This window comes from Diospyros lotus, chromosome 8 (assembly GCF_014633365.1).
Source record: "Diospyros lotus cultivar Yz01 chromosome 8, ASM1463336v1, whole genome shotgun sequence".
Taxonomy (NCBI): Eukaryota; Viridiplantae; Streptophyta; class Magnoliopsida; order Ericales; family Ebenaceae; genus Diospyros; species Diospyros lotus.
Window position 1 is genome coordinate 27,163,730 of NC_068345.1, and position 72,089 is coordinate 27,235,818.

Below are 72,089 nucleotides of genomic sequence, written 5' to 3' on the forward strand. Positions count from 1 at the left end.
TATATATATATATTTACATGCGTACAGTGAGTTCACAGCAGGCATGCATAATTTCTTTCAGCGATTCTCATCAATATTGTTGTTGAATCATTCTCAAGTTTGTTTGGAATCAGTTGGGATTTGGTTTCTCAAGTTTTCTTTCGGAATGGTGTAGTAATGTTAAGTTTGTAAATCAAGATATCATCTCTGTTCGTGAGTTATGTCTGATAAGATTCCAGTCATTCGAATGAGTCTTGTGTCATTTGAATGAGTTCCAAAGCATCCGAATAAGTTTCAGTGTTATCGTAAGCTTTTCCCTTATAATATTCCAGTCATTCGAATGAGTTTTTTGGGCCATTCGAATGAGTCATGTGTTATCATATCGTTCGTATGTGTTTTTGGTTTGTCATTCGAATGAGCTTCCTTGTCATTCGAATGAGTCCTTGAAGATGTGAGTAAGCTGTTGCTTTGTATAGTCTAGCATTCGAATGAGCCTTCTTGTCATTCGAATGATCCATAAATTGATTCGAATAAAGTTACTGTTGCATTCGAATGAGTCGCTTTTTGCCAGTTCAAAAGTTGGAAATTTTCAAAATTCATTCGAATGAATTTGTGAGTCATTCGAATGAGTCCCTGATCAGATCCGAATAGCCTTGTTATATATCATCTATCATTCGAATGAGCCTTCTGTCATTCGAATGAGTCTCTGTCATTCGAATGAGTTTTCTGCCATTCGAATGAGCTTGCTGAAATCCGTTTTTTTTCATTTGAATGGGCTGCTTTTTCATTCAAATTGCTTCATTTTGCTTCCTCAATCATCCAAATAGTATCAAATGGCATCCGAATGGCTTCCAATAAATTCTTGATTCAAGTCTTAAATTTAATATAAATATTCAATTATTCAAATATTGAATTTTTATGCCAAGATATGATAAAATCCAATATGCCATGCCTATACTCAGAAATTTCAGAATATTTGAATCTCAATATAGTTGATAAAAATCATATACCATGTTTAGCAGTTAATTATGACGTAATCAGCATTATTTTGTGAGATTATGTGCATACATATTTGTATGAGCATTGAGCATGACCTTATGTGGAGCACTACATATCGTGTGCCAGCATTTATATGAGCATTGCATTATGCGCGCCAGGCGGCTTGTCCACGAGGATCCCACTAGTATCAGTTCAATTATATCTCAGTTATGAGTTGCTCGCCTGATGTCGACCAGGGAGCTAGGGGCATATTGCCCAAAGTATGTGCTTACAATTTTTATGTTTGTAGGACTCAGATCAGTCAGGTATGTGTTACAGTTATGTGGGCCTATGAGCCAAAGTTGCATACCTGCATTTAGTTTACAGCTTATGTGCATTACATCTTATAAATGCTATCCAGTGATTATTATATCTCTCAGTACAAGTTCAGTAAGTATTTTTATCAGTATCAATATTCTTCGATTCAGCTTCAGTTATTCTTTCCAGTTTATTACTTGCTGAGCTTTGTAGCTCACCTTGTACTTTTCACCATTCCAGGTCCTAGTGGGGGAGTACCAGATGTGGGGCCTAGCAGCAGTGTCCAGTAGTGTGTGTACGTGGAGCTGCTCAAGACCAAAGATGTCTGGGAGTTGTTAGTTTAATAGTTAGTGCTTGGTCAATTTAGATTTATTTTATATTCCATTTTAGGGATTTTCCCTTAGATGTAATTTATGGTTTCCAATTATTGACTCAGAGTTTTATTTCAGTTGATTGAGATGTTCATTTTGGTTTCAGATTTCAGTTTATCAGTCAGTTTATTTTATTATCTCCAGTAGCACCTCTTCTCGGGCAGTTCTAGGAGAGGAGGTGTTACAGGAGAAGATGATGATGGAAGCTCTCTTGAGAAGAGGATTTCAAGCTTCAAAGAGAAAAAAAGAGGTAAGGGATGGCCCTATGGGAGGGTGGCCTTGCAATGTATAGTAAGTATGGTTCATAAATGTATATGTTGTATTTGACATATTCTTTTATGTTCATGAGACTTATGGCCATAGGGTAGTTTGGGAACATGGTTGAAATTGTGGGTTGATGCCTTTAACCTTGGTGGGTTGTGAGGGCAAAGAGACCTAGCCACACTTGCATGCATTTGGCATCATATAATTTTGTTATATTCATATTTATTTTGCATTGCACCCTTATTGAGCTTAATAGCTCATGAGATTTTTACCCTCACATATAGGTTGTGGAAGCATGGGAAAAATCAAGACAAGGTGGAATGGCTTGTGGAAGCATAGAAATGAGTGTATTGTATGGCTTAGGATAGCCTATTTTGTTGCTTTTGATTTATGTAATGTAATGTATTGTGTTGGTAATGGCTTGTTAAAGCCTAAGATCATGTGTGTATTTTATATTTTGGGAGTGTTTGATTTATTTTTAAAATGAGATATTGGCTTATGGCTTGAAGAGGCCTAAGTATGGATCTAAATTTCTCATTTGGCATGAGTTGTAGGAAGCATCAAAGGGGTTAAATAAGATGGTTTTTGTTAAAAATGTGATGCTTTGGGGTGCTAAATTTTGGAAGGAGAAATCTGGAAATTTTGGGTTTGGAAGGCCCAAGAAAAAAAAAAAAGAAAAAGAAAAAGTAGTGGAGGCAACAGCAGCAGCTGCGGGGCCCGCGCGTGACCTACAGGGGGCCACAGCGGGCAACAACAGGTGTTGGGGCGAGCGGGCGTTGGGGCGAGCGGACACTGGGGCGCAGGCGCGCGCGACCCGCTGCCAGCGCCTGCTTGCCCACGCGGGCCCCGCCGACCAATTTTTTTTAAAAAAATTAGAATTTTGGGGGATTTTGGTGCAATTCTTAATTGATTTTGGGCCCCGGAGGAATTTTCAAAATAAAGGGATTTTTCGGGCATTTTGGGGGAAAATGCTGAAATTTTGAAAAATTAAAAATGATGAGTTTTTCCTCTAAAATTGGTACAATCAATGTATTGATTGAGTTTGTGAATTTCAAGGAGCCCAGTGAACTTCTTGGAAAGAAGAAAAATTAAAACAAGTAAGAAAATGGCGATTGGGCATCTTAATGAGATTTTGTTAGCCAATGCGGTGTGGTTAAAGCTCAATTCCGCTAGTGAATCCTGGGGTTGAGAGAAGGGAAGGACGAGCCTAGTTCCCACCTAGGACGTTTTGTCTTGAAACATGGTCCGCCCTTCACCAAAGGCCGGGCAGGTGGTTGATTCGAGTAATTGTTCACGAGTGGCACCCGTAAGTGGGAATGGAGCATCACAATGTCTAGGAAAGTTCTGGCTAATGAAAGACTTAGTATTTAAGTGTGTCCGTTTGTGACTCACCTCTCTTTCCTGGGAACTTACCTAATGTACTATTCATGAATAGACACGATTCTAGTATACGACCACTATTCTCAGTAAATAGTGGAAGTCTGATGGAAGCTGAGGCAAGCGAAATAATCTAGCTATTGAAGTTAGGGACCAATGATGAGTTTCGGGTGTAAGGTTGACTCGGTAACCATGATTATGAGAGATTTAGAGACTGCTGATTTGAGGTCATTAGTTGAAATCATTACGATAACTAGTAGTTATCAAGAATGATTGAATCATGGATGATCAGTTTGATGTGACATAACCTAGCTATTGAGTTAGGATCGAATGATAAGAATTTTCGAGAATCATTTAGAGTATTGGAAATAATATGTGTAGATCAAGAACCCTAGGATTTGGGTCAAAGCAAATAGATACGATGCTAGCCTTAGATATTTCTATTCTAAGAATAGGAAAATAACATTGACTAAGATGATGGGGTCCAAGTTTCAATGAACTGGAGTGCGAGGTATGCCACTAGCTGGTAGAAAAATGCTAGAAGCCTAGGGAATCGACCCAGAATAAGATGGATAGTATTTGTGGAGACACGATCTAAAGAGAAAGAAGTTTGTGATGTCTTGAATGAGGACGGTGTGTCCTATTACATCTAGGTTCATGGTCATTTTGTGAGTTGGTAAATGAGACGAGCATTATGAGGCTCAAGAAATAGATTAATCTCGATGTCCAAGATCAGGTCATGTTTGTAATTGCCATGAGGATATGGTTGGCTTGCATAGTAAGAGCTATTCGATGTGTGAAATAGACATGGTAAACTTTATGTATAGGCATTACCTATGTGGTGACGTGATTACCAACATTGATGAGAGACCTAGGTGACGGAATTTGTACCTACGATTTAGTGTGCCAAGTGAGATTGGGGATTCAAAAAAATTGGTGAGAAAGGACACACGAATAAGTTATGCCTTGTGCAAACGCATGGAAAAATTGAATCGTTATTTGAGGTTTAAAGTATCATTTGAAAAAGAATCCTTGGAAGTTTTTGAGGTCCATTTGTTTATAGAAAATGATTGGAGCCAGTTAACGTGATTTGATTTGGGATTTCCGAGGAATTTTTTTTTTTTTTTGAAATAAATGATGTTTTAAGGACCATAGAGAATCTAAAGAGTCCTGATGAAACTTTAGAGTTTTAGGAAGAAAAATTTAGTGAGGATTGGGGTACTGTAGGTGACATAAGTACCTACCTGCTCAAGCTGGTAGTGTGACTATATAGAGTTGTCTCGATAGCTGTGAGAACCTTTGGTGTGCTTGAGAGAGACAAGTAATGGCAGAGGTGAGAAAGTGAGTGAGAGAAATACCAGAATGTGCTCTCGGAAGATTTATTGGACCTAATGCCTAAATGATAGGTTTGGAATTGTTATTAATAACTTGAGGTTATCTGATGACTAGCTATGTGTGGCTTGACTAAGGACGTAAATTATCAAGTTTTGAAATAGGTAATAATTAAGAGCCGATATTTGATGAATTATTAAACAGCTACAAGAGGCTGAAATAATTATAATTGATACACGATTAAGGATAAAGATATATGAATGAGACATTAGAGTACCCAAAAATATAACATTCATTACATATGTTCAATACAATTACAAGAGATCAAGCCATACAATTACAAAAAAAAAAAAAAAAAAAAAGGGGGAGTTAAATCCCAAAATGTCGCCAATACTCAATACTGATGATGACTGCCGAAAATGTCGAGTCCAAGCTCATCGACGTCGTCATAAAAGAGGCCACTGGATACCGCTAGTTTCGCCATAGTAGAATTGAGAAAGAGTCTCTAGAAAACTAAGGAGTGTGGCATGATCAGGTATGTTGGGATATTCAGGCCACTGGCTACCGCTAGTCTCGTCAAGGTAAGGTAGAGTCTTTGGTAAACTAGGGAGTGTGGCATGATCAAGTATGTTGGGATATTCAGACCACTGGCTATCTCTAGTCTCGCTAGGGTAAAGTAAAGTCTCTGGTAAACTAGGGAGTGTGGCATCATCAAGTATGTTGGGATATGCAGACCACTGGCTACCGCTAATCTCGCCAGGGTAAGGTAGAGTCTCTGGTAAACTAGGGAATGTGGCATGATCAGGTATGTTGGGATATTCAGACCACTGGCTACTGCTAGTCTTGCCAGGGTAAGGTAGAGTCTCTAGAAAACTAGGGAGTATGGCATGTTCAGGTATGTTGGGATATTCAGGCCACTGGCTACTACTAGTCTCGCCATGATGAAATAGAGGAAAAGTCTCTGGGAAGCTAGGAAGTGAGACATCCTCTGAGATAATGGGATAACCAGAGCTCCCGAATGGATTTGGATCATCAACAGGTAGTGATCCATGCGAAATAGGTCCAGAAATGTCAGCAAAGCTCGGGTCAGGTGTAGGAATAGGGTTTGGATGAGGTTGTGGTTGAGACCAATTTGGAACCAATTGAGGATACGCATAATAGTTTGCAAATAATAAATTATGCAATAAAGATACATAGGCATGCAAGTCAACAACTTGTTGCTGGAGATCAACAACCTGTTGTTCGAGGAAAAAAATATGGGATACACAGCCAAAAATAGGATCTTGAAGCCTAGCTAAAGCTTCCATAATGAGTGAAACGGCTGCCCAAAATCGGTCACCTATTAGAAGTTGGGTTAGAATCTTGGAAGCATTACTCACACCAAAGACTTGATGAATGGCAAAAAAATGAAAAGATGCATCCTCATGGCCAAACTAAGGGGCAAAAACACACAATATGGTGCATCTCCTCCTTAGGATTTTGCAAGCACCACATGGAAACTTGGGTCCTGACATGCATTTGAGGTATTAACTAGATCTAATCAAATCTAGGGACAAATCTAATGGGTCAGATCTAAATGGATGTGATGGATCTAAGTGGATCGAGTCAAATTAAATCTAATTTGAGATCTAGAATGGAAGATTTCAAAAATAAGGCTAAGAGGGAAAAATGGAAGACCTGAAAAAACAGCAATGGACGCTGGCGGGTGCAGGCCGATCGAGTGATGGCGGCCGATGATAAGGGAGATCCGATACGCAGCGACGACGGCAAGGGGATCGGAGGGTCGATCGATGGTCGGAGAGGGATGCAAGCAACGGCGGAGGCGACCGGAGGTGGCTTCGGCGGGGCGCTGTACGAGATCGAGGCCGCAGAGACGCCGGCCAATAGTGGCTATCGCGGGGCCAGTGGAGTCTGCTGAAGGTGGTCATGGCAGCTGCAGTGGTGGCCAAGGAGTGCCCACAGCGGTGGGCGTTCGCGGAGGAGAAGAGGAAAGAAGAAGAAGAAAAAAGAAAATGAGAATTTTTTTTTTTTTATGGAAAAAAACGTGTTTTATTATTCCGAAGATGTTGGCAAGAAGAAAAAAATTATCCGAACACAAGAAAGTTGAGTTCAGGACTAGTCGGATATTTATAATCTCAACCTTAAGTTTCGAAGCATGGAGCAACATAGATTGGTAATCAAGTAGGTTCTTCCCTAGTTATTTAACCAATCTTGTGCTAAATATCGAGGATGAAATTTTGAGATTTATAATATATGTCAAATTTCGATGATGAAATTTTTTGTAAGGAGAGAAGAATGTAATATCCTAGTATTTTGAGAATAATAATAATTAATTTTATATTTAAAATATTTTTTTACATCAATTAGAAATTATAATTGAGAAAACTAATGAGTTTAAAGTTAGTGGACTAACTTGAAAAATAAAATGTTAAATGAATGGGTTTAGAGTTAGTAGGCTAAGTTGAAAAAAATAAATGATAAGTAAATGAGCTTAGAATTAGTGGTCTAAGTTGAAAAAAAAAAAGATTAAGTAAATGGGTTTAGAATTAGTGGGCTAAATTGAAAAAGAAAAAGGATAAGTAAATAAGCTTATTGTTAGTGGTCTACGTTGAGAAAAGAAAAACTAAGTAAATGGGCTTAGAGTTAGTAGGCTAAAAAAGTGGGCTTAAATTTATGGACTGAATGAAAGAATAGTCTATTCAAAATAAGATTTAGTTGAAAATAATTAAAGTAAAAAAAAATAATTAAAGATAATGGATGAAATAATGGAGAAATGTGGAGACAAAGTAGAGTGTGGACAAATAATCAAAGATAATGGGTGAATTAATGGAGAAATGTGGGAGACAAAATATGGTGTGGATAAATAATAAAAAATAATGGGTGAATTAATGGAGAAATATGGGAGACAAAATATAGTGTGGAAAAATAATCAAAAATAATGGATGAATTAATGGAGAAATGTGGGAGACAAAGTAGAGTGTGGCCAAATAATCAAAAATAATGGGTGAATTAATAGAGAAATGTGGAAGATAGAGTAGAGTATGGACAAATAATTAAAGATTGTAAGTGAGATTTAGTGGAAAATAATTAAAAATTGATAAAATAATAAAAGATAGTGGATCACTACAATTATACTAAACTTAATTCAATCTCTATAAATAGAGAAAACTTGAAAGGTTTGAGAACTTGAATTAGAAAAAGAAAGGTTGTAAGAAAAAACTATTTGAGAGTAAGAGAGAGATTTGAGAAAGAGAAAGAAAAAATATAGAGAAAATTCCAAAAAATTTCTAAAAAAATGCTATAGGTTGGGTTTAGTAGTTCGTGTGAAAATTTGTGGCAAAAGGCGTTGTTGGATACGCAAACCAAGACTTCATCACAATATAGAAGAATACTGAATCACTATGAGGGAAGGTAAGTTATCTTCAAAAATTTCTTTAAAAATTCCAGAAATATTAGAATGATATTTTATAATTTTTTATGGTGAAATTGGAAGAGAAATGCATGATTAGTATTTATTATGGATTTTTGTGGCAATAGATGCATGAAAATCAAAGAGAAAATGAGAAATAAATAGAACATGGATTTAAAAATTATGAGAAAATTTCTGGGGCTTAGGAATATTGTTTTAGGGATTATTGTGAAGAGACATTGAGAAAAATTTATGAGAAAGTATTTATTTCATAATCTTGAAGAAATAATAGGGGGAAATTGGAGAAATTAGAAAAATTAGAGAAAAATTAGAAATCTGATTTTCTTAAGTAGTTATGGTGCCAAGGTACGTCAAGGTTCATAATTGAGTACAATTGGAAGTCTGACGCAAATTTTGAGGCAAAATTACGTTAGGGGTAAAATTATCTTTTTACAAGGAAAGTGGTACTTCTCAACTGGTCTAAGTGTTATGATCTTATCATGTTGTCATGCCTTATTATGAGTATGTCATGTAGATTGCATTTACATGTTTTAATTTATGAAATATACATATGAGCATAATGAAATTCACGGTCATACGTTGCATGGGTTTGGGATTAGATACTGGCTCCGTTACTTTGCCAAGGGTGCACCCATACACCTCGGTCTGACAGGGAGACTGGAAAAATGGCGGGTAATCTTAAGGTGCAGTCGACCCAAACATGAGAGTTATGATGTTATGTGCATTGCATACATACATAAGCATTAAATGTGTTGTTTCCCTTACTTAGATGATTCATCATTTAACTTGGGTTTTACCCCTGGAATATTCAAACGTTTTAGATAGAGATTGTAGCAGAAACGAGGATGAATGAGGCATGAAAAGGCACTTAGCAAAGTGCATGATGAGTTGTATGATCAATTGAATGTATGTTATGTAGCTCATGTATTTAAGTCCTGCTACTTCGAATTCTGAAAGCTTTGAGAAATGATGATGTAGAACCCTATCTAGGGTTAATGTTAGTTGAGAACTTATGTTATTTATTAAGTCATGTTGAGAAATTTATGTTCCTATGATATAAGAACTGATTTATGATTAATGTTATGATATTAGGTTCGATTCTAGCTTTTGCATTTGATATTATGATGATTCTCCTTAGAGATAAATGAATGAAAATTTTGGGATAGATAAGAGCAATGATATGATTTAGTCTTAGTTTTAGTAGTATAAAAAAAAATTATTCCGGAATTGTCCTGAGTTTTAACGCGCTCAAAAAACGGGGCGTTACACATGAAGCATACACAAGTTAAGTAATTCATTTGTTATTCAACTAATATAGAACATTGCAAATATGTTGAGTATAATATATGTTACTCAATAACAAAGCACATCATATAAACACCAAGATGAACTTGCTTAAGCATCATGATTTCTCATTCATACTTACAAGAGCACATATATGCTTATTAAAGCATATATGACTTTTATTCTTTAAGCTCTATACACATATACTATTAATGCATATTTTAAGTAATTCTTGAAATATAGAAACTATAGAATCCTATTACTCAAATGCATTCAACCTAGACAAAAGCAACACTAGGAAGTATTGCTTGGAACACATACATCATTTAAGTTCATTCAAGAAATACTCTAACTATATCTAGATGCTTTAAAATAACGTCACTTAATTGCATCTACATTTTTACTCAAGTGATTAACCATCACTTTGTTGTTTTACTTTTGTATACTTAGTTTTGATGATGAGAAATAATATTTTATTTAATCCCTAAGTCATGAATCAAGGTTGTGGTTCTTAACATAAATCAATTTCAATATCAATTATTACTTTGTGAGAATGAAAACCAAATGAATTTCAAGTATCGAGATTTCAAAGTCATATTTTTCTAAGTCTGAAAGGCTAGCACCTTATAAGGTGACATATATGAAAATGTTTTCTTTTTAGAAAACGATCTCCCGGTATTTTGATATCTAATATCCATTGGTGATAAAATGATTTTTATTGAATTTTTCAATAAATAGAAGGTATGTATTTTGAGTGTGGTAAATTTGTTAAATTCCGAGTTTGTACTAAAACCAAAATTTTATTTTCTTATGGTTGTGAATTTTGATTTTTTGGATATTTTTATTGAATCCAAATAAGAGGTACTTTCTTATTTACATTTATGTATTAAAGTAACTAGAAGGTAAAATATAAATTAAACAAAATGAGGAAATGTAAATATGTTGTAATATTTTGTATCAATCAAGTGTTCTTCTACATGTTATCAGTTTAATTTGAGTTTTTCCTTGTGAAATAGTCGACTATGTATGATTGGTTTGTCGACTATGCCCGTAAATAGTCTACTATATGCCTATGTTCTGTTGACTATGTTTGTAGATAGTCGACTATGGGTCATGATCTATCGACTATGCCCAAGCTTCTGTCGACTATTGTGTTGGTTCTGTCGACTAGCAAAATTGCTCTGTCAACTATCTATGTGTGTGATGGTATATATTTTCTTCATATTTTTTGACCTGTCGAATATGGGTATGGTTTTGTCGACTATGTCTTGTTTTGTTACTTGTTTTTGTCGACTATACATTATATTCTATCGACTATCTCTTTTCAAAGAAAGCTATAACGGCTAGTTTTTCAAATCTCAACGGTCACAAACGACTACATTTCTCTTCAATCTTTTGGGATGCTTATACATACACATCAAGGATGATCATGAGGAGGCTAATGGATGGAAACGAGTTGATCTAGAGATTACAAATCAGTTTATTCGATCTTTACAAGAGTCTGTGCTTTCATTGTTATATTTTTCTATGCAAGGCTTTGTTCTATCATTGTAAATCTACTCTTAAGCCTAATTTTCATTGTGAGAGAACTTGTAACTAAGAGTGTTAACTCTTAGCTTCTCTCTTTCGTTTGTATCACTTTTATTTTCCTAGCTTGTTGTGCTAGAGAACTTGCTCATTGAAGCAAGGGGTGTAATACCTAGCTGGGTGCTAGAGGACTTGCTTATATAAGTAAGAGGTTGTAATTCCTAGTCTTGAACTAGAGGACCTACTTGGTTTAAGTAGGGGGTTTTAGTGGATTATTTTGAAAATCCTTAGTGAGGAACTAAGGTAGTGAATTAGACTTAGCTTAAGCCGAACCATTATATATCTTGGTGTTCTTGTGTGCTCGTGTTCTTTGATCTCTTTATCTTTCCAAGCATTTGTTTATTCCTCACTTGATTCACAAATTTATCTTTCTTAATTTACATTTATCATTTTATATGCTTTACGTTTTAAATCACTGAAACCTTAATTTGTATCAAAAAGATTTTCAAGTTCAATTAAGTTTTTAAAATATCCAATTCACCCCCCCTCTTGGTGTGTGCCATAGCACCTCCTGGTCTAACATTGACTACAAACCTGAAGATGGATTTTTAGCAGCTTAACCAAATGCTGCTTGAAATCAATAATCCTATCAAAGCAACAAACAATCAACTAATAAAATCTTAAATGTTCAATTAAATTTCAAAACATTGAGAGCCTTAAGAATATGATATTAAATATCACATAGATAACTTAGGCTTTGTGAAATATAACTTAGGATCATTTGCCTAAACATTTACTTAAGAGAAAAGATGATAGAAATCAAGTAAAACACATTGCTCCTAGAATTGAATAATGCTTCCACAAAATTTGAGTACTTCAGATATTTCCCAACCTTAAGCATACTCTAAGCATTTTGATGTCCACATGACACTCATGCAATATAGATACTTAAGATATCCCTTGAGATTCTAGACAACTTACTAACATATCAAGCATATAAACAAACCAAAGTAAGGTTATTAGCACAACCTTAACATAAAGGATAAGACAATATAAATTCTATAAATCAAAACCCAAGCACCATCACTTTATATTTACACAAAAATCTTGATGCTTAACACTTAAACATCAGGTATGAAATATAGAATACATTACTCTTAACATTGAGTAATGTTGTCATGTAAAACATCTAGCATATCATAACCTCTACAACATACTTATGCATTATCTTTAGGATGATCATAAAGAGAAACATATTAAAATATATATTAATAAAGCATATGGCTAAAACAAGTTTGGCACATATGAGAATATTTAGATAAATCATACCAAAAGATAAACCTATCAAGGTTCCTTAACCTTATATATTCTCAAGGCAACCTTAACATATATTACCTATCAAGATAAGCTTAACATATCTTTAAGCACTATTCTAAAGAAGGATAAAATAATTTCTATACAAAACATATTAATAAGCCTATGAGAACATAACAAGATTCCCTGAGATAATTTTCAAAGCCTCCGTAACATAGAACTACATTAAAGTTTTGCATACAATAATCATCATCAAAACATACACGAACATAAAACTCAATACTAAGCATACATTAGGCTTCCAACAACAGAAGCATATGGGTTGCTATGCATTTGTTCCCTTTCAACCTCATTTTTCAGGCATTGATTCAAATTGAACCTGTCACCTTTTCACAATGGGTGCTACACTCAGTGCACAATTTTTCATCTAAAATATCTCTAAAATTTTATTGATATAAGTCTCTTGAGACAATCCCAAAATGCCTCGAGATCTTTGCCTATGGATCTTAATGCCAATGACATAAGATGTCTCACCCATATCTTTCATATCAAAGTGTCTAAAGAGGAATTGTTTCACCTCATATAACAACCCCTTATCATTGGTTGTATGTAAAATGTCATCCACATATAGGACAAGGAAATATATTTTGCTCCCATTGACCTTCTAGTATATACATTAATCCATGACATTCTCTACAAAACCAAAGGAAGAGATCACATCATGAAATTTTAAGTACCATTGTTGGGAGACTTGTTTCAATCCATATATGAATTTCTTAATCTTGCATACCAAATGCTCACCATCACTAAAGGAGAATCCTTCTAGTTGTTTCATATAGATCTCTTCCTCTAGATCTCCATTTGGGAACACAATTTTCACATCCATTTAATGTAATTCCAAATCAAATTACGCAACTAGTGCCATTATCACATGGAAAGAATCTTTCTTAGATACAGGGGAAAAAGTTTTCTTGTAATTGATTCCCTCCTTTTGAGTAAATCCCTTAGAAACAAGTCTTGCCTTAAATCTTTCAATGTTGCCTAATGAGTCCTTTTTGGTCTTAAAGACCCATTTAAAGCCTATGGCCCTAACCCCATTAGGCAACTCGATAAGATCCTAGACTCCGTTAGTTGCTATGGAATTCATCTCATCCTACATAGCATCATACCACAATTTGGATTCTACGCTACTCATGGATTGTCAAAATGTTTCAGGATCATTTACAGCTCCAATGTTATAGTCAGATTCCTCAAGATACACAACATAGTCATTAGGAATAGTTGATTTCTTCATTCTAGTTGATCTTCTTAATGTTGTGTTAATATCCTCTTGAGGAGTATCTTGCACAACTAATTGTTCAATAGTATCTTCCTAAGGAGTATCTTACACAACTAGTTGTTCAATAGTGTCTTCTTGAGGAGTATGTTACACAATTGGATCTTCTAGATTGTTATCAATAGCTTGTGGAATCTCAAAGATTAGATGTTTAGCACCGATTTGAACTTGAGTGGCACTGTGAACTTCAATCAATCTCTCACTTGAAATGGGAGTTTGGATATCTGAATAATCTTTCTCAGAAAAAGAAAAATTCTGAGATTGATTACTCCCACTAATCAAGTCATTCTCAAGAAATTTTGCATTTCTTGATTCCACAATCCCAGTGATGTAAGATGGACAATAAAATCTATATCCCTTAGATTTTTCAACATATCCAATGAAATACCCACTTACAATCCTTGGGTCTAGTTTTCTTTCTTGTGGATTATAAACTCTTACTTCAGACGAGCATCTCAAATGTGTATATGTCGCAAACTTAGTTTCCAACCCTTAAACAACTTAAATGGCGTCTTAGGGACAGCCTTGGTTGGAACCCAATTTAACATATATGCAATCGTTTAAAGAGCTTTAGTCCACAAGGATTTAGGAAGCTTGGAGTTGCTAAGCATATTCCTTACCATGTCTAATAATGTTTTGTTTCTTTTTTTAGCTACACCATTTTGGTCTGGAGACCCTAGCATGGTGTATTGGGCCACAATCCCATTTTCCTCAAGAAACCTAGTAAACGAACTAGTTTTTTGTCCATCCTTAGTGAATCTTTCATAATACTCTCCACCTCTATCTAACATCACGATCTTAATTTGCTTCCCACATTGTTTCCCTACTTCTGCCTTGAAAACCTTAAAGGAATCTAATGTTTCATTCTTGTTATGAAGCAAGTAGAGATACATATATTGTGAATAGCCATCTATAAATGAGATGAAGTATCTCTGACCATATGAGTCCATATCTAGACTACAAATATCCGTATGTATGATCTTTAATATATCTGTACTCTTCTTGGCACTTTTCTTTGACTTGTTGGTCTACTTCCCCTTTATGTAGTCCATACAAGTATGAAAATCAGTAAAATCTAGAATATTAAGTACTCCATCATTTACTAATTTTTAATCCTCTCTATGGAGATATGTCCTAATCTTTGGTGCCACAACATTGAGGAATCCTCATTCATGACACATCTTTTAATACCTATATTGCTTTGGACATGCATTACATTATAAGAGGCATTGTTTTACTAATTGATTGTGAAAAGACCGTCAGACAATGTACCATTCCCAACAAGTTCTAATTTATAAAATAAATTAAAAGAGTTTCCAAAGAGTTTGCATGTCCCAACTATCTCCACATGTGAACGCGTCTTGTTTCCTGAATAGATGATTTGTTCACTTCCCACTGGTTTCCTCTAATTTAGAAAACACTACAAGTTATTTGAAACATGGATTGTAGAACTAGAATCAATCCACCATGTGTTGTGACAAACATCAACCATATTAGATTCATAACATTCAAATGAGATTAGATTAGATTACCTTTCTTTTCAAGCCAAGTCTTAAATTTGAGGCAATACTTCTTCACTTGGATTCTTTATTGATTTCATATTGGATAGGTATTTTACCCTTTCTTTAGTAGTATTTTTTTCCCTGTGTGGCCATATGTGAGTTATCTCCCATTTCCAAAATCAGCCTCCCTTCCTCTTGAACACATATGGTCAAAAGTTTATTAATTAACCATTTATCCTTATGTGTTGTAAGATATTTTCAAGGGACCATACTATTATGGAAGAGAATTCAAAATGAAATGCACTGGGAAAGATGCTGACATCTTAACCTCAAGAGTTTTTAGCCGGCCTGCAATGTCCCTCACCTTCATGTACTCACACACACCTTTAACACCAGTGAGCTTCATTGATGATAACTTTGACATTAGGGTGCTAGTAAGTGCCTAATTTGAAGACTCAAATTGTTCATCAATAGCCTTTAGCAATTCTTTGACCTTCTTACATTCAAGAATTGAACCACGGATACTAGTAGAAATTTTGGTTATATGAACATGATACTGAGGAGATTAGATCTCTCATGTCGTTCATACTCAACAATTTAAACCTAAGTGCTAGTAAGAGTAACAGCAGGTGGTTCATTCTTATGAATGGCATAGTTGATATCCACCCACCCTAATTGCAAAAGTCTTATAGTTGATATCCACCCACATCTTATAGTTATCACCACTCAAATCAGGAATATCACACTTCATATTAGAAAAACTCACAAGTAAAATAGGTGCATAGAACAAAACAAATAATCATGCTCATGTAACTGAATATGAGATTATGAATGCAAAAAATTATGAATCACTAACATATAACAACTGCCTGTGGGCTAAGTTATTTATATTTAAATAGATTCATAATACAAGCTTCATGACGTGACTAACAAATTATATTCCTTTCCTTAATTCATGTGGGTAAATTAAGAAAAATAATTTATTATCACATCCTAATTAATCACACATATACAACAAAAATTCTTGTGAGATAAAATTTATTGTATTAAATATGATTAATCATAATTAATTTCATTTAACTTTATGTGACCTTTACAACTCAATTTACAATTTTAATTAATTAAATATATTGTGGCTAGTTGTGACGCCCCGCTCCCACTTACGAGTGCCACTCGTGAACAATCATCCGAACTGCTCACATGCCCGACCATTTCTGAAAGGCAGACTATGTTTCAATATGAAACGCTCTATGTGGGAACTAAGTTTCGTCCTTCCCTTCCCTCAATCCCAAGATCAACTAGCAAATTTAGGCTTTTACCATACCACACTTGGCTAATTAATTTTCAATAAGTTTGTCCAATCGCCATTTTTATTTATTTTAATTCTTCTTCTTTCCAAGAATTCCACCGGACTCCATAAAATTCACAATTTCAATCAACCCATTGATTTTTACCAATTTTAGAGGAAAAACTCATATAATTTAAATTTTCAAAATTTTTAGCATTTTTCCAAAAATACCCAAAATCCCTTTAATTTTGAAAATTTCTCCAGGGCCCATAATCAACCAAGAATTGCCCCAAAATCCCCCAATGTTTCCAAAATTTTTTTACAAAAATGACCGGCAGGGCCAGCTGGCGAGCCTGGGGCCTGCACAGGGCCCCGCAGTGCGCTGGCCCCGCCTGCTGCGCACGACCGCATTCCAAAGCGCTTGCCCGTGTGTCCGCGCCTCGCCTACTACCTGCTGCCTACTGTAGCCCCCTGCGGGCCTCGGCTGCTGCCACCTGCCAACCTCACTCTTCCCTTATTTTTTTTTTCTTCTTCTTGGGCTTCCTAGCCCAAAATTTCCAGAAATTAAATACCATTAAAATGCATCAAAAATCTACATTTTCACTCCACTTTGGCTCTTTGGACTTCAAGCCTTGAAAACCAAATTTTATTCAAATATTCCATTAAGCTCCACAATAAACTATGAGAGTCTTACCCAAACACTTGGCAACAACCCCGTATATTTACAACATTCATAATAAAATTTACAATACTCGCTTTGGCTTCCACAAGCCATGAACCAACAAAATAATAAAACAAATGCTTAGGCTTCCCAACTTCAAGCTTGCAACACTCCTTTTTTTCTCTTGGCACATGAACAACCTAAAAGTTGAGGGTAAAAACCTCATGAGCTATTAAGCTCAGTAAGGGTGCAATGATAATAAGCATGAACATGAATATAAAATGTGATGCCAATGCATGCAATGCAACAAAGTTAGGGCTTCCACATCCTCACAACCACCTTGGTTTGAGGCTTTAATCTACCCTACCCCACACAACCTCATGGCCATAGGTCCTTGAACACAAACAACATGCCAATACACACATAAAACTTCATGAACCATATTTACAACCTTGCTAGCCACCATCCCATGGGGCTATCCCTTACCTTTTTCATTCTTTGAAGCTCCCACAATCTTTGGCTTCCAAGTTTCCATCTCAACCATCCATGTGGCATTACCACATTAATTCACCAATTTAAAGATAAATCAATTATTTCCTCACATAATTGAATGTTCATCATTTTCCCTATTTTCCATACTTTAATTCCCTTGTGGAATTTCACTCCAAATTACTAAAATGCCCCTTGTGAATTATTAATCCCATTTATCTCCACATAAATACAAAAATGGGAAGCTACTTCACTTCCATGCTTAATTCCACCTAGGAATTATTTTCAATTTACCAAATTACCCTTTATTGGACTTCACTATCCAAATTACCAAAATGCCCGTCTCATAAGGGACTATTATTCTCAAGATCCAACACCCTCTCAAGGGCATTTTTTGAAATTTCTCATTTCCTTTCCTATTCTCTTAGCACCAGTAACACTGGGTGTTACACTAGTCTTCAATTACTCAAAATTATATTGATTTGTAAGGTCCCCCAATTTAATTATTATTTTATTTTCTTTTCCCATGGACCTGACGTCAACACGGTTACATACAACAACTAGCATACACATTTCCAATCACACTACTCAACTCATACATCATACATCATCATTCACATTCTCATACAACCCTCAAGGTCAATTACATCAAGCAACGTTAAAGCTAACATCACATCTGCAACAAGATGACACCACCAAGACCTTATGGTCATGACTGCTCTGTACACGTTTAACCCTTTACCTCAAGCCCCACCTAGCTTGCTATCTTTCGGTGCTCTACCCTTACCTGGAATGACACAAGGAAACATAAGCCGTAAGACTCAGCAAGCATAATAGAATAGAGACAATGGGTTAAGGATAGAGCTTTCCCCATACCACATGTGTTTCATGCCAATGCAATAACATACCATGCCATGTATAATACATGCGTTAACCCTAAATGCATAAACATAAAATAAACTACACATATAAGGTCCTTGGGGCCCACATAAGAAGCACATATTGGCACCCAAGTCCTACATACAAACCTACTAGCAGCCTAACATAGGCTACCGGATCATTTTCCTTGACATGCTCTTTATCTCATCATTTAACTTTTCCTGCCATTATCATAACATATCATCATAACATATTGTTGTCGTGGGCCTTATACCCCACAGTCTTACTCGCCTTTCTCATTTCTCATAACCACTCTTGCTCACCATGAAATGTAACATGTAAAAAATGCAATGGCTTCTGCAACATAAACATGATAAAAAGACCCCCATAAACCAAGCATCAGGCCATGCTACGACCACATAGGAACTCACAAAGGTAGAATACTCTAAATGCATATGCTCGCCTTATACACACACTTTCCCACACACACAAAGCATGTCCCCCAATGAACGCAACCCAAACCCATGTGCCACAACATCATGATATGCACAACATTCAAGGTGGGTAACTAGTAGTACCAGCTCTCCTAACATGTCTATAGTTTATCGTAACAGTTGATAGCTGGCGCCCATACATCCAGCCATTGACTGCCACGGCCCATGGTCGACAGTCAGTAGCTTTGTACCCCACACCCTTAAACACCCATAGATAACATTAACTTATATTCTTAGACTTAGCATTTCATAAGCTTTCTCATGAGTCTTCATGCACTTTTCCCATTAACACTCTTAACATAACCATCCTCTTTTGCAAGGAAACACAATTCCTTGCATAATTTGAGCCTAACAACAACGCATCATTCCTTAAGAATTCAAGGGTGATCCAAAACCCTCATTTAGAGTACGGACACAAATCTACCAAATTTTACATCACAAGCCAAATAAATAAACCAGACAAGACCATTCAAACTAAAGAGGATAATACAAAGAAGACTTGCAACAGGAATATACGTGAATCCAAAAGAGAGAGTAACTTAGAACAAGGTTAGGAGCTTGCCTTTTAATAGTGGTTTTCAACGTTTTTCGCTCACACACCATAAGTATAATACACGCTACATGAGTACATAATTTTTACCTAGAAAATTAATATAATCACATCAAAAATTGAATTTAAATCTTATAATATTTTTAGTAAATTTTTCTCACTTAGCCAGCCATTTTAAACCTCAATAAACCCCAACTTTTCCTCTAAATTTCTCCAATTCTTCTCCTTTCTTCAACTGCTGGCCGGACCCTTATTCTACCCCAATTTCTTCTCGGCCTCTTACTTCAAAAACGGCCAAAATTTACCTTTAAATTGTCAAAACAGAGAGACTTGGTGACCAAGGCAAATGAAGGGCTCAGTGTGCGCCACATGGTGCATTCTGCATCTCCACTACCCTAGCCAAAATGGCTCCATTTTGGGAAATTATGGGGCACACAGCTGCCGATCGACCCCACGACCTCCATCCTGGCCTTCCCCACGCACGACCACCTGCGCTGCCACCCGCCTTCAACATATATATGCGTTTATTTAATTTTAAACTATCCATTAACCCACTTTCTAGAATTGCACCAACGCCTCAGAACTTCCGATAACTAGCACTTACACCCCACATCTAGCTTTCCCCTTATTCCACTTGCACCCCATAATTTTCAAAAATCCATTAATTTAATTTATTAATTTACTACTACTACTATTATTATTATTATTATTATTATTATTATTATTATTATTATTGTTGTTGTTGTTGTTGTTGTTGTTGTTGTTGTTGTTGTTGTTGTTGTTATCATTATTATTGTTATTTTTATGCAAAATAAGCTAGCATGTGTATCCCTTATATTCTAAAATATAACACGTAGAAATTAATACCTAGACCCATTATCAGGTCATTACATGATCACATTACATTTAGCTGATTTTATGCATAAGAATTTTCGATAGATTACGCACATATAATAAATAAGAAATAACATTTATGCATACATAACATCATTATTTATGCATAAACATTAGAATGTGAATTAATTGACCAAAAACAACAAATAATTTACCTAAGCATGCATTAATAATTAAACATGTGAATTAGAATAAATAATACAAGTAACTGCATAAAATCTTAATTTTTACAAGCTGTAAAAAGAATCCCAGTCTCACATTTATGTCAAGTTAATCCAAACACCGATTTCAAGGCATCTTTAGGAGAAACGGACCTCACCAATGGAACTAGGGACCTCAAAAACGTTAAGTGGGATCGAATGCCGAGGCTGGGTGGTTGCATAGGGCGACGTGTGGATCACACACACCTCCCATAGCACGTCACTCACCCAGCGCATTCTCCGTCTCTTTTTTCTTGTTCTTTTTTTTAGTTATAAATTCGAATGATGTTGTTCCATTTTTCCCTAACCTCCAACCTAGTCGACCCAACCTAGTTTTGCTGCCATCTTGACCCAACTATATCTCAGCCTTTGAACCTCCATTTTTGATGAAATTGACACCAAAATGCTTGTAATCAAATTTCCCATCAACTCCATCATCAATTTTTTATAGAAAAACTCAATATTTTCCCCAATCAAAGTCATTATATACAGATTTCACATGAGAGAAAAATTATACATTTACATACACATAAAATTACACGAATACATATGCATACGTGTAAAGAATAAAAATTACACAACACATATACATACACGTAAGGAATAAAAATTATACGAGTACATATGATTAAGGAATACATATAAAATTGTTAATGGGTTTATAGAAAATTGTTAATATAAAATGCCCATCTCTCTAATACATGTTTAGAATCAAAGATTCATAAACAATCTATAACGAGACAGACAACATAAAAATTGCAATAACAAATAAGCTGGAGATACTACGTGGGTCTGATAGCAACTGTATGAAATTTACAAAAAAAATACACATACTGACCTCCAACCATTATTTGGATGCAAAGAACCACTATAATTGAATGGATGCTTTCGATCAATGAGCCAGTTGCATACTAATGGTGTATGCCCTCAGATTTGCTCTTGATTGGGGACCCAAATTGCTTTCTATGTATATTTTCAATAGAGAAACTATAATATTCTAGTATTTTGAGAATAATAATAATTAATTTTTTTGTATTTAAAATATTTTTTGACATTCATTAGAGAAAATAATTAAGAAATGTGACAAAATAATTAAAGATAATGGGTGAAATAATTGAGAAATGTGGGAGACAAAGTAGGGCGTGGACAAATAATCAAAGATAATGGATTAAATAATTGAGAAATGTGAGAGACAAAGTAGGGTGTGGACAAATAATTAAAGATTATGAATGAAATTTAGTGGAAAATAAAAAAGAAAGGTAACAAGATAATTAAAGATAGTGGGTCACTACAATTATACTAAGCTTAATTCAACCTTCTATAAATAGAGACAAATTGACAGGTTTGAGGAGTTAAATTAGAAAGAGAAAGATTTGAGAGAAAGAGAGAGATTTAAAAAAAAGAAAGAAAGAAAATAGGAAAAAAATATAGAGAAAAATATCAAAAAATCCTATAGGCTGGGTTTAGTAGTTCATGTGAAAATTTGTTGCAGAAGGCATTGTTGGAAATGCAAACCGAGACTTCATCGCAGTACAGAAGAATATCGAATCGCTCTGCGAGAAGGTGAGTTATTTTCGAAATTTTCTTCAAAAATTCCAGAAATATGATAATGATATTTTAGAATTTTTGATGATGAAATTAGAAGAGAAATGCATGATTGGTATTTATTATAGATTTTTTAGGCAATAGATGCTTGAAAACCAAAGAAAAAATAAGAAATAAATAAAACATAGATTCTAAAAATTATGAGAAAATTTATGGGGCTTAGAAATATTGTTTTAGAAATTATTGTGAAGAGAAATTGAGAAAATTTTATGAGAAAGTATTTATTTCATAATCTAGAGGAAATAATAAGAGGAAATTGGGGAAATTAGGAAAATTAGATAAAATTAGAAATCTGATTTTCTTAAGTAATTATGATGCCCAGGGTACGTCAAGGCTCATAATTGAGTACGATTGGAAGTTCGACGTGAATTTTGAGGCAAAATTATGTTAGGGGCAAAATTATCTTTTTGTAAGGTAAGTGATACTTTCCAACTAGATTTAGTTTTATGAAAATATTTGATTTGTAAGTGGTTCGACTCAAAATCCGATTTTATGTAAATGATTTTGTCATGTTTTCATGCCTTGATGTGAGTATGTCATGTAGATTGTATTTACATGTATTGATGATGAATTATGCATATGAGCATGATAAGATTCACGATCATACGTTGCATGGGTTTGGGATTAGGTACTGGCGTCGTTACTTTGCCAAGGGTGCACCCATACACCTTGGTCTAGTAGGGAAACAGTAAAAAATGGCGGGTAATCTTAAGGTGCGGTCGACTCAAACATAGAGTTACGATGTCATGTGCATTGCATACATATATGAGCATTAAATGTTTTGTTCCCCTACTTAAATGATTCATCATCTAACTTGGGCTTTGCCCCTAGAATATTCAAACATTCCAGATGGAGATTGTAGTAGAAACGAGGATTAATGAGGCATGAAATGACACTTAGCAAAGTGTGTGATGAGTTGTATGATGAGTTGAATGTATGTTATGTAGCCCATGTATTTAAGTTCTGTTACTTTGAATTCTGAACGTTTTGAGAAATGATGATGTATAACCTTAATTATGGTTAATGAGGATGTAAGAATTGATTTATGATTAATGTTAAGATGTTAGGTTCGATTCTAGCTTCCGCATTTGATGTTTATGATAATTCTCTTTCGAGATAGATGTATGGAAATTTTGGGATGGATATGAGAAATGATATGGTTTAGCAATAGTTTTTAAGAAAAAAAAATTATTATCCCATAATTGTCCTAAATTATAACACGCCCGAAAAAATGGGATGTTACAGAAACCCTTCTATTTATAACCTGAGCACATGTCTATCTTCACCAAAACTAACTCCATCAAATTAGTTTAAGTTTAATTCTGAAAGCAGTTATAACTCCTTATCTAGTGGATGAATATTAGGAGATTAACTTTTGATTGTTTAAAAGATGTTTATTAGATAAATAGGACCACCTAATAGATAATTATACTAATATATAATTACATCCAATGTAATTATACTAATAGATAATTACATGTTCACTTATAGAGATACACAAAGAGTTCATTCCAATCTTTGGGTTTTGTCAGCAATAGGAGAGGAGTTAAATACCGTTTGAGCTCCTCGAAGAAAGGTTGAGGGCTTGGAAGAAAGGTTGGCATGGGTCAACTAAATAACATATGAATCACTTAATGTGTTTATCTTCTCAATGAGTTTCTAGATGTCTAGGATGCTTTTAAGGAGCTACATGTCAATGACCATTTTAATCTTCTCTAGGTTTGCCTCAATACCGTAATAGGTGACCATGTATCCTTGGAATTTTTCAAATGTAACCCCAAAGGCACACTGTAGTGGCCCACTCCCGAATGTGCCCGCTAGCATAGGACATTCGAAAGAAGATCATCACAAGGAATGATATAGAACAAGACATCACATAGATACTCACATTCTAATTTTAATTCTCGCAGCGAAATTTCTATAATTTCTTTTACAAAATCAATTCGACAAATCTTGGCTCTATGGCCATACAAAACAATTACGAGGCTCTAATGTAAATGAACAAAGTAAAATCTTATCGAATCAAGCCTCACCAAATAACTATCTAGGATCTTCAAGTCAATAGTGCCTCTGTACACCACTACCCTTGGGCTGCAGTCCCATTGAACTCACCCTCAATAATTGCTTTGCCCCTACCTAAAGTGGCATAAGAAGATCAAGTGAGCCACAAGGATTAACAAGTTCAAGTACAAGGAAACAATTTACAGGATTGCAAAACCATGGTAACAACGAAATAGAGTGATAACAAATTAGATATTAATACAAATATATATCAGGGTACATCTCATGAATTTATCAATCAAAATTGTTATTCATGCCACCATGTATGATTATGCAAGTGTATATATCCATCTCGGGTGCATACATCGTAAGTGAAGATCTCACAAATCCCATGGGCTCGTAAGCCACCATGTATGGTATGTACAAATATGTCAGGTTAACAATTCAACACATATAATAATGAGCACTACCTGTCAGGCTATAGCCACCTGGACCAGTGCTAGGCGCATATATTTGATGTGTTAGGTTAACAATTCAACACATATTCATGCCACCATGTTATATTTGATGCACAGGATGTTCCCCCAGACAAATCGCATATAAATTAATACCCTACTATATTACTCCAGATATAGTAGCGTACCACAAGGCCTTCCTTCGCTCGAAGGAATATCTAGTTCACTAATCCCTCTAGGGTGCATTCCTCTTAACCCTATCAGAGCTTAACCTAAGACAAGTGTCCTTACACCCAAATGACACGTTGGATCCCTTTGACATTTATGGTAAAAATGGGTATAAATACCCCTTTCCCTCACTTCAAGGAAGACATTTTTTTTGGACATTCATATGAGTCATATATACTGCATAATTTACTTACCTGAGTGTTTGAAGGAGCAACTATCTCTTTTTCCAGACTACTTCATTCCCATACTGACTTAAGCATCAGAGGGCATACATGGGAGAGGAATTTTCGCTTGCCTTCTAACCTTGTTCCTTATGTTCAGTTCCCTAAGATAGCAAGACAACCTTTTTCCTAGACAGTGAAGCCATCTCTTCCTCTTAGGAACCCGCAACTTATTTCCACAAGTGGATATCTATTTGTTCTTAGCCTTGCTCTATTGTGATCCAAGCACTCCCGCATTACAAATTTTAGTTGTTCTTAGCCTTGCTCTATTCGAGGTCTCTTAGTCACTACCAAGATTTTACTAATGGGAGGTTAATGTTCAGCTTTAAGTCTTTTGATTATTGGAGTTCACTCAAAATTGCATGAATAGTTTATGTGACTTCAGTTAATGTTTAGGTGTCTTCATTCTTTGATCATCTTTCTCTGTTGTTATGTATGGAGAGATCTAAGGGCTTAAAATTTTCTATAATATCCTTATTGAATGAGGTATTCTATCTCCTTCTTTAGTTTGCAACATTCATCAATGTGATAATCCTTTTTGCACATGGAATTCGAAGTACTTAGTTATATCTACCTTTGAGCCTCCACACTTAATTGATCCTTGCAAGCAGATTCACTTATCACCACTTATTTCAACAAAGACCTCAAAAGGAGGTTTGTTCAAGGATGTGAACGATATTGGCTCTAAACTCGAGACCTCTAGAGTTCGAGCTTCCACCATTTAGATCTATCATGTAAACACCACCTTTTAAAGTGTTGTTCTACGCTTATGGTTGGGGTTGTTCACTAAAGACATTGTTTGCTCTTCAACATACATGTACCATTGGGCTCGAGTATATAATTTTGATAGTGTCTTGGGTATATTTTTGTTCAAGGAAAAATTGAATTTGGTTTTTATAGTGGCCAGAAAAAAAAATCACGATAATAGAATTTATAGAAAGGGAAAGCTGGAGCTGAGGCAGAGCAAAGTTGACAGCTAGCAAGAGTCTACTGGTGGAGTTAGGCGTCGGGTAGCTTTGGTCCTCGATGTACTGACCGGGGTCACATAGAGACTTCTGAGGGCATCTTCGGGAACTCCCGAAATTGGCCTTCTGTATGTTAAGGACATATCTGCTCTCATAGACACAAGTTAGAAGGCACACGGAGATTCCCCACCCGCTTATGCCCTCAGATGCTTAATTAAGTCAGTACCAATAGAAAAACAGTTCAATAGACAAGTGAAACATGCTATTATTGAATAGGGAACAATTATACATTTCCTAACAAGAGATGGTCAATCATGATATTGTTGGGGTGCCTGGGATCGGCATGTACATCAGTAGCACTCGGACGAGCTTGAGAAGAATCCTCCCCCCCCCCCCCCTCCCGAGGCTGGACAACCTAAGGGGTCCTCCGGGAGAAGATGGGCCTCACGGTAGGCTGCTGAAGCAAGGTCTCAGCCCCTAAGAGGCCTCCCGAGCATAGCTCCGAGCTTGGTGAGAGGTCTCGAAGTGGTGCTTACTTAATCACTATTTCCTTAAGGGACATGTGGCAGTCCATAGACATAAACATATCATATCATATCCTATAAGCATACCACGTATAAAGTGGACATGTGGCAGTCCATAGACAAACATATCATATCATATCCTATAAGCATATCACGTATGGAGTGACGCAAACATTATATAAATATATAAGCCTTAAGTGGACGAAATGGGATATATAGGGAGTTGAGGATACATCATAGGAGCATGGGGTGCCATAACACCATATCATAACCCAAGACTCATTCACTTTCCTGCTACCCACGTGAGCCTTGCCATCATACATGTATATACATAATATATATTAAGGCATGCCTTGGTTAAAGTCGTGTCCCCCATACACAAATACTCACACACAAAGAAAACAGAGAGCGAGAGGGCGGTTGGGGGAGCTCTTCTCAGAAGAACTCGGGAAGAAACTTCCTGAGAGAGGGCGAAGGTCTCTCGAAGAGGCCTCAGCAGGAGGTCTCACACCGAGAGACATGGCACAGAGAGAGAGCTTACAGAGGGACGAGGAGGAGCTGCGGAGAGGACCAAGTAATCGCGAGACATGGCCGAGAGAGACGCTTGGCTTTCTGAGAAACCCAACACCACACCTCTGAGATGCTCTCCTTCTTTCTGTGAGGACACGACCGAGATGAGACCCACGCCTCCGAAAGCGTTGCGTCCATTGCCGAGAGCTTTGTGCCTTTTTCTAGAAGCTGCAGAAAGAAGATCGATGAGGGAGAGCTGCAGAGAGGTGTGGCCATAGCCGAGAGATGTTGCCAAGAAAGCTGATGGCCCTTGCCGGGAGCACGGCTCTCCGAGAGAAAGACCAGCGAGAGAGGGACCTCTCCGAGATGAAAACCAACGAGAGTGGGGCCTCTCCGAGAGGCCTCCGCAGCTTACCGAGAGAAAAAGGCTTCTCTCTGAGAGAAAAATCTCTCTCGGAGAGAGATCGACAGAGAGTGCGAGAGAGAGATTGAGAAAGAGAACGGGAGGGAGGAAAAAGGAGATGAACAGTCGGCCTCCTCCTTTTATGCTCCTTGGACTTTTCCTTTATTACACATTCACCCCTCTCCTAAGTTTGGCCTTGTGCCACTTTATCCCTTTAACTTCTATATTGTTCATTTGAACTTCGATTTAAATAATTTCTTCGCCATTCGACCATGGTTTCTTCTAGGGATTGAAACCCGAGATTGGGATCACTTTTGGGATTCACTCGCCTGGGCCAAATGACCAAAATACCTCTAGGCAAGTTAATGACAAAAATATCCCTAAATAGATGCTTGGGAATTCTATGGCATAACACAATTTTCTTGAGGGCGTCAATGATGGAAACTATGGTCAGCTTGTCTTCCAACTTGTTAACACCAACAACTTCCCCATGGAATTGAGCAATGAACTACAAAAAAGATTCATTTAACTTAGGCTTTACCCAAAGCAAGCAAGAGTTTTTTTTTTTTTTTACCTTTGTGATTTCGCTCCCTTGGAATGATTTTTGAACTGTTCAACAAGTTTCTTAAATTTGGAGATACTGACTTTGGGAATGGTATCAATCCAATCCTTGTGCCTCCATGCAAGGTTTGGGAGTAGTTTTTACATAGTATAACATCAATAGCTGACCTAGACTTCATAGCATCACAATATCAACAAATGTGCTCTTTTGGGGCTTCAATCCCCTAAAATATTCTAAATGGGGTTAGTTGAATTTGTTTAGCATAGGTTTGTCGATACCATCAAGGTAACGAGATTAGTGTACTAGTCAAGCTAAGTGGCATTTATATGTGCCTTTTGTTGACTTCATGAAGGATCACCTTTAGCTAGCTTTTGGATATTCCAATGCTGGACTTTGATTCTTCCCCTCTATGGAACTTTTTTCATTTCTCCTTTGGTATAGGCCTAGAATCAGATCTACAGTGTTTGCTAGTATGGCTCCAGGTACTTTCCCTTTCTTCCTTAGACACATTCACGTGGTTAACATCAATGGGCATTACTAAAAGTTGAGTTAGTTGAGCTTGACCATTGTTGATGTGATTTAACCTTTAATGGTGATCATTTTGTTCTCATGTGTTGTTCTCAAAATTATTTGGTCCAGCCCTCTAGTTGGTTGAGCAAGAATGTTTCGATGCTTAGAGATAGCACTTATTGATTGTGCATAGAATTAACCACCAATATACTTATGAAGAAAATGTAATATATGACCCTCCCCCCCCAAAAAAAAGCCTTGAACTTTGGACTTTGGAGTTGATCTTCTACAAAAAATAATGATGAGACTGCCTTAGCTTAGTCGAGAAAGCCATTTTGATGTCTAAGTTAAACAAAGAATAATAGAAAAAATAGAACAAAGAAATTAGAGATTGTAATTAAGAATACTTACTTTCAAATGAGATATTATGATTTATTTGTAGTAATTTAGAGATAATCATTCAATTAGGATTAAGTCTCTATGTCAGAGCGTGATTAAGAACGATAATCTTAGACAAATTCAAAGGAATTAGGAGTAACCCTTATAGATCACCTTCCTAAGATAGGGTTAAGGACTCATCCCAAATTTACTAAGATTACGATTAATCGCTACAGTATAGGAAATAATTTCAAATTGTATTAGTTTGTCATCAAGAATGTGGAAGACTCACTTTGTAGGTTGAGCCAAGCCCAATTAGAACTACAAAGTCAAGGGTGACTTGATAAGGTGGACCAAATTGAAAGGTTGCCTAGTGAGGTAAATCGAGGTCAAACGATAACCTAACGTACACATGACACGACACGACACATGTCACATGTAATTTTTGAGTGCATCACCTACAACTAGAGTTATTATGTATATGGTAGGTTCACTCCTATGTGTTGTTTTGGAGTGTATTTCATAGCAAAGCATGTCAAGTTGGTTTATTAAGAGAATGGTAGCTCCACTGCACTTATCACCATATTCACATCTCACCAAACATATATTATTAGATAGAGATGACACCCCCCCACCCCCCACTCTGACCCCACTCTGTGTGTCTGTTTCTCATACGCGCTACTTGAAAAATTTCGAAGTCAAATTTTTGATGGTTATAAACTTGAAATAGAAATAGAATGCTCGATTGAAAACTAAATTTAGTAAATTTCACTAGTTATTAAACTTGAAACTTCATAATAAATTTTTCGCTATATTTATTTAATTTTTGTAATAAAACCATTCAACATTATACTAATAACTAATTTTAGAGTTCATATTAATATATATCATTTTAATTTTTGTTAATAGAGTTTAGCAACAATTAAGAGGAAAACTTAATAAAAATTAAAATGATATATATTAATATGAACTCTAAAATTAGTTATTAGTAAAATCACATAATTAATTTAGCATTGAGTAATTTTGATATTTACAATAATGTAAGTGGCGCCCACTATCCATCGGTAACATAATTTGACAAGATAAAAAAAAAAAAAAAAAAACTAAATTTTAATTTTTATTAAAATTTAATAATTGTGAATGATAAAAATAAAAATATAATGATCAATTTATGATGAAAAAAGGAATTCAAAGAATTATGATTTAATTTATCGGATACCGAAGATCTCTTCGCTGTTTTGCCGAAAGACCGGGTAGTTACTTTCCCAACAAGTCAAGCAGACCAGTCCGGCTCCCAAATTATTGGACCTAAAAGTACCCCGAGTACAAACTACATGGAGCATAGGAATCTAAACAAATTGCAAGTATCGATGGCAATTGAGCGGGCGGGGAGGATGCAACTGGTACTAAGGACAAGCCACAGCCACATACTTTTGACAAACAGTATGCAATTGTTCATTTTAAGGTTTGAGACAATTTTGTGTTGCTTCCTACAGAGATGCGAAACAGAAAATTACCTTGACAAAACTCCAAAAGTTCCTAAATTATTTTACGTACTTTTAACACTGCTTCTAAACAAACAAACAAACAAATCCAAATGGCTGGCTCCCCTCTTTTTATCATATAATATGACGTAGGTAAGGAGACAATAAAATTGTAATAAAATGCAAGGAGCCCCTCGTATCTGCAAACACCGTATGCGTAATAATAATAATGGGCCGACATGGCTTAGACCCCCTCGTCCTCTACACCAACTGCAAAATGCCCTGCATTCTTACCCTGCACCAAACCAACCAAAACCCACCCGGAACAGGCAAATTATTAGTAAATGGAAAACTGCCATTGCCAGTACTTTTTATCTATAATATCTATCATATGCTTATGCCATCAGATTAAAATGAAGCTTTTCTCCTTGCATTATTAGTATTTATTTTTTCTTTTTCTTTTTTCACTGCAAAAACTTGCATTGCAATTTCTTAAAGCAAACGATAACTAACCCTAAACTTGAACCCTTGCCACTTTATGTGGCAAGCTGGCTGCTTAGGTCGATCAGGTCACAGCAGGCTTGCCTCACAATTAGGTCAATCGAACCTACACCAAATAGATATAAAACCCAAACCATTCTCCCCTACTAAAGGATATCAGGAGATGTAAGGTACACGGCTTTACATCCAAATGGTTAATTATAATCTAGGCTGCTCACAAAAAAAGTGGATTGCCAAAAAGTACAGCTTTAAAGGTGACACAACACATGCAAGTGCTTGGTACCTGAGATAACATTCTCTGCTTGTTTCGAAATTGTGTCCTTGCCTTGTTTGCAACTGAGTTTGGTGATTTGTACAGCCTCTGCAAAAATAATATATCGCTTCAGGAAAAAACAGATGAAAAGAAAAGAAAAAATAAAAGACAAATCCCACCTTGAAACAGATATGTATTAACATCAAAATGATCAAATTTCTAACAAAGTTGATCGATCCAATGCAATGGAGAAATATAACAATATATCTTCAGTCTAAGGACATGGAGCAAGAGAATACTATCAATACCAAGAACCTAAACTTCAACTGCAGAGAATATTAGCCTCCCATCATCCTTAATACAAAACTACTTCCACGTTTGTAAGCTCTATATTGTTGAATGAATTAAAGCAAGCTTCCCTCTGGGGAATCACAATACCAAAAACATGAGAAGCTCCACTCTGAGATAACCCAGGTCCTCTTTCAAAAAAGACAGTTGTCTCTCAAACACAGGTTTAAGTTAACCTTACTGAGGAATTAATGACCTTGAAACCCCAAATGAAAATGATATAAAAATCAATTCTTGTTTTGAATTATTTCATTGTTTCGATGTTTGAAGCCACTGAAAATGAAAATTCAACTGTTAAGGTATATCTAGCAAAATGCAACCAGAAAGGGCGCCTAAATGTCTCACTTTCCATCACTTCAGATGTAGAACTATTAGAGGCTGTTTAGTTGTGGAAACCAGCCACAACTAAACATCTTTTTTGAGCATATGTTCAAATTTTTATATAGAATTAGTTTTCTGTAATTTAAACATTTGAATACACTTTTCAAATTTTCTTTGGAAAATGTAAACTATAGATTTTATAAAGAATTGGAAATTGAAAAATCAATCATTTTCCACAACAAAACAACTTAGGGCCCTAGCATCAACTTGAATAGAAACCCACTTCAAGTTTTCCTCACAAAAACCCTAAATTAGGATCAGGAAAACATATAGGGCCTTGCGTGAAAGTTCATTTCTTTTGAAAATTGGAAAACCTCAAACAAAGTCATGTCAGTTTGGCACCAGATTTGCATCAACTAACAGACTGATGAGAGACAGTTAAGGAAGGGAACAAGGTATACACAACCAATTATTATTATGGATGGAATCATGTAAAATAAGTTTGTTTGAATAATACATATGCAAAACCACTTATTATGAAAGTGTCTACCAGTCTATTCTGCTAAAGCTGAAACCCATAAGATGACTCCCTAGTTTCAGCTGGAAGCTGATCTATTCTTATTATTCAAATGCAAAACCACTTATTATGAAAGTGTCTACCAGTATATTCTGCTAAAGCCGAAAACCATCAGATAACTCCCTAGTTTTAGCCAGTAAGCTCATCCTATTCGTATGTCCTAGAAAGGTTTGACACAGTCTGCTTCCCACTGTGACAAACCAAGGAGTTACCATGCACAAAACCTAGGCTCTGGTCAGCTATGGAGCACAGAGACGGGGACACAGCATTCCCCAAAAAGTAGGGACACAGCACTGTCGGGATACATTAATTAATCAAATAAAGTTTGATTAAGGGGGAGGGTTGTGTTAGGTAGCCGACAACCAATGTAAAATTTAATCGGATCCAAAACATGAACTCTAAACAAATTATGAAAAAACGTTTGGGCGTGGGCATGGGCGTAACCCTTCATAGCGACGCGCTACACTGCCCGCATGTAGTGTCAAGTGAGCTAAGGCCGTTGCATCGGTGCCCAGATGTAGTGACAAATGAGCAAGGGTTCCCGCATTTGCTTGGACGGATGTGGGTAAAGAAGTTAGTCCAACATCAAAATCAAAATCAAAATCAAAACCTAAAACAAAATCAAAATAAAAAACAAAATCAAATTCAAAGTCAAAGCCAAAAACAAAATCATAGATTAAGGATTGGGTCATGGAACATAGGAACATTAACAGGCAAAGCTATGGAAGTGGTAGATGTGATGATTAGGAGAAAGATTAATATTATGTGCCTTCAAGAGACGAGATGGGTAGGGAAAAAAGCAAAAACTTTGTCAAAAAATGGATATAAAATATGGTACACAGGAAATGATCGAGCAAAAAATGGAGTGGGGATCATTATGGATAAAAGCTTAGTAGATGAGGTAGTGGATGTAAAGAGAATAAGGGATAGGATTATTATGGTGAAGGTTATTCTAGGAAGAATGACTATGAATATCTTTAGTACATATACACCATAGACGGGGTTAGGTGAGGAGATAAAAGCAAAATTCTGGGAGGACATAGAGAGACTCATACAAATGATACCAAGAGGAGCGAAAATGATTATAGGAGGTGACTTAAATGGTCACGTGGGTAGAGACGGGAACGGCTATAGAGAGGTACATGGAGGGTATGGATTCGGGGAAATTAATAATGAGGGTAAATCTATTCTAGATTTTGCAATGGCATATGGGCTCATCATAACCAATACTAGGTTCAAAAAACGAGACGAACACTTAATCACATATAAAAATGTCACATCAAGCACCCAAATAGATTACTTTCTCATGAGACAAGAGGACCAAGTATGTTATAGGGATTGTAAGGTGATACCAGGAAAGTGTTTGACTACTCAACATAGACTTCTAATACTTGACATCCAAGTAAGAAATTGGAAGAGAAAAAATCACATAAAACGAAATCCAAGAATCAGGTGGTGGGATTTAAAAGGGGAGAAACAACTAATCTTCAAAGAAAAATTAAGGGGTAGAAGAGAATGGAATGGAGAATGACAGACAAACCAAATGTGGAGAGAAATGGCTAATGCCCTGAGAAACACAGCAAAGGTAGTACTTAGAGAGACAAATGGTAGAGCCCCTAACCTTAAGGAGTCTTGGTGGTGGAATGAAGAAGTGCAATTGAAAATTAAAAATAAGAAAAATTGCTATAAGGCTGTATATCAGTGCAACAATGAAGAAAATCAAAAAAATTATAAATAATCAAAAAAGGCAGCAAAAAAAACTGTTAGTGAAGCAAGGTCAAAAGCATACGAGAATCTATATAAACGACTTGATACAAAAGATGGAGAAAGGGATATATATAAATTAGCTAAAGCAAGAGAAAGAAAAACAAGAGATTTAAATCAAGTGAAATACATAAAAGATGAAAATCAAAATGTATTAGTGAATGAGGGAGCGATTAAGGAGAGATGGAAGGAGTATTTCACAAAATTATTCAATGAGGATGGCGACGCAAGAGTTAGGTTGGGATATCTTAGTAACTTCGACGGGAACGTGAGCTATATATTTTATCGACGCATAAGTCCAAATGAAATAAGGCAAGTATTAAAAAAGATGAAAAATCATAAGGCGGTGGGACTGGATAATATACCAATAGAAGCATGAAAATGCATGGGAGAAGAGGATATCTCCTGGCTAACGAAATTATTTAACGCGATTCTTAAATCAAAAAAGATGTCAGATGAGTAGAGGAAGAGTACTTTGGTCCCTATATATAAGAACAAAGGAGATATTCAAAACTGTGAAAATTATAGAGGAATTAAGTTAATGAGCCATACCATGAAACTCTAGGAGAAAGTAATAGAGCAGAAGCTCAGAAAAGAAACAGAGGTCTCAGAAAATCAGTTTGGTTTCATGCCCGGTAGGTCAACAATGGAAGTTATAAATCTACTGAGGCGCCTAATGGAAAGGTATCGGGATCATCAGAAAGACCTACATATGGTGTTTATAGATCTAGAAAAGGCCTATGATAGGGTCCCTAGAGAAGTATTATGGAGGGTTTTAGAGAAGAAAGGAGTCCGAATAGTCTATATACAAGCCCTTAAGGACATGTATCATGGTGCAGAGACAAGGGTCAGAACATGCGAAAAGAATACTGAACCGTTTAAAATTACAATAGGATTGCATCAAGGTTCTGCACTAAGTCCATACATATTTGCTTTAGTAATTGATGAACTCACTAAAGATATTCAGACAAATGTGCCATGGTATATGCTATTTGCAGACGACATAGTGTTGGTGGATGAAACAAAAGAATGAGTGAACACTAAGCTTGAGTTATGGAGAAACAATTTAGAATCTAAGGGATTTAAATTAAGCAGAAAGAAAACAGAATATATGGAATGTAAATTTAGTAAGAATGCAAGAGTAGAGAATGTTATAATAAAATTAGAAGACCAAATCTTACAAAGAAAAGACCATTTTCGATATTTGGGATTAGTGATTCAAAAAGATGGAGAAATTCACGAGGATGTCACACATAGAATTAAGGCAGGTTGGCTAAAATGGAGAAATGCATCGGGGGTGTTATGTGATGATAAAATCCCATTAAAATTGAAAGGAAAATTCTATAGAACAGCTATAAGACCAGTTTTGTTGTACAGCTCAAAATGTTGGGCAGTCAAATACCAACATGAGCAAAAGACGAGTGTAGCGGAGATGAGGATGTTAAGATAAATGTGCGGCCATACAAGAAAAGATAAAATTAGAAATGAAGTTATTCGTAATAAGATAAGAGTAGTGCCAATAAAGGAGAAGATGAGAGAGACTAGACTAAGATGGTTTGGTCATGTGAGAAGGAGACCAAGAGACGCTCATATGAGGAGAGTTGATGAAATGGAACAATTAATCAAAAAAAGAGGTAGAGGCAGACCTAAGAAGACTTTGAGGGAGACATTAAAGTTTGATATGAAGTGTATGGATCTCAATGAAGATATGACAAAAGATAGAAATACATGGAAATCTAGAATTCATGTAGCTGACCCCACATAGTGGGATAAAGGCTGGATATGTTATTGTTGTTTTATTTCTAGTAACATCATAAAGTATCAAAACTATATTGCAAACTCATATATGCATTTAATATTCATAATTCAAAACTCTATACGAATAACTCTAATCTAATTAGCAACCAACTCATAAGTCATTACTCATTTCAAATTCAAACACCAAAAGGTCCAAAATAAGTATTTAAGATTCAAATTATATAAAAAATAAAAAGCTAGGGAAGAAATAAATGCAAACTGAAAAGGATGCAAGCATGTCAAAATCCAGTCAATGTTCAATGACAGAGGATACAAGTGTGAAGAGTATGAAAACTATAGTCATTCAAAGTTTCTGCAGAGGGAAAACACGTCCTATGCATTGTCTCCTCTTGTGTACTTTTAAAACAAATTAAAAAGATGTCCAACATGCCATGTGAGCGTGAACAGCATGTAGCAGTAGCATGTCAGCCGGCAACACCAGCATGATAGCCCCTAGGAAGTGTATTTGTTTCTTAGGCAGTCAGTTATTTAATGGTGCTATAAGTATGACCTTATCAGAACATGTGAGGACCTACAGAAATATTCTCCAAATTTATAGTTAATCTACTTTATCACAAATGGACATCCACTGATCATTCCCTGAAAGCTGCTTTCTCTTTGGGGTGAACCCAAAGAAAAAGCATGTAGCAGCACAAAAGCACCTAGGAAGTGTCTTTGCTTCTTAAGCAGTCAGTTATTTAGTGGCTAAAAGGTATGACCTTATCAGAACATGTGAGGACCTACAGAAATATCCTCCAAAATTTATAGTTAATCTACCTTATCACAAATGGACATCCGATGATCATTCCCTGAAAGCTGCTTTCTCTTTGGCGTGAACCCAAAGACATCATGAAGAAATTCATTTTCCTGTTTAAACCCAGTTGAGAACATGCAATTAGCAGATTACAACACAACTGCTTTGTCCTTGCTGTGAACCCAAAGGCAAGGCCTAGGTAAAGTTAAGAAAAAGAACCTGCATGTGTTTAACAAAGCCTGCCCCAAGGAAATGCCTAAAAAAGTCCAACTGTTAAAAGAGAAGAGAAAACAAGTAAAGTGAGAGCTACAAAGACAGAAATTTTACATCCACATTAAAACAAGAGCAAGGTAATGGGGAAACCTGTATTAGTTGAGACCAGGATGTGGCGTTCAGAGATTCACCTCCAATCTTCGTTGAGGATTCAGGAGGATGACCATACTGAAATTATATATTTTATAAAGGATCATTATTGTAGCAAGCAGTCAGTGAACATGTATCATACAGAAATTGGCAAAAACTAAATACCTCAAGAAACTCCAGAATATCTCTGAATGTGCTTCGCTGACTGTTAAGATCTTTCTTAGTAGAGCCTTTACCACCTGCTTCTGTGGAAAGGTTTCTCACTTGATTAAGGACTTTTCCCCTCAACCCTTGTATGTGGGTAAACTCCCGAGAGGTGGAGCCATTACTAGCATCTTTAGCATCACCAGAGAACTTGTCCAAGTTTCCTATATCAAAAATCAAAGCAAGTGCTTCACCAGCTGCTATGCGTACAGATCTGTCTTCCTTGTCTAGGAGAATAGAAAAATAAGAAATCAACCTGCATCATTGACAACAAAGAAAAAATCTCAGAGAATTCTCCTCGCACGCTAATTGAACATCAAACACTACATATCAACCTTTGTGGGAGGGGTTCTAAACCTCACACTGAGTAAAACTCATTACAGCAATGTATATTTTTATACACAGAGAGATGTAAGGTGGAAGGGAAGTAGTTAGAATCATTGAATCTAAAGGAAAACATTTACTCACTCTTGCCACATTTTTGGATCAAATGTCCATCCATCCATGGTGGTTAGAAGAAATGACCAAGCAGAGACCATTGCTGTTATTATACCTATTGTAGGTTTAGTGGCAACTACCTGAGAAGAAATATGCACTCAGCTATCATATTACAGATTTCAAGGACAACTAGACTTGCAGATCAAGGTATCTCAAATCATTAAGATGAGAAAGCCCAACAATTTTTAGCACCCAAAATCCACATAAAATGCAATGAAACTGAAAATACCCATAATAATAGGAGCCTAATCTGGATACTGCAAACATGTGGAATTGCATAATAGCGTGAGATAAGGATCACAAGTATATTAGTGACGAATAAGACAAACAAAAAAAATGCAAACTAGCATGATTAATTGCATTACAAAATAAAATTAGTTAAAAACACATACATTGGAAACCATTTTTGGATGAACCACTTGCCACATCATTTGCATTGATTTTTCTGTTTCTTCTGGCTCATTTCCCCCAATAAAAGTGATAACAGCCAAACACTCTAGTAACTACAATAGAAAAATCCATAATTTCAGTCAAACAACTGATCTCAAAGGGAAAATGCTATTGGTACACCTTTGTGTACACTTTGGACTACATAAAATTGTACCAATGACAAAAAAGTCCCCCATGAGGCGCATAGAAGTGCATATGAGACGCAGGGTATTTTAGTCATAATACCCCTTTATGTAGTCCAAAATGTACAAAATGGTTGTACATCTAGCATGATTCATCTCAAAGTAGTAGTTCACAGTAACAATGTACAACAGCTTCAGCTATGAAATGCCAATGTCAGACATACTGATGATATCTTTGATGTGTCAGACCCTGATTTTAGAGCCTGCGAGATGGGAGTTACAGATTCTTCCAATATTTCTCGAGTTTTGTCCCCTGGACCAGCAGTCAGAGCCAACAGTCCTACAAAAGAAAATATTTGTCAGAAACCACTCATAAATTAAACAAACTGAAAAATCTGAAAGGTAGAGTCACAGTCACCAATGGCATGAGCTGCTAAAGATGTTTCCTTAGCAGAACCCCGTTTGATGGAATTCAGACACTGATGGAGTAGCGTAACAAATCTGAAGAAAAACCATCACAAGCAGCCATAAGAATATAGCACACAGGAATTTGTACCCTAATAATTGTCTTGTTCAAATATTAAACATGTACTAAATTAGGCAGATGAATCACTATGATATATTCCTTTTTCTGTTTTCCCTTTCTGTTACATAATTTTCAATTTTGATAAACCAACATCAAGAAAACTAAGTGGCAGTAGATGCAACTAAATAAACCAAAAAATGGCTGAAAGAAAAATGAGCACAATAAACATGAATTCACTTGCAATAGTGCCAATTCATGCCTCTACAACTACTTGGATGAAACAAACATGAATTCACGTTTATCCTTGTGCAAATATACATCATGTCCTCTTGTCACAACCTTAGGGTTGGTAAATGAATCGTTCACATCTCCATATCCACCAACTTGGTTTCTCTCTTCACCGCCATCGTCTCAGCTCTACCTTGACTCACTTCCTCTTGAATCTGACGAAGGCCGAGTTCCAACATATCCAACCTCTCCTCTATCTGCTCCCAATTATGTCGAAGGCCCATCTCCACCGCATCCAACCATGTCTCCAGTTGCTTCACCCTCGTTCCTTCTGCCATCATTGGATTCACCTATTACTTTTGATCATTTGGCTACCCAACTCGCTGAAGTCGATCGATGGTGATAGCCGATTGGAATTTTCATAATTCCAATCATCTTCGCTTCCAGCTCACCAAACCTGATCGGTTGATATTTTTTATGGAACTGAATTCCGATCGCTTGGAATTTGCTACTCACCAGAAGTACTCAAAACTAAATGGCCAAGCTTCACCTAGCTTTGAACAGTTTCGATTGGATTTGCTGCTTCCCATTTATTTGATCGCTCGGACTTCGTTTGCGATCACTGTGATTCAACGACCGCCCCCAGACCTGCTTGCACTTCATGCCTTCCTTTCTCACTGGAATCGGCGCCTTCGTCTCACCCAATCACCGTCCAATGGTTAGAGGACCATTGGCTCTAATACCAAAATGTCACAACCTAGGGTTGGGCTAGGGTTTATGTAGTATTGGGAGCATTGGAATGCACTCAATCTTGGTCGTATATGATACATACACACACGGATTGAACAAGATAAAAATAACATAACACAAAACCAAAATGAAAACGACACAGAACAGAAAGCAAACCACGAGAAGAACACTAGCAATTATCCTAGTTCAAATCATCTTAAGTGTTAAATGATCCTACATCCAACCTTTAATCCCCTCGAGAGCAATCTTACTAATCAATCTTGAACAATCAGTACAAAATAGACCCTCACAAGTACAACAGAAATACGAGATTACAAAGGCTATCTTCTATAGACTTTTCTCTCAAACACATGCACTCATTCACCACATAATGACTCAAGCAACTGCCCCTGCCCTCTATTTATAGGCAATAATACAAGGAAACATATAAAGATATGACAATATGTATTATACCCCCCAAACAGAAAGTTACAGTTAGAAGACACTAACTAACTAACTGCCACTTGAAATAGAATGAACTCCATTGATTCCTTTAACAGGCTAAACTCGATGCAAACATACAACAGTTTAGAAAGGAAATTGAGAAGAATTTGGGGGAGAGAGAGAGAGAGCAGAATTGGAGGGAGAGACTAAGTAGAAACGGAGAGAATAGAAGGAAAACAGGGGAAATCGAGCGAGAGAAAAGTAAGGAAGGAAGCCCGAATTTAATATTTCATTTCCTAGTCCAATCTTTACATACTACAACCTATTTATAACTGAAAGCAGATTCTAGAAATAGCACCCATGTACTCTTCAACAGAAATCATAACCACCTATAGGTAAGGGCAAATATTTCTAAAAGAAAGAAAAAGAAAATTACAAATACTACCCTTAGAACATGACACCTCCTAAGTGACATGATCCCCCCCCCCCCCCCCCAATATCAGTAATCTCTCCCTAGTCCCCAAAGATCAAACCTCCATGTGAATCTCCAAGTGTTAATTGTTGAGGTAGCATGCAATCCATAAATTGTCCCTCCCAAGGATTGAGTTCTCCATATATGAATCTCTAGATGTCAATCTCTAGAGGTGGCACAAAAATATCCACAATTTCTCCCTCTAATTATCAAGTCTAACATGTGAGACAAAGCACACCCAGTGCCCTACCCAAGTAGAGAAGCTATAAGGACGCTTACAACACTCACCTATCCTCTCCTCATGGAACTTCCTCCCCTAAACCTTAAACAATTGTAGCACATCTTGGCTTGACCAACAAAACTTCCCCACCAGGTCCCTATCATTACTCATTGCATCACACAAGCATTATCTCCACAATTCAATGCAAGGAAATTTTAACCCATGCAATTTCATTTTATCATGAATAACCCTCAATGGGAGCCACACCATCGATGATATCCAAGGACCGTTCATGGCTTAATCAATTAAACCCCAAGTCTTTTCCCAAATGATGTTTGTTTTGAGTCATGGGACAGGTACAAGTATAGGAACCAAGCATGTCCATTAGATTATTTTGTGGTAGAGGAGAATAGGCCTAGTTGGTTCACCATTTTAGATCATGGTACGCCTTAAGAGTATCACTTGGTAAACGAACTACAATTTATTGTAGGTGAAAATAAATTATGGAAGTAAAAATTTTACAATTCATTGCATTTTCATCATTAAGAACCAAATAATACATTAGATTCACGAAATTGGATTGATACAATACAACAACAATCAAGTATTCATGAAACTAGATTGAATAGAACATAGAACAAAAGTGACATCCATTAAACAAGAATAAGAATAACATCAATAAGCTTTAATTCTTTTAGATGAGTGTGCTAATTATTAAACAAATCAACCAAAAAAAGCATAATTAATAGCTTTATTGCATCTTTCCCTTGCCTTTTGATGATATTGATCAATCTCGTATTTCTTCATTAACATTTGGGATGTAAGCAAATTTATGATTCAATTACATCCATTTCATCTCTTCCAATCTAATAGGAGACTCTTCTAAACAAGGATTATTTGGTGGAAGGTCTCATTTTTTTTTTTGTGGTCCCTGTTTGCAACTTTTAGAGAAGCATGATTAAAGTCAAATATCTGAATAAAAATAAAAACTAACTTATTACTATTAGCCCTTATTCCAAAATGCCCATTATCCAATATTCTAATTGCTTGGCTAAGCTGCTTCTCCAATTCCGTCCATTTCATTTGTCAAGTTTCCATTCTTTTTCTTTGATATGGATTTTCATAAACAACAAAGCCACTTAAGCCTATCAGGTGTGGCCGAATACATGAAATTCTACACCTGCGACCATTTCTATCCACGGCCATACCCCTTGTGAAGCCATTATATCCTATGCTGTGTCTAAAAATTTCCCAAGAAGTTTTCTTTGTTCTTGTTCTACTTCTTTGCTACCAATTTCCAACATTTTATCAACTCACCTCACAAATGTGTCTACCGGTCTTCTCATATGCCCAAACCATCCTAATCACCCCCCCCCCAACCCAAATTTTATCTTTAATAGGACCCACTTGAACCTCATCGCCCGTAACATCATTTTTTATTTTTCCTTTTATTGCATGGTCATATATCAACCATACCATCCTTATCTCAGTGACACTCATATTTTCCATGTGTTGCCATTTAATTGCCCAACATTTTGAGTCATACAACAAAGATGATCTTATAGCTATTAAATAAAATTTTCCTTTTATCATTACATGGAATTTATGATCGCATAACATATGAAACGCTCCTCTCTAGTTTAACCATCACATTTTGATTCTATGACTAACATGTTCAGTAATTTCCCCTTCATTTTGAACAGTTAATCCAAGATATCTGAACTTTCTCTTCTTTTTTTTTTTTTTTTCTGAATAACTTGATCTTGAACTCTAAGCCTCACCACATCATTATCTACTCTTTCTACCTTTATTGAACTTGTATTCCACGTATTTAGTTTTCAATCTACTCAACTTACATTTCATATGTTCAAGGATCCAATAATTTTGTTTTTGGGTACATAGGAAATGTCCACAATTAGAGGCATGGGAATGTCCAAATCCACAACCTCATGCTTACCATGAGGGGTGGGTTATCACCTGAGTCACCCTTAGGGATCCATAATTTTTAAAAATCAACTTAGGTATAATTGGTTCTAGGATTGCAAAAGAATTGCATTTTGCTTCATATGAAATGGATCCTTATCCCAAGGAGGTCCTAGTCATTGTGATTGAGGTTTGCATCATGCAAAGTTAGGCTTCAAGTTAACTGTTGATCTGTCAGGACCGTAGGGTTATGATAGGGGAAATGATGTCTTTTGCTTATGCAATGCAAGGTTGTTAAGCTATTGTACCAAGACTGCTACTCAAGAGTTGTACCTTGACGGTTATTTTGTGCCAAGGAATAGCTATAAAAGCTATCCTAACATAATGAGAATGGTACAAAAAGGCATATTCTTTGAAATTAGAATCCTCTCTCCAAGTCTCAGTCTCTCTCTCTCTCTCTCAATCCTTCTCTTTCTCTCGCATCCCTCTGTTCTTCTCTCCCCCTCTGCATCCTTTCTCCCAAAGCTCTTAAAATCAACTCAAAATTTACCTATTATGCCCAGAGGGCCTAACAATTTGGTCTCAGAGCCGAACGTTTCTTGACTTGGAATTTCGACAAACTCTGTTTTTCAAAGAAGCAAGTCGACGAGCTCAGTTTGGGTTGCACTACGATTGACACAATTCTAGTCGCTGACAATTGTGTTCCTAGACGGACGTTGGGCCGAATGTTGTTCCTCATGGGATATAACCATGGCTGATGGTACACAGATGAAGCAAATGGAGTCACAGCTATTGCAGGTGACAGCCTCTATGTCGGAGCTACAGAATCAAGTCGGGTCAATGGATGGTGCAATTGGTCAAATGAGTGCAAACATCAGTAGCCAAATTCGCATGGAGGTTGGCTCAATGAAAGAAGCGATGGAGACGAAGTTCAACGGTGTGATAGGACAGATGCGCGCAAACATCAACGATCAAATCCGCATGGAAGTTGGGGTATTATGCACTAAGTTCGGCAACCAATTTTGTGCAGAGGCAAGGGGTTTACGTGCTGAAATAGGCGGTTTGCGTGATGAAGTCAAGAATCAAATTTGGGAACAAATACAAAACTTCATGGTAATGTTTGCAGGGTAGAATCAAGTCAGAATATCGCCAAACTTTCCTCCCAGGGAAAGGTCCAACCCAATCCTTCCTACTTTCGAACCAGCCCCCAGAGTGGCAGAGTCTCTGGATTTAGAAATAGAGCCTACTGCTAGTGAAGAGATCTTCGAGGAGCAAGCTACGGGAAGAAGACCGAGAATATAGGCTGCGTCAACTCTACCTCAATTCCTTATGCCTAAGCTCGATCTTTCGAAGTTCGAGGGCCAAAATCCACAGTGGTGGATAAGGAGTCGTGAGATGTTGTTTTCATTATATCATATACTGGAGCAACAGAAGGTGGTACTAGCTTCAGCATATTTGAATGATATAGCAATGTCTTGGTTTCAAGGATGGAGTAGGTTACAAACAAACAATAATTGGACAGATTTTGTGAAAGGATTTTTTGCTAGATTTGGTGATCAAAACTTGGTCGACGTAGTGGAGGAATTTAATAAGTTGAGACAAGAGGGCACTGACCAGCAATATCAAGTAAAATTTGAGGAATTTAAGTCCTTAATGATCAATTTAAATCCAGGATTAAGCGAGGCTTACTTTGTTTCAAGCTTCATCAGCAACTTGAACGAAGAATTAAGGCCAACCATCAAAATGTTACAACCGAGGTCGGTCCAACAGGCTGCAAAAAGTGTGAGGTTGCAGGAGATGATGATGGATGCTATTATGAGGAAACAAAAATTTCCCATGAGGGGACAGCAGACAGTGATGAAGAGAGGAGTGGGGAAGGAGATGGTGAAGATGGGCCGAACCTATAGGGCACCTACCGTACAATCTACAGTAAATTTGAATCAGCCCATAGGAGGGAAATCTGGAATTATGGAACTGAGGAGACAGGCAGGCCAATGTTTCAAGTGTGGAGAAAAATATGCTTCAGGACATCAGTGTCGGAAGCAGTTGTTAATGTTGGAAGGAGATGAAGAAATTAAGGAAATAGAAGAAATTCAAGAAGAAGAAGAAGAAGGGGATGGATTGAGTAACAATGCGATTTCGTTGCATGCCTTGCGAGGCTTGGTTAATAGCAAGGCCATAAAAGCGGAAGGGAAGGTTCGAAGTCATAGACTTACAGTGCTAATTGGCAGTGAAAGCATAGTTTTTTTGGATGAGAAGCTGGCCAAATGTTTGGGATGTAAGGTGATCAGCACGCAGCCATTGACAATGATTGTGGCAAATGGGGAGAAGATGATTAGTATGTCTAATTGTGAAAATTTTTGGCAGGAGATGCAGGGAGAAATGTTTGTGAATGATTTAAGATTGCTTAAGTTGGGAGGATGTGATGTTGTGTTGGGAGTTGATTGGATGCAGACTATTAGGCCAATCAGCTTAGATTTCAACAAGCTAGAGGTTACCATTACTGAAGATGGGAAGTCAATAACACTGGTTGGGAGCCTAGAAGCAGGCTCTTGCAAGATGATGATGGGAAAAGGGCTGTGGAGGTTGCTGAAAACTAAACTGGAGCAAGTGGCACATCTTTTCTCGCTACAGGCCACTGATAACGAGGAAGATATGCAGCAGCTTTCGGTGGGGACAATAGTGATTGAAAGCAACCAAGATCAGCCTATTTGGCAGGTACATGAGATTGATTCCTTGCACACTTCTGTATGAGTATAAAGATCTCTTTGCAGAACCTACATCTCTATCTCCCCAACAACTATATGACCATGCCATACCCTTAAAACCTAACTCAGATCCTGTCAACATTCTATCTTATAAATATCCACCCAAACTAAGGAATGAAATTGAAACCTTGGTAAGGGACATGCTGCAACAATCAATCATACAACCTAGATATAGTCCTTTCGCTTCTCCAATCTTGTCAAAAAAAAAAAAAAATTGATGGTTCATGGCAATTCTGTGTTGACTATGGTCAACTAAATGCCATAACCGTCAAGGAAAAGTTTCCCATTCCCATAATTGAAAACCAATTAAACGAACTTAAGCATGCTACTATTTTTCTAAGAGCCAGTTATCATCAGATTTGAATGAAATTGAATTTAAGGTCATCAAGGACATTATGACTTTAAGGTCATGCCCTTTGGCCTCACAAATGGCTCAGCCACCTTCCAACCCTTGATGAACCACATCTTTAAACCTTACCTAAGGAAATTTGTCCTTGTTTTCTTTGACAACATCTTTATCTACAGCCCTACCTTTGCCAAACACCTCACACCCATTTAAAAAATGCATTTGAGATCCTTAAGCTCAACCACTTGTATGTGAAGAAATCGAAATGTGTTACTGCTATGTTGGAATGGTCAAAGCCTGTTAACGTGAAGGCCGTGAGGGGATTTTTAGGGCTGACTTGGTATTAGCGAAGGTTTATATAGGGATATGGGGTCAATAGTAAGCCCTTGACAGAGCTGTTAAAGAAAGACAACTTTCAATGGAACCCACAGGCAGAGGAGGCCTTTGAAAACTTAAAGGCAGCCATGAGTGAAGCACCTATCTTGGACTTAGCAGACTTTAATCAGCCCTTTATTTTAGAGACAGATGCGAGTAATGTTGGGGTGGGAGTTGTTCTCATCCAGGAGGGCCACCCAATAGCCTTCTATCATAACCCTAGGAGCAATAAAGGGGCATGTGAAGACATTTGTGTTAGATTAGTTTATGTACTTAGGTTCAATTTCTTGTATAAATCTGTTAGCAAAAGTTCTTCTATTGTAATGTTTTTTCTTTTCTGGTTTTTATAGCCGTCCATTAAATAAATGGGTTTCCGGTCAGTTAGGGCAGTTAGTTGTAACTGCCTTGCCCGCCTCTATCCTTTATAAATAGACGCTAGGAAAACTCGGTATTGTAAGGGTGAAATCTCGGGATATCTTGTAAGGGTGTGCGGGTGAGCTAGGCTGAGAGTTTTGTACTTCTCTTAGGGTGTTCTTCTCTTGGTAGTCTAGGGTTTTAGATTCGGGAAGAAGAGAAGACTTTTCTAGTTCATGTAATTGCTGTAAAGATTGTCAAGATAGTGGAGATTTCATAGGCCTAAGGCAGTCTGGATGTAGGTCTCATTTATGAGACTGAACCAGGATAAATTTGGTGTGTTTATTGCTATTTTTCTATTCCTAGTCCCTATATTTCTATCGGGTGATTGTGTGTTCTAAATAAGAGGTATAGCAGTGAGATCTTGAGGGCTAGATTACAGCGAGTGTGTGAGTGTGTGTCGGTCTTAAAAAGACTACAATATGGTATCAGAGCTCCAGGGATAAACTCCAACAAATCTATCAAGATTTTTCAAGATTCTCAAGAAACCAGAATCAGCTCTGGTAGGCGATCAGGGCACCCTCATCGGCCACTCGATATGATGTGGAGAAGTTTGACGACAGCAACGATTTTGGCCTCTAGCGGATCAAAATGGAAGCCCTGCTGTGCAGTCTAGGGTTGGAAAAAGCAATCGAACAAGAGGTAACTACCGAGGGAAGCTCTGAAGGTAAGGATCCTAAAACCATATCTTTAGAGGATAAGGAAATAAACAAGAAAGCATACAGCATGCTTATCTTGAGTCTTGGAGACAAAGTTCTCCGAGAAGTTTCAAAATTAAAAACAGCCACTGAAATCTGGAAGAAATTGGAGTCTCTTTATTTAAAGAAGACTTTTATCCAGTAGGCTGTATTTAAAGGCCAAATTCTTCACATATAAGATGCAAGAAAATCAGAAACTTCAAGAGCATCTAGATGAATTCAATAAGCTATGTCTTGACTTAGAGAATATAGGAGTAAACTATGAGGACGAAGATAGAGCCCTAGTTCTTCTTTATTCTCTGCCTAAGTCTTATGAAAACTTTGTAGACATCCTGCAACACGGTAGGGACAAACTATCGTTAGAAGATGTAATAGGATCCCTAAACTCAAAGGAATTGAGAATAAAAATGGAAATAAAAACCACCCCCAGTGATGCCCTAACCGTAAGGTATAGGAGTACCAAAAAGGACTCAAAAGGAAAAAGGGGAAAGTCTAGATCAAAGTCTAGAAATGGAAAGGGTCCTATTAAGTGTTACTACTGCCAGGAGGAAGGGCATATCAAGAGATACTGCCCTAAAAGAAAGAAAGACATGGCTGAAAAGAAAACATCCGATGGTGGAGCAAACTTAGCTGACCTTGGATATGACAGTTCAGAGGCCTTGACTGTCACAGAAATAGCTGGAAGTAACAGTTGGGTGATGGATTCGGGTTGTTCATTTCACATGACCCCTAGGAGGCATTGGCTGCAAAATTATAGAGAAATTAATGGGGGTAAGGTCTTGCTAGACAATGACCATGAGTGCAGGGTTATAGGAGTGGGAGATGTGAGGTTAAGGGTGAATGATGGCTCGGTTTTGACTCTCTCAGCAGTTAGGCATGTGCCTGATCTCAAGAGGAACTTGGTTTCCCTTGGAGAATTAGACAGAAATGGCCTAAAATTCAAAGGAGAGACAGGAGCCATAACAGTGGCCAAAGGGTCACTGGTCTGCATGAAAGCAAAATTGCAGAATGGCATTTATATCCTGCAAGCCTCCACCTTAAGTGGTGAGGCTGCAGCAGCAAGTAGCAAATCCCAAGATTTGGCTAAATTGTGGTATCTAAGGATGTCACATATAAGTGAGCAAGGGCTCAAGGAGTTAGCTAAACAAGGGATCTTAGAAAATAACCAAGTCTCAGTTTTATCCAAATGTGAGCCTTGCATCTATGGAAAGGCAGCAAAACTTAGCTTTAATAAGACTGTCATTCACTCATCTAAGTCCACCTTAGATTACATACACTCGGATCTGTGGGGACCAGCCCAAACCCCAACCCATGGAGGATCTAGATACTTCCTTTCTATTATAGATGATTATTCTAGAATGTTGTGGGTTTATGTGCTAAAATCTAAAGATCAAACTTATGGGACCTTTAGAAACTGGAAGACAATGGTAGAAACTCAAATGGGCAAGAAAATTAAAACCATTAGGACAGATAATGGATTGGAATTCTGCAATAAGGAATTTAATGAAATGTGCAAAGAAAATGGCATAATTAGGCACCTAACAGCCCCTAGAAACCCCCAGCAAAACGGGTGGCTGAGAGGATGAATCGGACAATATTAGAAAGGGTAAGATGCATGTTATTCCATGCACACCTTCCAAAAACTTTCTGGGGGGAAGCAGTTTCTACTGCAACCCATATACTCAACCGAACCCCATCTAAAGCCATAGACTTGCAAACTCCCTATGAGAAATGGACAGGCCATAAGCCAAACCTTGCCCACCTTAGGGTGTTTGGGTGTTTAGCCTATGCTCATGTGAAGCAAGGCAAACTTGAACCTAGGGCTAGGAAATGTCTCTTTATAGGTTATCCAACCGGTGTGAAGGGATACAAACTATGGAACCTTGAACAAGAAGGACCTAGGACAATAATCTCTAGGGATGTAACTTTTGATGAGTCATCTACCATAAGTCTAAGCTCAAATGAAACCCAGAAGCATCTAGATGAGAAGAACGACTCTATGAAGGTAGACATTCAAGGTATAGAGCCTGAAATGAATGACACAGAACCTGAACCAGTTCTGGACCTAAATGATCAGGTCCAAGAGGAAGATCAGGGTGCTGAAACATCTCAATATGAGGAAGAAGAAGCTGACAGTGATGCTGATTCCAGCATTGGTGATCAGCCAAACCCAAATAGGTATAGTGTGGCTAGAGATAGGCAACCTAGAGTCCGCAGGCCACCTCTTAGGTTTGGTTACTTAGATTTAGTAGCCTGTGCTTTATATAGTGCCTCCAAAATTTCTGATGAAGAGCCCCAATCCTATGACCAAGCTATAGCTTCTAAGCATTCCCAAAAATGGATAGAAGCCATGAAATCAGAAATCTTCTCTTATGAAAAACCAAACCTGGGAACTGGTAGAAAAACCGAAAGGGAAGAGGATTGTAAGCTGCAAATGGCTTTACAAAATAAAAGAAGGAGCGAATGTAAATTCTAAGCCTAGATTCAAAGCTAGGCTAGTTGCTAGAGGATTTACCCAAGTCCAAGGGGTTGATTACAATGAAGTTTTCTCCCCAGTTGTAAGGCATACATCAATTAGGGTTTTGCTGGCCATCACTGCCCAATTAGACTTGAAATTGGAGCAGATGGATGTTACCACAGCTTTCCTACATGGAGAGTTGGAAGAAAAGATATATATGAACCAACCTAGAGGTTTTGAAGTCAAGGATAAGGTGGAGAAAGTTTGTTTGCTCAAAAAGTCTCTCTATGGGTTCAAACAATCTCCTAGACAGTGGTATCGCCGATTTGATACTGTTATGATAAGCCAAGGATATTCAAGATGTTCCTATGATTGTTGTGTGTATCTTAAGCACATATCCCCTAGCATTTCAAGATACTTACTACTCTATGTGGATGACATGCTTATTGCAAGTCAATCCCATAAAGAAATTCAGCAACTAAAGCAGAAATTAAAGGCTGAATTTGAAATGAAGGAGCTAGGTGAGGCTAGGAAGATTCTAGGGATGGAAATCTCTAGGGATAGGCAGCATAGAAAATTATTTCTATCTCAAAAATCATTTATAGAAAAGTTGCTATCGAGGTTTGGTATGGCTGTTTCAAAACCAGTAAGTGTGTCATTTGCCCCTCACTTCAAATTAACCTCAAAACAGTCCCCTAAAAATGAGGAGGAAAGGAGAGAAATGGAGAAGATTCCATACTCAAATGCTGTAGGCAGCCTGATGTATGGAATGGTTTGCACCCGGCCCGACCTAGCTCATGCAATGAGTGTAGTTAGCCGCTTCATGGCAAACCCAGGTAGATCCCATTGGATGGCTGTAAAATGGATGCTTAGATACCTAAGGGGCACCAGCAAAAATGTGTTGTCCTATGGTGGAGCCAAAATAGGAGAAAAACCTAGTATTCTAGGCTTCTCAGATGCAGATTACGCTGCAGACCTTGATAAACGTAGGTCCACAACCGGTTACATTTTTAAGTTGTGGAATTCCTCTATTAGTTGGAAGTCCAACCTCCAACATGTGGTAGCTTTATCCACTACCGAGGCAGAATACATAGCTGTTGCTGATGCAATTAAAAAGGCTATATGGCTTAAGGGGCTAGTAGGAGAGCTTCTAGGTTTAGAGGTTAAAGTCACTTTGATGTGTGATAGTCAAAGTGCTATACATTTATCAAAGAACCAGGCTCATCATGAGAGGACAAAACACATAGACATTAGATATCATTTCATTAGGGATATCATTGAAAATAAATTTGTGAATCTAATCAAAGTTGCAGGAGAATATAATGCTGCAGATATATTCACCAAAGCTGTTCCAGTTTCAAAGCTTCAGCAACATATCAAGCAGCTGGATCTTATTCCAGATCAGATTGAAGATGGAGCAGCTGTACAGGAAGCTAAAGTACAGAAAATCTAATCCAAATGGGTGGAGAATTGTGAAGACATTTGTGTTAGATTAGTTTATGTACTTAGGTTCAATTTCTTGTATAAATCTGTTAGCAAAAGTTCTGCTATTGTAATGTTTTTTCTTTTCTGGTTTTTATAGCCGTCCATTAAATAAATGGGTTTCCAGTCAGTTAGGGCAGTCAGTTGTAATTGCCTTGCCCGCCTCTATCCTTTATAAATAGACGCTAGGAAAACTCGGTATTGTAAGGGTGAAATCTCGGGATATCTTGTAAGGGTGTGCGGGTGAGCTAGGCTGAGAGTTTTGTACTTCTCTTGGGGTGTTCTTCTCTTGGTAGTCTAGGGTTTTAGATTCGGGAAGAAGAGAAGACTTTTCTAGTTCATGTAATTGCTGTAAAGATTGTCAAGATAGTGGAGATTTCATAGGCCTAAGGCAGTCTGGATGTAGGTCTCATTTATGAGACTGAACCAGGATAAATTTGGTGTGTTTACTGCTATTTTTCTATTCCTAGTCCCTATATTTCTATCGGGTGATTGTGTGTTCTAAATAAGAGGTATGGCAGTGAAATCTTGAGGGCTAGATTGCAGCGAGTGTGTGAGTGTGTGTCGGTCTTAAAAAGACTACAGGGCAGTATTGTAATAGGGTTACAATAGCTTGTTAGGAGATATTTTGCAATCTGTTGGGTGTTATTATGAATTCAATTAACAACCAACTATGCCTATAAAAGGGCTACTTGTAAGAGGATGGGATGTTATGTGAAATAAGATTGAAATCCTTTCCTTATAATTCTCTTTATCCCTTTCTCGATTCTCTTTGATTTCTCCCTCCCTTTCTACTAATTTCTCTCCCTCTTTTCAATTCTCTCATTCTAATTTCTCCCCTAATTCCAATCTCAACCGTAGGTAACCCTAGGAATGTGACACCTTCCTTAGCCAAGCCTTAGCTCCCAAACATGTGGGATTAAGTGTATATGATAAGGAGTTATTGGCAGTGCCGATAGCCATCGATAAATGGAGGAATTACTTGGAGGGTGGTTCCTTTGTTATCCACACCAACCACGAGAGTTTGAAGTTCCTATTACAACAGAAGTTGCAAACACGGATACAAAGAAAGGGGATGAGTGAACTAATGGGTTTCGACTATACTATTCAGTATAGAAAAGGGAAAGAGAATGTTGTTGCAGATGCTCTCTCTCAGTGTTTTGAAGAAGGAAGGGTGGTAGCCATCATTGCAGTCATACCCGATTGGTTACAAGAGGTGACAAGCTAGTTATACACTAGCTGAATGGTCAAAAGAGTTGCTGGAGCAACTACTCATCAATCCTTCAAGTAGATCGGGATACACAATGACTAATGGACTGATCCAATTTCATGGCAAGATAGTAATAAGGGATTGTGAGTAGCTGAAGTCCAAAATTTTGCAAGCTTTGCATGAGTCACTAGTGGGTGGACACCCAAGCATACAAAATACCTATCACAAGGTAAAGCAACTATTTTATTAGCCAAACTTAAAGAGGGGGTGTGATGGAGTATGTGTTGTCCTGTGAGGTGTGTCAACGTTGTAGACACGAAACGGCGGCAACACTAAGGTTATTATAGCCTTTGGAAAGACCAGCACAAGCCTGGGTACGCCTATCCACGGATTTCATAGAATGATTACCAAAATCAAAAAGCAAGAATTGTATCCTTGTGGTGGTGGACAGATTCACTAAGTTTGCCCATTTTATAGGTCTATCTCACCCTTTTTCAGCTTAGGAGGTGGCAAGAGTATTTTTGGATTCGGTGATCAATTTGCATGGGATGCCTCAGACCATAGTCTCTGATAGAGACAAGGTCTTCACCAATTTGTTGTGGCAAGAATTGTTTTAAGTCATTGGTGTCAAAAGTCCATATGTCTACCGCATATCATCTGGAGACTGACGGGCAAACAGAACGGCTCAATCAGTGTCTAGAAACGTACCTACAATGCTTTTGTTTTATACGACCTCAGGCCTAGCACAAGTGATTATCTTTAGCACAGTGGTGGTATAATCCATGTTACCACAACTCCATCAAATGTCCCCCTTTCAAGCCTCGTACAGTTATAAACCACCATTGCTGCTAGCCACCTTAGAATACACATTTGTAGCCACTGTAGATGACTATTTACAGCAACAACAGGAGGTTCTGCAGGTGTTTCGCAAGGAGTTGGCCACGACTCAACACCAAATGAAACAATTTGTTGACCGTAGGTGAAGCGAGAGGGAGTTCTCAATGGGTGATCAAGTTTATTTGAAGTTACAACATTCCCATCAAAGGGCTATTACTCACAGACTGATTTTTAAACTAAGTCCTAAGTTTTTTAGTCCTTTTCCCATTGTGGCCAAATTTGGGACTGTAACTTATAAGCTCCAACTGCCTGCCAATTCTCACATACATCATGTCTTTCACGTCTCCTTGCTTGAGAAATTAGTGGGTAACCAATTAATCCTACCTTACCTGCCTATGTATCTGATGCTTCCCCACTATGGAGCCAGCCCTCATCTTGGATAAGCAGGTAATTCACAAACAAGAGGCCCCTATCACTCAAGTGCTGGTCCAATGGGCCCACCTCCATCCAGACAACAACACCTGGAATACCTCCTAGATTTGCTCCAACAATTCCCAAAAGCAGTTCAACTTCTTTCTATTTCTTGAGGACAAGAAATTTAGGGGGGTGGGGGTAATTTGTCAGGATCCTAGGGTTATGATAGGGGTAATGATGTCTTTTGTTTATGCAATGCAAGGTTGTTATGCTATTGTACCTAGACTGCTACTCAAGAGTTGTACCTTAACGATTATTTTGTGCCAAGGAATAGCTATAAAAGCTATCCTAACATAATGAGATTGGTATGAAAAGGCATACTCTCTGAAATCAGAATCCTCTCTCTCTCTCTCAGTCCTTCTCTTTCTCTCACATCCCTCTGTTCTTCTCTCCCCCTCTACATCCTTTCTCCCAAAGCTCTTAAAATCTAGTCAAAATTTACCTGTCAAGCCTAGAGGGCCTAACATGATCTTGAATGATTTCATCAACTAGGTTGAAGCAAAACATATATGAAGTTCTACATGGGAGCTCTACAAACTTGCACTTTAGGAGATAGAAGGAATTTTATAAAGACTCCATACTACCAACCTTACTAATAACTAGCCATGATAGAGATTAAAACTAGAAAATAGCCATTTTGCACTATGCCCATATCTAAAAGCCCAAAGGCATGGTGGCACCACCAACAATGTCTACAATCGAGTATGCACCTACTACTAGAGTGTCCAGCTGCATCCAACCATGAGATCTCTAATTATATTGTATCTATCATGCAATGTTGGTCCCCCAAATTTAGTTAGCTAATTTTCAATGTACCAGATTGCTCTAATAGTCTAGTGTCAGAGTTCACATCCTAAAATAATTTATAACCAATGTGGCCCATCTAGAAATACTCATGTGGCACTCTATTTCTAACCAATGTGGGATATGACATTTTTCCCCCACCCAATCACATGACACCCTCATCACAGTCATTCCCACTTTTCCAAAGAGCTAACAGGCTTAACTTGAACCAAGAATGCCTGAACACAGACGTCTCCCATGTGGTCCACAACAATAATAGAAGGAGGGCACACCTGGGTCCCACCCTGATGCAACTTTGTCATGAGCTTACAACCTAAAAATTTGCCGTCGGTATGCCTCACCTAGTACATAGGACCTTATAAAATCCATGAGGCACTCCATCTAGAAACTGATTTAGGACATGACACTAGGCTAAGGCAAGGCATAGGAACCCTCTACATGGATTTCCATGGAGCATGGACTTCTATATCAAAGTCTACAACTACAGGAGTGTCACCCTAATCAACCGCTCACGTTTCATAGGCATCATCATTCTTAATTGATCTCTCCCTTATAAATAGGGTAGTCATCATTTGAGAGAATAAAGAACTACAAAGCAAAAAGCCCATTTCTTTGTTTTCAATAGATTCAAAAGTCATCCCCTCCTTCCCTCCCCCCTCATGCACGTGCATGAAAGACATCACCCTATTGCCCTTCTTGCATCCAGTGTGCTTGATGTCACCACTATTTCAGCCAGCTACCTTCCAGAAACATCTCCCAGGCTCTCACAATTCTCTTAAGAGCCTTATAAAAAATACACGAGCAGACAGTCACCTCAGTTCTTTGAAACATAATCACAAACAACTGATAGAGAAAACAAAAGCATCACATATTCAGCTATTTTGGACTTCTGAATCCCCCAGCAAAGTGTATGATAACATTAAAAAAATTAAAAGTGGAAACAACAAAAATTTGTACTTCTTCTCCACAAAATCATGCTGCAAGTTGCTATTGAAAGCCTCTATAATCGCTGCCAAGGCCTTCTCCCTGGTGGATGCCCTGTTATAAATAAAAGAAACAAGGTGCAATCAGCAAAAAATTAGAAGCTACTCCTCCTCAATAAATATGCGACCTTGTTACAGTTAAAATTCTGCAAATTTCACATTACTCAAGCTGCATTTATGTTTACTACGAATTTATGACAGTGAAATTATTAATTTAACCAAAAAAGTAACCACCTTTTCTCATATAAAGAATCCAAGCATTGATCAAGAAAACTCTCATTGTCCAGCTGAACTTCTTCAGTACCGGACACCGGCATATTATCTGATCGGCTAGACGATGCCGAACTCAAACTATCAGTATCGTCAGTATCAAACATCGCAGGATTCCTACGTTGTGAACTACCTGAAATCCAACCAAATAAGGAGAAACTCATCATACACCTCCAACCCAAACAAACGGAATTCCAAACCATAACAGTTTGACAGTAAATTCGAACACTCGGTTAAGGTTTTCCATCGTCTATCATAATTAAACCCAAATCACAACACTACAGAACAAAAAAGTCGAAATTAACAAGCGGTCAAACCCTAAGCAAAGAAAGAAATACAGAAACCCTAGGGCAAATCAACGGAAAGGAAACGCGTGGATAGGGAAAGACTTACGCTTGCCCATCGGTGACGGGGCTGCTTGGCTCCTGATTTTGTACGTCAGAAGGAGGTACAAGGTTGACAAGGAAACAAACGATGAAAGGATCTGGAGAAGAATAAGAGATCGGAGGGCAGAGAAAGGATTGAGCGAAGCAGAGTCGAACCGGAAGACGATGTATCCATTAACCTTTCGTAAAAGGAGAAATTTGCGTTTCTGGTTCCCTCTCGCTCCACGAGAACTAGATTTGGGGGGATGTAGATTTGCGGAGGCACGGATGGGTGAATGAATGATGACGGATTGATTCTATGGATCCGCCTTTTATATTGAGGCTGCGGCAGAGAAGAATTGAGGAATCGCTCAGATTTCGTGGTTTGGAATATTCGCCAGGCTGCGGGCGAGGGCAGCGTGAGGAGGGTGCGGTTGACTACGTGGCGAGATCAGGATGGTCGACTTGGTGACACGTGGAGGGCCAAACGTGATGAGGAGGGAGCACGTGGCATTAGGACACGTGAAAAGGGTGGAAATTTTCCGGTTTCTATGGGGCTCCGGCCGACTAGGTTCCCGCCCCCGGAACGGGTTTTCGTAGTGGGGAATCTGTGGAGAAGAACGCAGCAACGTGGAGGAAAACGAAGCCGTCAAATGTTAAATTAGTTATTATATTTTAATTTAAGATTAAATTTATTATTATATTTTAAAAGTAGTCTCAAATTATTTTATTTTTAGGTATTAATTCAGTTATTATAATAGATGTTAAATTAATCAATGTATGTTGGTTTGAGGGCAAAACAAACTACTATATTTTATGAATTTGGAATAATATTATCCATTATGGTACATGTTTTGACATTTTAATTTCATAAGCAATGTTAATTATATTCTTGATTAAATCTTAATTCAAAAATTACATCTAATATTATTTTTGAAATAAATGTAATTGTGATATAAAGTTATTATGTTGTAAGACAAGACAATGGCGAGATATTTTTTTAATTTTTGACAAAGGCTTCAATTTGATCACATTGCCCTTACTTCTTCTAAAGGATTAAAATGGTCATTTCCATCTTTCTTATTTGCCTCAAAATGCAATTGTCTCACAAAAGAATATAGATTGCAATCACAAAATGTTTAGAATGTGATTTTAAATATAATTTTTTAATTAGAATTTGATTAGAATATAGTTAATGTCATAGTGAAATTATGTCATGTCAAATATGTTAAGAAGATATTTATTATAATCGATAACATGATCCTAAATTTAAAAATATAGTGGTTCATCTAACATATTTTAAAGTATAGTGGTCACCTTCATCTAACGAGGTCTATTATAAGAGTTAACATGGTTTGATGTCTAAAATATATTAATTTATTTAGTCTATTTTAAAGCACAATTACCAATTTGCCTCCAAACTAAACTGTAATGACCAATTTGGCAATTAGCCATTTTTATTAAAATGGCTATAAAAGCTAAATTAGAATTTTCATGGATTAGGAAACAGAAAGAAAAACAATTAACCTAAAAAGATTAGAAAATGATAGTTCTGTAATGCTTAAATTAAAATTTCTTCAAGGATTTGAAAACATTAGGGAAACCATGTTAACTAGAGAGAGAGAGAGAATTAAATGGAATTGAGTTTATCCAATCTTCTCTTGTCAAAGAGTTCTTATATATCAAGATCCCCAAATCACTTCTTAAGTCAATAAAATCCTTCTTTCCCGATGAAGAACTCCAATCTCTATAAAATCTCTGTCTTTATTAGCACAACAAATATATGTTTTGCTATATTCAAAAAGTCTTTGGGCCTAGCATTCCTTACATTGCATTGGGTTTTAACTTTGGTAGCCCATGCATATCTGAAAATGAGCCTAATTAGTGTTTCTTGGGTTAGTGCTTTGCAAGGCTTAAATCATAGAGTCTAAAGGACAACATGGGTTTTGAGAATTTAATTGTAAGTTCTATTTATATCCTTTGTGCATTTTGTAAGCCGAGTAATCAGCTCAATCAATTGTATTGAGATAGCTTGCTAACTATTTATACACAAATCTTCTTGCAACAGATTGAATTAAGGGACTTAGTTTCCATTAGCACGTCAAGAATATTTAAAACATTCTCGACTAATCATTTAGTAAATAGAAATTTCATCTTACATTACAAGAAAAACATTTTTTAGCGCCAAGTTAGCGATGGAATAACTGTCGCTAAATTTTTGTGATGAATTAACCACGGTTTATTCCGTCCCTAAATTTTTTTAATTTAGCGATGGAAAGACCCGTCGCTAAATAATTTTTAATATTTTTAAAAATTAGTAATGTATACGCTCGTTGCTAAATAATTTTTACGATTTTAATTTTAAAATATACTTTTTAATTTAAAAATTTTATTACATTTGTTAATTTAGTTGAAAATAATTTAGTGAGAAATTATTCTATCGCTAAAAAACAATAAAATTAAAACTTAATTTAAAAAAAATAGAGACTAAATAATTTCATTGCTAAATAAAAAAATTAAATTAAAATTAAAATATTTTAGCGAAGGAATAATTTGGTCACTAAATAGGAAAAAATTAAAATTAAAATTAAAATATTTTATGTAGGTAATAATTTTGCCGCTAAATAAGAAAAAATTTAAATCTTTTAGCAACATAATTCTTTCATCGCTAAAATTAAAAAAAATTAAAAATTAAATTATAAGTTTTAGCAATCGAATTATTCTATTGCTAAAATGTGAAATTCATAAAATATTTAAATTCAAATTAAATTCAAAATTAGTGATAGAATATACCATCGTTAAGTTACAAAATTAATAAAAAAATAAAATTATAAATTAAAATCAAAATAGGGACTAAATTTTCTATCGCTAATGTAATAATTTATAAAACTTTCATTTGAATTAGCAACAAAACAAAATTAATAAATATTAAAATTAAAATTAATATCCATTTGAATTAAGAACGAAATATTCTATCTGCATTCGAATACAAGATAAACAAAGAAGCCCATATTCAAATACAAGACAAAAACCAAAACAATTATTAAAACATATTCGAATATAAGATAAATACAAGTAAAATATATTCGGATATAAGACACAAAGAAGAAAACATATTTGAATACAAGACACAAATATATATTTGTATATTCGGATATCATGGAAGACACTCGATCATTGTTTATCTGTACAAAAATTATTAGTACAAATAAACTTAGAGTCACTTACAAAATTTGTTAGATTTTGAAGATATTTTCTATCAAATATTTAGAATTATTTACTTACAAAATTATTTCTCTAGCATATAAATCGTGAATTGTTTTTGCTAATTTAACATTAAGTTGTAGTCTAAAAATATTATTTATATATATTTTTTGTTTATTTGGTATAAATATTAATTTATATAGTATTTTTGATATAATATAGTTTTGTTTAGTAAATTATGTATATATTATTTATATATGAATTAATTCTTCTATCTGAATAAGATCTCAATTCCAATGACAATTTCATTAGATATCTTACAACTAAAATTTCTCTTTTTTAGATCCAGTTCCTCCATCGCTACCATGAACCCCATTTAGATTCAAGCATGTTACACTTTTTAGTTATTATGAGAACCTAAATACTTTCTCTCGAATTCAGGAAACAACTCTCAAAGATCTTTTTTTTTTTTTGAAGACACAAGAGTGAAACAATCAATCTATTGATATTGGAAGAGCTAAAAAAATCTTTCTGTAACGGCCCGCCTCCTGGAGCCTCCACGCGCATAGAAGATCCGTGAGAGGGTTATTACTTAAATGATACCGAACAATAACACGATTACAACTCATACACAACCCTTATCAAAATTATAATCTTTATTTAATATCACGTCTCATAATCATCATTACATAGCTAATCACCGTATGCCCATTTGGCTTATATAACATTTATCTAACTCAAAATTATAAAACATTACACAATGACACCCAGGACCTAGGTTCGAGAAAACTCTGCACTTGCTATCATGACTCAACAATCTGGACCCAACTTTGCCGAGCATACCTGCAAACTTAGGGCTCTCTTACCTGGAATGATGGAAAGCAAACGTGAGTCACAAGACTCAGCAAGCTCATGAAAGAAATGTTGAAGGGTACAGACAAGACTTTTTCCATAACACCCCATGCAACATCATGTCATGCTATGCCCAAAACTTGTCTTATTTTCAGATGCATAAACATATAATAAACTTCACATAAACGGTCATTGGGGCCTACATTAAACACACATTCGCACCCAAGTCCCACATATATACCCGTTGGCAGCCTTCAATAGGCTACCATTCCATTTCCCTTCCACGTTCATTTCCCTATCACTATCGTCTTATCATGTCGTTACCGTAGGACTCTAACCCCCGGTCTTATCGTGGACCACACCGTCGTGGGTCTCACCCCAAGGTCTTATCGTGGCCACGTCGTGGATCACACCGCCGTGGGTCTCACCCCAAGGTCTTACCGTGGCCACGTTCACCACCCATACTCAACACATAAAATCGCACATTCTCACCATGCAGTGCAACAAATAGGAAATGCAATGGCTTATGTAGCATAAACGTGATGACAAGGCCCCCATAAACCAAGCATCAGGCCATGCTACGCCCACATAGGAATACACATGTAATATGCTCTAAATGCACTGGCTTACCTAAAGAACCCAAGTTAGGTCTTAGACCAACCGGGTCATGCAAATGCTCACACATCTCGTCACACGCAAAGCATGTTCCCAAGTGAATGCAACCTAGTCCCTATGCAAAACACACATCATGATGTGCACAAGTCAAGGCAGGAATCTGGCAGTACTAGCTTTTCTGGCCCGTCTAGCGCTTATTATAATAGTCAATGACTGGCACCCATATGGCCAGCCATCAACTGCCACGACCTACGATCGACAGTCAGTGGCTTTGTACCCCATACCCTTAAGACACACATAGACGATATTAAACTTAGCCACTTAAACTCATCATTTCGCACACTTTATCCATACCAACATAGACACCATTATGTCATTCACGATCTCATCACTTCTTATACACAAAAAACCATCTCAATATTCATGTTACCACACATTACACTTTTCCCAATAAGACTCTTCACATATCCCAATTAAACTGTAATTCAATCTTCTAAGAACCTATTTCCAACGGGTTCGGCATCATTTGCAAAGGAAAGCGGAGCGATACGAAGCTCTGTTATGGTCGAAATGAAAGACACCCATACATAATTGTTTAACTCATTCCATTAACAATAAATTCATTAATAAAATATAAGTCATAGGGTGGTTATCACGCGGATTATTATTATTAATGCGTGGAACCGAATCACGGTGAGTGAAGGTTTAAAATATAAAAAATAATAAAGACTCTCGTAGGAAATGAAGAACATGAGGAGAGGGTTAAGAGCTTGCCTGAAAGAGGTTGATTCTTGACTTTTCTACGCTCCCGATGCGAAGTAAAACATTCTATAGGAAGCAATAACATGGTAGCTCAATTTAATTAAATCTAATCGCATAAAATTCATAATTTAACCGTATAAAAGCTTTAATTTGAACATATAACACTAATATTAATTTTACCCACTTACCTGAAAATTTTAGACACCAATTAATCCCAAAATCCCCCTGATTTTCCTTATTTCTTTATATTTTCTCCCATTTTCTAGTTACCGAGCAGCCCCTCTTTCTTCTCCTTTATTTCTTCCCATTTTGCTTTCTGTTTTGACATCAAAATGGCCAAAATTGGTCTTAAAATGAAGCAAAAATGAAGCTTAGCAGCCAAGGCAATCGGAGGGCCCAGCGCGCACCACGTGGTGCGCTAGCAGCCGCGCATGGCTGCCACCGCCTTGGGCCAAAACGACGTCGTTTCGACCCCTCATTTGGGGAAAAAATTCAGCCATTTTCCTCGCGCACGCAACCCCCCCACGCGGAATCGAACCCGCGACCTTCAGCATAGCCCCCCTCGCGCGCGATCGCTCGCGCCACCCGTGTCCCTCAACCATAACAGGCACGCAGTTCCTTTTAAGGTGACCCGCGGCCTTTTCTCCAAAATTGCAATAGCACCCCAAAAATTTCTGAAAATCCCACATGCACCCCTACCACTCATTTTACCCTTATTTCACTTACACACTAAAATTTCCAAAAATCCTCAAATTTCATTTATTTTATTCCTTCACTATTTTCATAAATACCCCAAACAAAATAATTAATTTCCTTAGTTACTCATTTCCTCAAAACAATATAAATAAATATATTTTCTAAAATCCCCAAATATTCAATAATGACTTCAAATATCAAAATTAATAACTATTATTTATCTCTAAATTTTGGGATATTACACTTTCAATGTATTATTTATGGGTCTAATGGAATTTATAGGTATAGGAAGAAGCGCTATGAAATAGAGTTTTTTTCTTTAGACCATATTTCGATTGTTAATATGATATATAAGAACCGTTACTACAAAGAGTATTACACATTTGATCTTGAAATATCAATTGCTTGTTGAACCTTGTGAATTGTGTGAAAGTAAGATATCTAAATTCAGGGTTTTATTTATTATTTATATATATTATTTTATGTTTATTATTGAGTATAATGTATTTTTTGTATATATATATATTATTTATATTTTATAATTTTTTAAAAAATATTTGAATTGTATTTTTTAAAAAATTTAAAATAAATAAGAGGGAAAATTCGAGGTTTAACGACCCCCCATCCCCTTGAATTTTCCCCCCTTTGACCCTCTTCCCATTTTGAATTTCCCCTTTTCCCTTCTCTCTGAAATTCCCCCGCCCTCCTCTTCCCTTTTTGAATTTAAAAATATTTTAAAATTTTCTCTATATATATTATTTATATTTTATAATTTTTTAAAAATATTTGAAATGTATTTTTTAAAATTTTTTTGTATATAATTTTTTTTTGAAATGTATTTGAAATATTTAAAATGTATTTAAAAAATTTGGGGTTTAGTGACGGGCAAATACCCATAGCTAACCTCTCCATCCACACAAATTCCCCCAAAGGCCCACTTCCCTTTTTAAATTTCCCCTTCCCTCTCAGAAATCCCCCCTCCCTTTTTGAATTTTTCCTCTTCAGTCCCCCTTATAAATCCCCTCTCCCTCTGCACTCTCTATCTCCTCTCTCTTCCCCCTTTGCCCCCTTGCACTTTCTTTCTCACTCTAAAAATTATCTCTAATAATTTTTTGTTGTAGAGTCTTCATTTAGAAGATACGAGTATCATCAAAATTGATAAAGTATTTTCTTATTTTTTTTCTATGCATTATATTTTTAGTATTTTGTTATTTTAACTTTTAAATGCATCTTTGAATATTTTTTAGATGAAAAATATTTATGGTAGTTATAGATTGTTTCGTTTTAATTGATATGTTAAACAAATAAAATAGTCGCAACAAATCATTTTAGCTGTTAATTTATAATAATTAGTTGTTACTTTATTAATATCTCTATTAGTTACTTTTTAATTATTAACTGTTAATTTTAATTTCTCCGTTATCTATATTTATTGCATGTATATTATTGTTTATTTTACATTTATATAGTTGTATATTATGTATATATTATTGTGTATTATGTATATATTATTGATGATTTAAACGATAAATCATTAGAAAATGTGTGAACTAAAAATAAAAAATTATTATGTTAATTTTTTTCAATGAAATATTAATTATTTCTAAAAAATAAAATGAATATAAATTGATTTGTAATTTTTTTAAGTAGTTATTTATTAAATATATTATAATAATTTTAAATAAAAAGCTTAGTATTTTAATTAGTTCTCATTTGTATTTTAAAATTAGAAGTACAAATATAATGTTATAAATATTGTTGGTGAGTTAGTTATTTATTAAATACAAATTTTAAAATTAGAAATACAAAAATAATGTTATAAATTTCAATAAATTTTTTTATTTATTTGGCAAAAAATTTAAAACTTTGTATGTTTGAAAATGCAATAAAAAATAATATTTATAAACTTCAATAGTTAAAAAATAAGTTATAAATTATTTTCATTAAGACGATTTAAAAAGTAATTAGATTTAAGTAAATTATAGACTATTTGGATTTTATAATTATTTATAGATAAACTATAATTTTTCATGTTATTTTAAAATAAGAATTACAAATACAATGTTATAAATATTATTGTCGAGTTAGTTTATTAGGTAAATATAATTTTAAAATTAGAAATATAAACATAATGTTGTAAATATTGTTGGTGAGTTAGTTATTTATTAAATATAAGTTTTAAAACTAGAAATACAAAGATAATGTTATAAATTTTAATAAAAAAATTAATTTATTTTGGAAAAAAATTAAAATTATGTATGTTTGAAAGTGCAATAAAAAATAAAAAATAATATTATAAACTTCAATAGTTAAAAAATAAATTATAAATTATTTTCATTACGACGATTTAAAAAGTACTTAGATTTAAGTAAATTATAAATTATTTGGATTTTGTAATTATTTATAGATAAATTAAATTTTTCATGTTATTTTAAAATAAGAAGTACAAATATGATGTTTGATGACGGAATAGAAATACTTTACAAGATTTAAATGGCATAGTCGAGGAAATTGATGTCTCAAATGTCATTCAACTGGAAAAAGATGATGCAGAGGAAGAATTTATATAAGAAGAGGAAGAATTATTGTCTGATGACATAAATAGTGACGATGAAATCATGGATAAATATGTAGCAGAAAATGATTGATTTATTTTTAAATATGTGAATTCATTTATATATGTTATGATATAATATATTTTGTATTTTTGAGTGTCTTTGACCTTGTACATTTTTATCATTTTTTTATTTTTCATGTAATTCTCAAAACAAATGTCAGGACATTCATTTCTTGGACCAAGCAGGGGTAAGGGTAGTAAGGCTAGAGGTAGAAATCGATCTTATAGGAACACTCATTCTCCAGATCCCAGTAGTGCTGGTTTGTAGTCTTTTCCTTCTATCTTTACTCATGTTGTCTCTTCTACTCCTTTATATCCCCAGTCATAGCACCCACAGATTTTCGTTCCCATGACTCAGTTCCAATAGCCTTTCGGTATGATGCCATATCCTATGGGTTATACTACAGTTCTACCCATATCCCACCCATCCGAGAATGCACCACAATCTATCATCTCTCTTAGGTCGACTTTTCATCACCTAGGAAGATCCTATCCATACTCATTTATACCGATACCCCATGCACATCCTTCGTCCTTTTCTCTTGAACAGAATGTTGAGCCAACTCCATCTGAGCTAACAGATACCGACCAAATTGATCATCGAGTTGAGTTATTCTGCAATCGAAACTATGATAAGTGAATATCTTATATATTGTTTTAAATTGATTGTTTGCAGTTGTTATACACAAAAATGCATTTTTTTACTTGATAAATATCAATTTTACAGTTTTTTTCTCTAAGGTTGGCTCACCAAGTGTACAATCAAAGATTTGAAAGAGATAGTACACTAATACTTGGCTTCATTGGGATGTCGTGCCAGAAATAACATGATAGATGTGATTAGAAGAATTTAGCTTTAGTATAATTGCAATTCTTAATTATAAGAAGTTTCAATTTAAAATTTTATACATATTTATTTTTTTTAACTTGTTGTAGAAGGAGTTCAAGTGGCAACTTGAGGAGAGTGATCGTGTATGGATTACTTGGAATAAGTAGGGTCAGAGGAGTTCCAGGAACAATTTGAGCAAGGTTAAATGTGGTGCTGATAAGGGTAACTGGATGAATCCGAACGTGTAGAAGACGTTGGGGGCAAAGTGGGATGATGACGAGTACAAGAAGAAGGCTGAATAAAACAAAAAGAATCACGCCTCCAAGATTGGTGGGTTCATCCACACAGACGAATCAATTCCTTTAACCGAGAGTCACTAGAGGATGGTAATTAGTTTTCTTACTTAAATGTTTCTAATTTTAAAAACGTATATAGTGTTTTGTATTTTATCTTATTTATTTCGTACCTTTGTCATGTAGGTAAGGGAATTGGATCGCGAGTCTAATGAATTTGAGGTTTTCAAGAAAACCCACACTCGAAAGGATGATCAAGGACAAGAAGTGTAATACCCAGTACTTAATATTAAGAGCATTTTCAAAAATTACAGGGTCAAAATGGAATTTACAATAGTTTCGGGCCAAAGTGCAATACTCAAAACATAAACGAAAGGTAAAGGACTGTGTCAAGCAAGCCAACAAGGGTAAAACTGTCCAAATAAGCGATATTCGACAAAATCAAGAGATTTTCGAAGGTTTGAAGTCAAAAACATGCAATTAGGGGCATTCAGGCAAAAGTGTAGATTTTGTAAATTACCCGAGGGAGGTCGAAATGGCAACTTCTTCAGAATTTTTTGAGGAAAATGGAAAATATGGAACTTATGGGCAGTAGTGAAAGTGTTAAATAGTCTAGGGGTATCTAGGATTGGGAGAAAATGCAATTAAAAGTTGGTTAGGGGCTAAAATGCAAAAAAACAAAAGTTGGATGGTGTGAATCTGATTGGCTGCACTGTGGCCGCCGGCCAACTGCTTGGGGGTGTCAGAAGGTCGCCTGGAAGGGCTAGGGAGGTTTCCAGGTGATGATAAGGTGGTTTGTGGCTGCCATTGGCCAGAAAATGGCCTTGATGTGATCAGAAATAATGGAGGAAAGATTTCCGATTTGGCCGAATTTTTCGAGGGTTCTAGCTCTCGTTTTGGTGCTTCTTGATTGGTTAGGAGGCTAAATCTACGGTTAAGAGGATAAGACCACCTGATTTATGGTGGAAAATCGGGTTGAGATGGGGTATAAATAGACACCCGAGGCCGAGGGTTTTTCAAAGAAGTTGAGTGAAATTAAGGGCGTTTTAGCTTGAATCAAGGCTCACGGATAAGAGGTTTTTGTTCCTTGGGTGTTGAGGATTGTTTCTGGAGCATTTGGGGTCGTTTGGTATAGGTTTGGAGGGGTTTTGCGAAGCTCACCGGAAAATCGGGCTTAGCCGGACCGTGACCTGCAACTGGCTTTTAAAGCCTTTTCCGACCACTTTTTCCGAGGTTTGAAGGCACCACTGTGGTCGCCTTGGCAAGACCTTTCAGGCCCCATAGTTATTTGGAGCATCGGAGCTAGCCGGAGTCGGAGAAGAAGGCCGGAGAAGACGATCGGAGCTGGCCGCGCGTGGGCTTCACTCGCTGAGCCCCTAGGTGGCGCGTGAGGGCGCGTGAGGTAGTATTTTTTACTTGATTTTAATTTTAGAATTTTGGTAAAATTATTTTATGAATTATCATAAAAAAATATTTTGTGAAACTTGATGTTAGGTATTTTTTATGAATTTTCGAAGGTAGGAAAGGTTTAAAAATGAAGAAAAATAGAGAAAATTGAGGAAAAATAGAAATATTGATTTCTAAGGTCCTAATGGTGAATAGGAGACGATTGGTGTGTTGAAAAGAAGGATTGCACGTTTTTTGAGACACGACACATTTTTCGAGGTGAAAATTGGACTTTTCAAAATTAAGATGTGTAACACCCCCTCTCCTAGAACTGCCCGAGAAGAGGTGCTACGGGAAAATAAAATAAAACAAACTAATAAACTGAAATCTGATACCATAACTAAACATCTCAATCAACTAGAATAAAATCTCTGAGTAAATACAGACTAAAAACCATAAATTCTATCTAAGGGACAATCTCTTAACTGAAATATAAAATAGATCTAAACTGAGAAAACACTATAAAACTCAACAGACTCCCTGACATCTTTTATCTTGAGTGGCTCCACTTACATACACTATAGACCACTGCTGCTAGGCTCCATATTTGGTACTCTCCTACTAGAATCTGGAGGGGTGAAGAGTACAAGGTGAGCTACAAAGCTCAACAAGTAATAAGTTGGAAAGAATAACTGAAGTTGAATCGAAGAATATCGATACTGATAAATAACTCACTGAACTTGTACTGTATAATCAGTCTGTTTGCATTCATAAAAATGTAATGCACATAAACTATAAACTAAATGCAGGTATGCAACTTTGGCTCATAGGCCCACATAATCTGATAAAAAATACCCGACTGATTTGAATCATATAAACAAAAAAAAATTGTAAGCACATACTGTGGGCAAAGCCCCTAGCCCCCTGGTCGTCACTAGGCGAGCAACTCATAAACTGAGTTGTAACTGAAACTGATGGGATCCCCGCGGACAAGCTGCCTAGAGCGCATAATGCAATGCAATGCTCGCATAAATGCTGGCACACGATATGTAGTGCTCCATATAAAGTCATGCTTAATGCTCATACCAAAATGTATGCACATAATCTCACAAAATAATGCTGATCATGTCATAATAAAATAATGCTGAACATGATATGATCTTCATCTATATATTGGAATACAAAGATTCTATGAATTGTGATTTATGATATGGGCATGATTAACTTGTTATATTCTGGCATTCAAATTCAATATTTGGGGGTATTGAATATTCTATTTGAATAAAACTTGAATTAAACTGTACTGGAAGTTCAATTGGATTTCTGGAAAGCCATTCGGATATCAGGAAGGATATTCGGATATGATGAAAGACATCCGGATATGAAGAAGGCTCATCCGGATATACTGGCGCTCAAATAAGAAGCTGTTTGGATATGCTAGGATGTATTTGGATATGAACTAGGACATCCAGATATAATACTAGTCATCTGGATACACTGGAAGGACGAAGAATGAGCTATTCGGATATGCTGGATAGTATTCGGATATGCTGGATAGTATTCGATAAGGACTAGGACATCCGAATATGATTCTGGTCATTCCGATATCTCACTGATGCATTCGGATATAACTGGGGACTATTCAAATGAAAAATTTAACTTTTGAGGGAGGCATCCGAATATCAGGCGAGACATCCGGATATTATCTTGACCTTTCCGGATGTATAAACAAACCATCCAGATATCATACTCGAAGAACTTTAGATACATTCGGATACGAAAACGAAGCATCTGAATATCACTGGCCATCCGATTTAAACAAGAGCTATCCGGATACCACTCGCAAAGAACAACTGAGACATCCGGATATCTCAACAACCCATCCTGATGTCACTCACATAAATCTTTTTGATACATCCGGATAGCCTCTGGCCTATCCGGATATCACTCACATACTTGGAAAAACTCATCCGGATATGAAGGCTCACATCCGGATATCTGCAACTCTTAAACTCAGAACGAACGCTCACAGAGACTCTGTTCTTTAAACAAATCTTAATAAGACTATACCATTCTAAATTAAATCTTGGGAAAACAAGTCCCAACTGATCTGAAACGATTCTAGAGATGATTCAATGATGATATTAATCGAATCACTAGAAAGAAATAATGCATGAACTGATATAACTCACTATAATGCATATATATATATACGTATTTGCTGGTTGATATAAACTAAAAACTGAACAATGATACTGGATAATCTGGAAATAACTCAAAAGAACCTATAATGGAAGGAATTACAGGAAGAATACTTGCCTGATAGAACTCTCTGATCGAACCCTGGAGCGATCCTGAAAACTCTAGCAAGCCTCTACTATCTCTTGTTCTTCACACGGCGTGAAGAAAAGCTAAGCTAATGGGCTCTATATATAGACATAAAGTCCTAGATCTCTTTCCTTTTATAACTTGAAATCCCTCTCCCAATTGAACTTGGAGACTCTCAAAACCTTCTCCTATTGGGACTAGGAGACTTTTAATCCAAATTCATCTCATACATAGATTCTCATTCTCCTTTAAATACATAATCCCACTTAATTAATAATAATACAAAAATTATTATTAAACTCTCAAATAACAATAAAACTCCAAAATTACCTTCATGCCCTTGCCTTTAATCCACAAAATAAATGCCATTTAAATGCTATTCTCTCAATTAAAAATTGCTAGATTGCCACCTTGGCAAATTCTTTTAACTCCAACATTAAAAGAAATAAATGCTATTATTTTCCTTCAAAATCTCTAAATTGCCACATTAAATAATTAATTGGTAAAATCTCTAAATCAAAACTTCAATAATTAATTAAATAATTCTTGAATAAATACTAGGCCCTCTAATGGGTCGTTACAAGGTGAGTGGTTTGATTTCAGCTTTATTTTGTCTTGAATGTGTGTTGGAGTGTGTGTAGTGGGTTCTGTGAGCGATTTTACCCTCCCGAACTTAGGATATTTGTGATTGGACCAGTTCTAGCGAGCGGTTATACCCTCAAGAACTTGGGATATTTTGCAAAGGCATTTCTCTTGTGTGTTTGTGACATCTTTTGCATATTGAACATGGAGTTTATTGCATCAGCTGTTTTTCTTACAAAGGAGTCAGTGCATGGCGTGTGATTTTCAAATCATCGGGGTGTCAATTGTTCGTGTTGTTGTGAGTCCGTATGGGACGGGATGGAGTCTTCTTGAGAATGGGACAAGGTTAATCTTAGTGAACGAGTGACACGGTAGGGCACGCAAGGGATTAAGAATGTAGCGGCAAGGTCAACCCCAACGGTGTGTGAAATGGATTTTCCACAGGAGGTTGAGTATGTCAGGGAGATTTCTCAAGTTAGACACATTAGACGTGTTGCATGTCATTTTTTCTGTGTATGCCATGCTCGTATGACTATCATGCATTATGTAAACTGTTTTATGCCATCATTTAGATGTTTTTATCATCTAACCTGAGTTATGCCCTTGGAACATTCAACGTTCCAACCAGGGACAGCTGCGAGGTCGAGGACATGGTCGGTGGGTCCAACGGTGTTTAGTTGATAGTCGTTGTACCATTTTGGAAGTGTTAGTATTTATTTTGATATATGTATGAACGGTTGTATGGCAACGCTGTATCATTTGATAGTTTGTAATACATATTTCGGTATGGGAATACTTTGTATGAAACTCGTGGTAGGCCATGACATTTTGGTGTTAATTATTCCGCTGTGTTATATTATGTCTCGTTTAGTCTTAAGTCTATCGATCTTATTAATTAAACGAGTAAGACTGGGGTTCTCGGGATTTTTACCTGCATGTGAAGATTGCTCTTGAAGTCACCGCGGGCGCCGGCCATTGTATGCGACGAGTGTTTCATCTACATGTGAAGATTGTTCTCATGGCGCCGCGTGTGACAGACTTGAAAAAAAAAAAGATTTTCAAGGATTCCCTTATAGTGACGCGCCCGTGTAAGGCGGGGTGTTACAATTGGTATCAAAGCCCTAGGTTAAAACCCTAGGATGGTTAGGCTAGGTTATTGAACGTAGCATGGTTAGAATTGTTAACTTAGAATAGGGTTATAGATTCTAAGTGACATATGGAAACTCTAGGAAACACATAATCGAGGTTACTGAGAAAAATATTTGTGTGTTATTAGCAAGCCATGGTAGATCAAGTGCTACTATCACACTGAACGAATAGGATCGAAGCACATGGAAACCCACAAGACGAGGATATGAATATGTTTCTAAATGTGATGGAGGAAATCATTGGTGATGTACCTCCAAGTTACCGACTACTGATAGATCTGTCGGAATACCAGATCGGTTTTCTTATTAACCAAATGGAAGGGGAATGGAAGACTTTTGCTCAGTGGCTATGGCAGGACTAGGAATATGACTCCCTACATGAATTCTGCACAAGGATGCAAGATGAGCACGTGGAACTGCAAGGGGAGGCTATGGATGAGGAAGATCAGGAAGAAGGCGCTGCAAATCCTGAGGATGAGGTCATCG

The 72,089-nt window shown here is 36.5% G+C and overlaps 1 protein-coding gene across 1 annotated transcript; it reads right to left on the reverse strand.

Annotated features, from left to right (window-relative positions):
* Positions 1 to 30,236: 30,236 nt before the first annotated feature.
* Positions 30,237 to 56,613, reverse strand: LOC127807571 (uncharacterized). Its single transcript, XM_052345535.1, has 13 exons — positions 56,320 to 56,613; positions 55,891 to 56,059; positions 55,631 to 55,711; positions 38,684 to 38,766; positions 38,490 to 38,605; positions 38,086 to 38,196; positions 37,664 to 37,773; positions 37,157 to 37,451; positions 36,992 to 37,069; positions 36,848 to 36,898; positions 36,652 to 36,741; positions 31,098 to 31,175; positions 30,237 to 30,608 (listed from the first exon to the last, which is right to left on the reverse strand). Exons 1-13 carry the CDS (start codon positions 56,327 to 56,329, stop codon positions 30,558 to 30,560), a joined length of 1,323 nt encoding a protein of 440 aa, XP_052201495.1. The 5' UTR covers positions 56,330 to 56,613; the 3' UTR covers positions 30,237 to 30,557.
* Positions 56,614 to 72,089: the final 15,476 nt, after the last annotated feature.

Excerpts from the sequence above, each read along its gene's own strand:
- LOC127807571 (XM_052345535.1), bottom strand. Across the intron at positions 37,452-37,663 it reads GATCCAAAAATGTGGCAAGA|GTTGATTTCTTATTTTTCTA; the intron begins GTGAGTAAATGT and ends TCAATGATGCAG. Across the intron at positions 36,742-36,847 it reads GCTTTGTTAAACACATGCAG|GAAAATGAATTTCTTCATGA; the intron begins GTTCTTTTTCTT and ends GGGTTTAAACAG.